At 40.4% G+C, this 72,089-nt stretch overlaps 3 protein-coding genes and 1 long non-coding RNA gene across 5 annotated transcripts in view; 1 reads left to right on the top strand and 3 right to left on the bottom strand.

The window, feature by feature from the left end:
- LOC110904406 overlaps nucleotides 1-1,700 on the bottom strand; it is a 2,868-nt gene extending 1,168 nt beyond the window's left edge. Inside the window, exons 1-3 of one of the 2 annotated variants that reach the window (XR_002572507.2) lie at nucleotides 1,535-1,700; nucleotides 1,342-1,400; nucleotides 636-813 (exon numbers count right to left, since the gene is read on the bottom strand). This is a non-coding gene — a long non-coding RNA (uncharacterized LOC110904406). The remainder of the gene's footprint in view (nucleotides 1-635; nucleotides 814-1,341; nucleotides 1,401-1,534) is intronic. The other variant, XR_002572506.2, reaches the window with a different exon arrangement.
- Nucleotides 1,701-34,975: 33,275 nt separating this feature from the next.
- Nucleotides 34,976-36,825, bottom strand: LOC110904405 (parthenolide synthase). The gene is made up of 2 exons (XM_022150262.2): nucleotides 35,905-36,825; nucleotides 34,976-35,818 (listed from the first exon to the last, which is right to left on the bottom strand). Exons 1-2 carry the CDS (start codon nucleotides 36,811-36,813, stop codon nucleotides 35,198-35,200), a joined length of 1,530 nt encoding a protein of 509 aa, XP_022005954.1. The 5' UTR covers nucleotides 36,814-36,825; the 3' UTR covers nucleotides 34,976-35,197.
- A 15,180-nt stretch (nucleotides 36,826-52,005) lies between these two features.
- LOC110907606 (parthenolide synthase) lies at nucleotides 52,006-56,624 on the bottom strand. Its single transcript, XM_022152562.1, has 2 exons — nucleotides 55,803-56,624; nucleotides 52,006-52,389 (listed from the first exon to the last, which is right to left on the bottom strand). The coding sequence occupies exons 1-2, from the start codon at nucleotides 56,622-56,624 to the stop codon at nucleotides 52,006-52,008; spliced, it is 1,206 nt and encodes a 401-aa protein (XP_022008254.1).
- Nucleotides 56,625-61,390: 4,766 nt separating this feature from the next.
- On the top strand, nucleotides 61,391-61,966 carry LOC110907605. Its single transcript, XM_022152561.1, has one exon. It carries the CDS (start codon nucleotides 61,391-61,393, stop codon nucleotides 61,964-61,966), a length of 576 nt encoding a protein of 191 aa, XP_022008253.1.
- Nucleotides 61,967-72,089: the final 10,123 nt, after the last annotated feature.

Raw genomic sequence — 72,089 nt, 5'->3', positions numbered from 1 at the left:
ACATTAATTCAGAAGCAAGATCATGATCAGGGGCGAAGCATTGAAGGGGCCCGGGGGACCCCTGAATTTTTCGCTCAGTAGTGTTATGTATGTACGTTTCGTATAGAACTTTTTAGGTATATACGTTTTCGACCCCCGGTTTTATAAAAAAAAATTCTAGGTATATACTTTTAGGTCCGGTGACTTCCGACCCTCCGATGGAAATTTTCAAGCTTCGCCACTGATCATGATGCATTAATGATGCACCAAAACTCAGTGTCTTAATATATTGTAGTAAAAATCATCATGTAAATTAGAATATATAGACTGCTGGTAAAGTTTTCCTGATCACATCCATAAAAACAGATAGGTTACATTTTTTTATCATAAAACAACCTTTGAAAGAACCTTTTATGTTCCACAACTTTCTCCTAAACTTCTTAGCATGCAACATAACTATAACATTAGTTGCAGACAAATAATTGTGTAAAAACTTTTTTATGATGAAATACCACATCAAAAAAGTTGTGCATGTCAAATTGTCAATAGCCTTAAAACTACCATGCCCTTAAAGGAAAACTAAGCAACCCTACGCACACAATAAAACCAACAATTCTAAAGCATACATACTAGTAAAGATAGCAGAATTTGCTCACCTAGCGACCATGACCCATGTAAGGCGCACCACCTTGCTGCGGCCTATTACCCCCTTGACCGGCCTGCAGATTGGGGTATCGCGCTTAAAGCTCGCCTCAAAGCGCTTCACGTGTTATGACGCTTCAGACCGAAAAAAGCGCTATTCCAAAGGCTTCATCGCTTCACACTTTAAGCATGCTTTTTTAAACCAAGTTATGAAACATGATATAAATAAGAAAAAATAGCTCTGATAAACTTAAAAAGATTTTATCAAACCACTGGACTCTTATTCGACGCGCCCTAACTAGTTATCTCAACTGGATCAATGACAAACTTGGCACAAAACCTATGTGACATTGTGAATCAACACATGGCTCTAACAAACAATTTCGAAATTCTTGTCTTCCAATGTTAGTGATGGCTGTAAATTGTAGTACTATCAACATCCCTAACAAACAGTTCAGATGATCGGATTCAACAAATATCCCTAACAAACAGTTCTATTTCTTCCAATATTGTAGTACGATCAACATTATTAGGTTTCACAATAGCTAAACATCTGATTCAACAACTTAACAAGTAACAACACATACTTCTGCAATCAAACCGCCAAAAGAATCTTAAACTGTTATCAATATACATATTAATAATCGGATTCAAACAATTTCATACGAAGCATTATATGCAAGAAACAATCGAACAAATTTGACAATCGAGATTACTAACCAGGCTTACATAATCGTACAGGAACTCCGATGGATAGGTTCTGGCTTAAGACGCAATCTCTGAAACGGAAAAATGTTACGTAATTAGGGCAAAAACATTGAAACTAGAGCAAAAACATTGAGAGATGACGATACGGTAACGATTGACCATACTGAAATTAGGGCAAAAATAGTGTGAATCGGTTGAATCATACCGTTAGCGATTGATCTGTACCGATTGAGTTCTTCGGTTGAGTTTACTTCTAGCGATTGATTTGTTCGATTGTTGAATGATACACACTAAACCCTGATAAACTTTTCATTTAGAGGCCGTACGGGCAGAGGGGAGGTTTAGCACGACCTGATTAAAATTTCATGTTGCTAGTTTGCTACCACACTAACCACCACAAGTGGCCTAGTGGAGTGACTTGGGTTCTCTAATGGAGACCCAAGTTCAATTCCTATTAGTGCCATTTTGGTGGCCACCGACACCCGCTTTAAAGCCGGACCAAGGACACTCAAGGTCTTGGGTTCGAAACATGTTTCTTACCCCTCTTTGATGGCTATGGGTATTTGCCGCCAGGGAACCTTGTCGGGTGGTGAACTGAGAAGGGAGATCCCTTCCGCGGTCAGGGGTACCGTGCAACTACCCTTTTAGTTTGCTACCACACTAAAAGCTTATTTGTATTTAGCTTAGATAAATTTGCCACTGCTCTTTTCGGAATGAAACTACCAATATAACATTAGTGGTGAAAGAGTACATGGTAAACAATACAAATATAAAAGCACAAACACCCTATACACATAGATACAAGATGAGAAACGCATGTAAGTTCCACCCAACATGTAAGCATATCTGGGGGTGTTCATGAGCCGATCCGATCGAGGGTCTGCTCATGCTCAGATTGAATTACAACCGATCCGATCCGATCGGATCGAATTTGCAAAACCGAGCACAAAAGTGATGCTCATGCTCGGATTGAATTTGAATCGATCGGATCGGATCGTTTTCGCTCGGTTTTTATCAAATCCTAAAAAAATCAAGTGGATCGTTTTCGTTCGGTTTCGCTCGATTGAATTATAAGGCCGCGTTCAACAAAAACAAATCCTAACTTAATTAAAACATGTCCAACACTTTACTAACAAAAGCAATACATAACTAAAATCATGATTCTAAAAATGTTCGTAACAATATCAAGAAGCACAAAATAAAGTGCGAAATACAAATTGTCATTTAGTTCAAAATCCATAGACTTCTTCTTTAAGCTTGATCATCTCCATCCATAAAATTCAACTTCAAATAAACATATAACCTATAAACACAATCATTACACAAAACCATTAAGTTCTACACATTACATAACAACTTTTATGGTTTGTTAATTATAAAAATACCTTTCATTTATTGTCAGACCTGTCTGAAGTTAACACATCAATTTCCAATTTTTCTTCGTCTCTTGCAGTTTGCTACACATTAAAAAAACAAAATACAAATGTTAATGCATAAACTACAAAAGTTTAAGTAGATTATAAATGTAACAAAAACTTACTTTCAATGTTTTTAAGATTGTTTTTTAGCTGGCCTTTACCCAATCACTTCCACAAACAATCAGATTATGACTATGTGAATATTGTTTTATGAATAGGGATTTAGGGTTAGATTTTGATATTAACTATTAAGTTGGGCTGAATATCTTTTTGGGCTTTTAATTTTTTTGGGCTAGTATATTTTTTGGGTTTTTAATCTTTAAAATCTATAATATATATATATATATATATATATATATATATATATATATATATATATTATTAATAAAAATAATTCGAGCGAAACCGAGCGATCGACGAGCGAGCGGACCTTTGCTCGTGCTTGAATTGAATTTGAATCGAACCGATCTGAGCGACTCATTTAAAAACTGAGCGGGAATTGAACGAGCATTTTTCGAGCGATCGTCGAGCGATCCTCGATCGTCGAGCAGTTTGGACAGCCCTAAGCATATCTACGACCATAAACTACACCTATAACAGATTTCAAAATTTTAAGAGATAAAATTTAGATCAAAACAGTAAAAACACCCACTAATCTAAATTACATTCCAAAACATAAAGAAATTTTCGAATTTTCCTATGAACACATGATGAACCCTAAAATAAAACTACAAACTCTGGAACCCGAAACTTGAATTTTTAACAGTTTTATACAGATTTCGGAACATTAGTTTTACCCATTTGATTTCGAGTCAACGATTAACCATTTTCTTTTCCGAAAACAGTGATTTTGGTAATTATAAAGGACTTGAATTAATGGATACGAAAATAGAACTGATTTATCAACATAAGCTCTGATAGCACATGTACCACATGTTGATCAGTTCTATTTTAGGTATAATGGAAAACATGAAAACATACCCGTGATTGCAGACAGGGCAACAGAGAACCCAGCAAGAGATGCAACCATCGAGTTCGACATGCTTGTCAAGATGATCTAGTTCCTCCTTAGGGTGCAATCTAATGATGGTGATGAAAACCGAAAAGGGTAATCGGTTTGGGAGAGAGATACGAGATTGATGTTATGAGTTATTCAATAAGTCTAACCTTGTAACCTCTATCTTAATCTCCTTATATATGCATCCAAGAGGAAACCCAATTAGTTAATAAGGGTAATATGGTCCATCAACAATTACCAATTAATTATTTAATAGGTTGTTATATATTTTGATCTATATAAGGTAAATGATTATAATAGCTACCATATTAAATAGAACACCATAAAATATTTAATCTTACACATTTCTTATCCGGTCCAACCTTATTTGTCCGCACATCCACCTTAGCATTCTCATCTCTGCCACCTCCATCTTGCGTGCTTGTACTTCCTTAATGGCCCAACAGTCGGTTCCGTATAACATAGCGGGTCTAATTGCAACCCTATAAAATTTCCCTTTCAATTTAGTTGGAAGTCTCCTATCGCACAATAGCCCAGTGGCAGCTCTCCACCTACATCATCCAACCTGGATGCGGTAGACAACGTCACTATCTATCTCCTCATCCCTCTAAACAAACGATCCTAGAGACTAATATAAGAATAATATACTTGCTACAATAAAGATTAATATAAGAATTTAAGAGACTAAGAAAAGATTTGATTATATAAGTAACCATACCTTTCGCCATTTTAGATACCGTTGTGTATCTGAAAGAAAGCTTTTCACCATTGTAAAATATCGAATCCCATGTAATGTTCCCTCTCCTCGTCATCAAGGTATTTTGTTACATTTGGCTTAGTATTAAATGAATCTAACGACAAACTTGTTTTTTAAGTCTGAAAAAAATAACACCATAAAGTCATAAACAGATAAACCCGTGATAGGCATAGGTTTTCAAGGCAAGTTATAAACTTATAATCATGTTTTGTGTGACGGGCATCCCACAAGTAAATTTTACACCATAAAGTCATAAACGGATAAACCCATGAAACAAATGAGTAATGTTAGGCTATACGTAATGGACACCCCCAGGAAGTGCCACATAGGCAGATTTGCCATCACGCCTCCTCAGTCCCCACTGGCGCGATGTTGGAAGGATCACGTCTAGGGGCGTTAACCGTTACACATAACCTTAACGAGTACCAAACATATATATGATAATAACATGAATGATCATGATCTTATAATTGGATTTCAAATTGAAATTACCAAAACTTGTTTCACATCCAACTGACTTCCATTCCTAATTTCAAGTAAAACCATCAAGATGCATGGATGCCTTTGCTAGATGATTGAAGGCAATAGAATACAATGACAAAAAAAAAAATTACATTAACTTCACCTTGCCAAATGCTAGGAAAGAAATATTGAATGTTAGAAACTAGGAGTTATTAATATCATAAATTTTTAGAAGTGTAGTCGAATATAAAAGTCATAAACTTTTAGGAGTGTAGTCGAATATTTGGGAAAAGATCAAATAGGAAGTTTATTTTGGCTAGGAAGTGTAGGAAGCAATAGGATTAGGACATGTGGCAACATTTAAAATAAAGAAAAAGGGTATTTTAGTCAATCCAACCCTTTCTTCTTCCTTTTCAAAACCCACCATTTTCAAAACCCACCATCTTCAACCATTTCTTCACTTTCTATCTCAATAATCACTACATTATAGTGCGATTTTCATCACAAATCAATGATTCAAACACCCGATCAACGTGTTCTTCAGCTTTTTTTTTAAAGAAAACCCAGTTTAATTTCATAAAAAATCTCGTTTTTTCCGGTGATTTTGAAGATAATCACTCGATTCGTTCGATTCGAGCGCTGATAAGTGTTTCTATCATTCAAACTTCGTAATTGTTGAAGAAATCACTTCGATCCATGTAAGAAATTCTTTAATTTCATTTTTACGATCTGGGTTTTTGATTTAGTCATTGCGTTTTACGATCTTGGCGGGGGTCCGGGGGCAGCGCCCCTGGTAGCGGGGTCCCAGGGGCGGCAGCCCCTGGCGGGGTCCAAGGGGCAGAGCCCCTGGCTGGGGTTGAGCTGTAAATTAATTTTCTGTAAATTGCCTCTGGAAAACTGCATTCGTAGACAGTGTTTCTGGTTCTGTAAACAACAGGTTCTGGTCATTGCGTTTTAGTTAGATTCTGGTTCTGTGAACAACAGTTTCTGGTTCTGTGAACAACAGTTTCTGGTCATTGCGTTTTAGACAGTTTCTGGTTCTGTGAACAACAGTTTCTGGTCATTGCGTTTTAGACAGTTTCTGGTTCTGTGAACAACAGTTTCTGGTTCTGTGAACAACAGTTTCTGGTCATTGCATTTTAGACAGTTTCTGGTTAAGTGAACAACAGTTTCTGGTCATTGCGTTTTAGAAATAAAACTTTTTTTAAGTGATTTTACTCATTACGTTTTAGGTAAACACATTTTTATGTGTATTCAGTTCATTGCGTTTTAGAGAGAACAGTTTCTTTCGTGTTTTTAGGCCATTGCGTTTTAGAAATAAGACATTTTTATGTGTTTTCTAGGCATTGCGTTTTAGAAATAAGACATTTTTAAGTGTTTTCTGGCCATTGCGTTTTAGAAATAAGACATTTTTAAGTGTTTTCTGGCCATTGCGTTTTAGAAATAAGACATTTTTAAGTGTTTTCTGGTCATTGCTTTTAGAAATAAGACATTTTTAAGTGTTTTCTGGTCATTGCGTTTTTAGAAATAAGACATTTTTAAGTGTTTTGGGTGCATTGCGTTTTAGAAAAATGTCATTTTTTAGATTTTTTTTTCATTGCGTTTTACGTAACTGGGGGGTTTTCTATTGCGTTTTACGCAACTGGGTTTTAAATTTTTTTTTTAGATATAGCAATAGTATACTCGTTTTAAAGATAAAAAACGCTCATTTTTTTGGTGCAATTTTTATAAAAAAATAATGTCGTATGAAAAAGTTATTAACGTTTAAAAAATGGGAGGGAATTGGAGGAGAGAGAAACTATTGTGCTGGATTGACTAGAATGCCCCTAACAAACCCACGCGTCTCTTTTTTTTCTTCAATTTCATTCATTTAATCTTAGCCATTGATTAAGTAAATGGATGGTCAAGATCACTTCCTAACCTTTCTAGCCAAATAAAGTTTCTATTGTATCTCTACCCTATTTCTATAATATTGGTTATGTTGAAATTGTTAGATGCTAGAAGTGTAACACCTTAAAAATCGGGTTTTGCTTAACAAACATCCCAATGAGTGCTAAAGTGTGACAAGTACCGATGGATATGATACCGGTATAGGAGTTAGGACATTATTTTATAATTGAAAATGAGTCTAGCATAGGGGTGATTTTGGGCATGTGGGCCACTGTACAAGGCCTAAATTGCCAAGGGGCCAAAAAAATTTAAAAGTTTGTATGTAATTGATTAGTTTGGAGCCCAAAAGAAAACCCAAATCCGCTTACTGTTGGCGGGGATTGTGAATTTTGATGTTTGTATAATTATATTACTAGGTTAGAACCCCGTGTATTACACGGGTTGAATAAATGCAATTTTATATACCAAATAATAAAAATATATCTTTAATAATCTCGTTTATTACATGGGTTGAATAAATGCAATTTTATATACCAAATAATAAAACAACATATATTTAAAAATCTCATTTATTACATTGGTTGAATAAATGTAATTTTATATATTAAATAATAAAAAAGTTATATCTTTAATAACCGCGTGTACTGTACGGATTGAGTAAATTTAATTTTATATATTAAATAATAAAAAAAAGTTACATTTTTAAGAACCTCGTCGAGCTGAGGAGCGAGACTAAGTTCGACCGTTAGGGATACTAAAGCGGGAGGCTGTGTTATACGGGTTGAACACATGTAATTTTATAGACCAAACAACAAAAAGTTATATCTTTATAAATCTTATGTAATATATGTATTGAATAAATCTAATTTTATATACTACATAATAAAAAAAGTTATATTTTTAAAACCCCGAGTATTACACGAGTTGCATAAAAGTAATTTTGTATAGTAAAAAATAAAAGTGTTATATCTTTAAAAAACCTCGTTTATTACACGGGTTGAATGAATCTAATAAAAATTTATATCTTAAAAAAAACTAACGGATATACTCGATATATGATGGATGGGGTGATTGTTCTTATAAATGTCACGTAAACATAGTGATTACCGTATTTGAGTTGAGAATTGAACACGAAAATATAAGTATAGAACCAGTAAACTCCTTTTAAACATTTTTGAAATAGGTTCTACCCTTAACTATTTTAGTTTAATAAAATAAATAAATCCTTTAAATTAACTGAGTTAGGGTTAAAGGATATAACTTGCAAGGGTTTGTAAACATCGAGTACGTTTTCTGTAATTATTGAAGACAAATGACACAGTTTGCAATAAGTGACATACATAAAGGACGATTTTTGTAATTTACTCTATTTTAAAATATTATATATATATATATATATATATATATATTATCTCCTATATGAATTGTTTAAATTTATATTAAATTTAATTGTATATTTATCTATAAAAATAGATGGCTTCAATGAATGACACGTGTCCAAAACGTGATTTCTTTTATTATAGTAGATAGATTTCACAAGTGAAGGGTGAAAGATGTCAATTCATCATAGTTAAGGGTTGAATTAGGAAAGTTGTGGGTAAAATAAACCAAAATATAGCAAGAAGATTTAGATAAATATTTTGAATCCGTAACCATTATAATTAGGAGATATACGTTTTATTTATTATTTAGAATTATTAGTATTATTAATAATTTTAATCAATTAAATAAGAGAATGACAAGTGTCTCAAAACAGGTTTCTTTTATTATATAGTATAGATTACTACCTTACAACCCCGTGTATTACATGGGTTGAATGACGAAAAATGTAAATTATAAATTTGTATATAATCCTTATTAATAAAATGACTTATTTAAATAAATTAGTAAAACAAAAGAATAGTTATATTTTCGTTACTTGTACATGTGATTTGATACTTTATTAGTAATTATTGTTTATATCCAAATAATATATTTTATCTTAACAATTATATATGGTCAGAGTAAAATGAAAACTTTTACAAGTTGTGAGAACTCAACCTTACAAAAGGTTTTTTGAATTTTTTTTACAAAGTGAATGAGCTGTTAGAGACTTAGAGACTCAAGGTGTTAAACCTTTGATTTTGGATTCAAACGGTTAAAACCACTAAAACATAGAGACTCAAAAAGTAATTTACTATACTTAAATTTGAAATTATACGTTTGATCTCTAACTATATTAAATAATATTATACTTATTATATTATTTGATACATTTATATAGTTATAGATAATTGTTAATTAAATTTGAATTTAGACATTTATCTCTAACTATATTAATTAATATTATATTATATTTTGTGTATAAATTTAATATGTAATAGTATTATTAAAAGGGATGAGGTACCAGAGAATGACACGTGTATAAAAAGATTTTCATTTATTAGTATAGAAAGATTTTAGAGTTGTATTTATTATAAGTTTGTAACTAGTGATTTTGAAAGTTGAAACTTGAAACTAATTTTTGAATTTTAAAACTTTGAAGTGTGTTTGTTTAATTGTTTGAATGTTAGATGTTAGTTGTTTTTATGTTTAATTTTTTAGACTTTTTCAAGATGAAAATTAATGACGAAACTTTGAATATTTTTGTCTAGCGATTATGCCTCCCCTTTTCAAATACAAATACCTATCCGGTTGCCAAAAACGTAAAAACAAGAAGCTAGAGGAAGAAAAAGCAAAAGCTTAACGGATTGGCGATGGTATCTATTGAAAACGATATACTAGAAGGCATGGACTATAAAGACTCGATCGAAAGTTTTGCTTTCAAAAACGCTAGAAGAGCCTCACGATTTGCTTAAGTAAGTTAGTTTGATCATTTTGCTACACTACCATTGTTTTGTTTATTTATAACAATTAATCATTATCATCGTATTTTGGTTTTTGGATATATAAGTATAATTGATAAGTTTATATTATAGGAAGGGGGCCCAACTTTTTGTCTCGCACAAGGCCTAAGAGTTTTCTTATCATTCTCGAGGACGGCCATGGTCTAGCATTACCAAAAAAGTCGTCCCATTACCAATCCAAATATAAAGGAAACCAAAAAGACAGTGCCTTTGCTAGATGATTTGAAAGATATAATATTTGTATCGGTGAATTCTCACTCAACTCTTTGTGGCGAAAGGGAAGAATCCGCGGAGCACCTATTCATCAATTACCATGTTTGCACGCCGATGTGGCATATGGTTTCGGTATGGCTTTCCATGCCTCTGATGAAACAATGGTTAACCGGGCAGGGTTAACACACTGGTCTCGTCAAGAAGGGTTAATCCCTTCCTCTCGAGGATCGCTGGCTAGATCGTCCGCCGGTTGATCTCCTGCACAAGGAAACAAGCCGTGACTCGTAACAAGGAGGATGGGGTGGGGGGTGCTCCTTGTTAACACTCTCCGGCATGAGAATCAGTAGTCTGCTTGGGAAGCAAAGTATGATAGTAGTAGTAGTGAGAGAGTTGTGAAGAGATACCTCAAACCTGGTTTGGGGTTGGTATTTATAGCCGAGGAGTGAAGGAGGAGGTGGACGGATAGACTGACGACATGCTGCCCCTTTGCAGGTGTGTCAGGCCTGTCGGTTGTGGAGGTGAAGCCACGTCAGCCTGTCGCTTACGTAGACCTGACAGGCGGCTGTCATTGGTGCTACTTGCTCTGTGGTGTCAGTCCCACTTGCTGAGTGCACAGGATGCGGTGCGGGCCGCATCGCTGCTTGCGGTAACTCTAGATGTTCCCGCGTCTCATTCTTTGATCAAGAAATACGTGAGATGCGGTGCCAAGCCGCATCGTCGTCATGGTGACTGTTGCTGTTATCCAGCTCCATTGTATTGATAGAAGTGTTCACTGGATGAGGTGCTAGGCCGCATCGCTGTGAGTACTTCCGTTTTCATACACCTGATGCGGTGCCATACCGCATTACTATACCGTTCTCATATTCCAGGTAAGTCTTCCTCCATCATTGGGCAGATTGGATTCGACCACTGTGTTCGCGCGTTCCCGCACGGACACAGGTAAGTTGTTAGCTAGTGGGGGTTTTGATAAGGGTAATGGTCACTAGCGGTCGTGCTGATGCGAGATCCGGGACCATACCCCTTCAAGTCCCCCCAGTCTAGTGTTGCTGCCATATGCAAGTTGCATGTGGGAGGAGTACTGGACTATGGTGTCTAGAAGGTAGTTTGGAGTCTGGAGAAGATTCTAGGCCATGTAGATGGTCATTGCTCTTCGTAAATCAAGCTGGATATCCGGAAGAGTCATGTGACGCCTCTTCCGTACCGGTGAAAAAGTTTTGTCTGATGCAAAATTCTCAGCCTAGGGTTTTGATATGGTAGCATGGGCTACGTGCTTCTGATCTCATCAGGGTTGGGTGCCACCTGTTGGTGTGTCGAACCAACCTTTGAGATCTTGCTGGAGATGTCCACAAACTTCGAACCAACCTCTGAGATGGTGGTTGAAGATGTTCACAAACTTCGAACCAACGTTTGAGGTGGTGAATTAAGAAGAGAGTGGTCTTCAGCAGTAATTAGACATGTAATGATGATCCCTTTTGTGGGGTGTTCATGTTCTTCCAATTAGCTCTCAAGTAACCGCACGTCCTTTACGGTTACCTCGTTGCTTGGCATTGTTGGCAATGTTTGGCTAAACAATGTTGGATACTTGCGTCATTGTTTGGCCGTGTTTGGTCGAACAATTTGAATCTGGATAATGGTCAAATAAACATGGTCATAGGCATGGTGATGCCCACCATTGTTTATTCTATCCGTTTTACAAGTGGGTTAACAAAGTCATAAGCAGACTTGTTACCGCTGTTCGGCCGCTTGTTGTTCAACGAGACCTCTTTAGGTGAGTGGGAATCTCGTTCGCATCTGTTCTTTAGCCACTTTCCTTCACGCTCCAATGCCGAGGAGTTTTCCTTGAAGTAGCTTCGTTCATCTGTGTGATGACTTAGTTGTGGCTCTTCCGTAGCAACCAGTTGCGGAGCTATGGGTGTGTCCGCAGCGACTCATGAGTGTCTGCGGTGTTGTAACCCAATACTCGCTTGAAACGAGTGTGTTGCTCGGATGTGGCTCTTGAAGGATCAGCAGTCAGGGTTGCTGATGTGCGTTCGCGTACATTCCCCTCCTTCTTTTCTTTGAAGAAGCTGTTTATGCACCCTCTGTGGTTGTGAACCGGACATGAGGGATTTGAAGCTTGAAGACAATGAAGGCAATGCGGTTTACCTGTTCCTGAGATGCGGTTCAGTCCAAAGAATAACGCTGGTTCTGAGCATCTGACACACCTATACGAGCTCGTGTGTGTCGTCTCCGCATATTCCACGTGTGCTCGTGGGTATGTGCGGACATGTTTATACCCCCTTAACTATGGAAAGATATAATTTTTAGCTATTTTGAGGGGTATGTAAAAAAAACGACATGCGGTATGGGTTATGGTGCGGTATACCAGAGAAACCGCATGCCGCTTGTGTTTGGATAATGTTGTCGCTTTTTGTTGCATACGTGGCTGAACGCACGTGTGAGTTGGTGGAAGTTGGTGAGATTTCCTGGCATGTGCTGAAATGAAAGGACATTTGCACTGCCCGAGGTCATAAATGCACTGTAACAGGAGTGTAAACGTCTCCTATGTCAGGCGTGTGTACGGCCACGCGCGCGTGGTAACCGTCAGCGGAACCGTCGGTGAACACGTGGCACCGCATAATTCGTTCTTTTTGGACGTGATGATTCAGTTTCCCTTCCGCATTTATTGCGGTGAGTATATAAGGGGAAACCGTTCGTGGTTTCCCCTCACTTGTTTCAAAATTTCAAAATTTCCCGGCGAGAGAAAAAAGATTCCTCCGTCTTGTCTGATAAGGTTTTTTGAAATTCCGGTGAGATTTCTTGAGTTTTAGTACTCATTTTCTTTTCTTCTACATCTCTATGGCTGAACCATCAAATCCACACAATGTGGAGGGTGAAAACCCTGAACAACAGCCGCTGGCAGCGGCTGATGAAGATGAAGATGATGATGGTGGTGCAACCGGTGGTGGTCTACCGGTACTGAAGTGGTCAAAGGGTCACTTTGAGACCCTGATGACCAGTATACAAATGCCCGAGGAGTTTGGGGCCACTTACCCACAAGAGGGTGACACCGGTGCTGATGCTCCGGCGGGATTTATCACCTTGTGGGCTGAGTTCTTTAACAATGGCAACCTCCGACTGCCTGTAACGGTGTTTGTTGCGGAGGTGTTAGAATATTATCACCTTCATATTTCCCAGCTAAGTCCATTTGGGATGTTTCGGATCAGGAATTTCGAGTACACTTTCCGTGCTCTTGGTTTGGAGGTTACTGTTGAGAATTTCCGGCGGTTCTACCAGTTAACGGTAAACACCGGATTCTTTTCCTTTAATCAACGACATGGAAGTATCAAGCTAATGACTCCTCCCAAGGGTATCACAAAGTGGAAGACGAAGTTCTTCTACGTTAAGGCTGTTGCGGTGCATGCCAACATGACCTTTCGGAACGTGAATGTGGGCGTTACCACAGAAGATATTGCTGTTGCCACCGCAAAGACTGTGGATTGGTTCTCTAGGCTGAAACCTATTGAACTTAAGAAACTGGGCAACAATGAACTTTGGGTGTTGCAGATGATGCTGACCAGGCCTGACAGGAAGGCAAGGCCTATTGTGCGGGAAAAGAGTGGTGGTACGCATTATCACCCTTGTGCGGTTTCCTTGCTTCCTTTACTTGTCTAACTTTGCATGTTTTTTTATCAGAGAACGCTCCTTTGTGGAGGATGTTTGAGTCAGATTTCAAGGGCTAGGTTGAATTGCTTCCGTGTGGGGAATGTGAGGGTTTTAACTTGGAGATTGTTGTCAACTTCCGCGTTCCCACACGTTCTATGTTGAACGCACCCCTGCCGCAAGGCAAAGGTATATTCTAAAACTTCCTTGTTTTTAAAGTTCACCCCTTTAATTTGTTTGCTTGATTTTTCAAACGCAGGTAATCTTGGGGACCTGGGGAAGTTTGAGGTGAAAACTATACCAAAGAAACATATGGAGAGGAATCAGGTGAAGAAACCCGCGCAGGGTCGCGGTAAGGGAAAACCTGAGGGTTCTGTTGCCCCTCTTTTGGTGTCGCAAGCAGCAGGTATCTCTCATTCTTGTTACAGCAGATATACCGATTACGTGGTAGTATCTGACACCCTTGAGGGTTTGGGTGTTCCAGGTGGTGGTGCGGCTGCAGGTGGGACCTCTGCGGGTTCGCAACCTGCTATTGAAAAGAAGAGAAAGCCAGAGGAGAAAACTGCTGGTGCTGGTGAAGTAAAGCGTCGAAAGATGCAGACCAAAAGGTCAACTGGTGCGACGCACAGGAAACCTGCGGTTACTGCTGGTAAGTGATTTATAACTTTTGTAAGTGTTTGCATGCACAACTTATTTTCTGATAGTTATTGCTTTCTTGTTTTGCAGAACCGCAACGAAAGGACTTCTCCTCTTTGTTTGAGATGCCTTCGTCTGCCCCGCATGACACAGCTGCGGATGTGGGGGTGACTAAAGATTTCACCGATCCTTCTGCCAAGGTGGTGCCTGATCCTTCAGTGCAGGCAGAGGAGACTGTGGGGAAAGCTACGTCCCAGATTTTTGATATTGTTGATTCCTCCAACAACCTGATCTCTCCAAATGATGCTGATGATTTGGACTTGAGGTTTTCTGATGCTGGAAACAAAAATCTGGTGCTGAACCGCAGAAGTCTCCTGCTGCTGAGAAGGTTTCTAGTTCCGCTTCTGGTGGTGCGGGTTACGAAGAGCCTCCGATTCAGCCTGGAGAGTCTGAACTGGAGTATTACTACCGCACCTATACAGCGGATCGGAGTATGAGCTATCACCGACCCCCCTGGACTGTTATGCAGGGGGATTGTCACACCCCGATTTCCACGTGTCTCACCGGTGGGCCCGGTGGGGGATTATCGTGACGTAGTTGGCAACAATATAGTCAAACCACACAATATATGAATGCACAGCGGAAGCATAAAGATAAATATATTTCAACATTTATTGTAATATCAAAGTATCACCATTGTTGAAATAAAATCCACAGGGGATCAATAATAATAACAAAAGTATTGTTCAACAGACTTTAGGCATCTTAAGCTTGCGAGACTTCTAATGATGCTAAGGAGAAATCCCAGCCAATTACGCATGGTACCTGCATTTAGTCTTTTTGGGAAAATACGTCCGTTTACACTGGTAAATACATTCAACCGACACTTTTGTAAAATGTTTAATAAATTGGTTTAAATGCACAAGGCACAAACTCTTTATAACTTGGGATAATTTGTAATTAAATCTTGTAAAGTATTACATGTTTACTATGCGTTCGGTCGCCCGGGTCGTGCTGGGTTAAAGTTTAATAGACACACCACATAGTATAAAACCGTGGCGGGAAAACCAACGGCTATACATTTATAGTCATGGACATAATGCTGAGTGTACGCCTACACTCGGATGTCAGGGTCGTGGCCATTTCGTAAAATGATGCCGAGGATATCCGGGACATGGTCATTAAGCCCCCAAAGGCGTAAAGCCAAACAAAACAATTTTTTAAACAGGTCACATTGATAATACCCAACTACTAATGAGTTGGGGTCAATTGCCCGACCAAGCGGTATTTTAAATACCGTAACCCAAGCCCGTATAACGGAAAATAAGTTAAAAGTATTTACCTTTGCAAGTATAATTCCTTAATTGAAATAAATTGCAGATAGCTTTTACTGGTCCCCTAATCTAGAACGAAGGTTTAAATTAACCTATTAGAATCCTAACGGGTCTTTAATCTAGCCGTAGCTTAGACCGGTCAGTTTCAAAGGATAGATACAGTTTAATCGCGTGAAAGGCGAAAACCGGGAATGGAATGTGATTTTTACCCAACAAGTTTGAAGACTTGTTTTATATGGGTATAATAATCACACTCTGGATTTTGGGGTCAAAACAATATGGTTTGACCCGTTTCGGCTAGTTTATGTAAACTAGTTACATAAGCCGAACCGTGCGCACAAAAGGCGTAACGGGTAACCGTAAGAGTCCTACACTGGTTTCCTAAGTTAATATACTTTAAAGAGGTTGTGGTATCAGTAGGATACCTTCCATAAGGCCCGTAAGGAGTTTAAATTCATTTTATGCCCCGTAGGGGTATTTCGGTCTTTTTAAAGATTACTAAAGAGGTTTCTGAGTTCTACAGGAAATCTGAGTTTCCCGAACAGTTTATAAAGTCTAAAATACTTTATTTATTATTTAAAATCAGTAGCAACTGGAATCGGGTCAAAAGACCTTGTAGAACTCAAGTTATGGCCGAAAAGGGTATATTCGGTATTTACCGAACCGTTGCCATAACCGCAGGTTATGAGCAGGTCAAAAATAATTAAAAATCTTTAAAAATCCCAAAAGATTATTTTACATCAGTGTGTAAAAGGTTTGGTGTCGAAATCTGGGTTTAGATAGGCGTTATGCTAATTGCGCTATTTAATTACTAAAGTTTCCATAATTTGCGCTATTTAGCATAACTCCTATTCTGGACCTCGGATTAACGTGAAATTTTAGGGACATGCTTAGAAATCAGTAACTAAGGTTATGATTCTTTCACATGTCCGAAATTCTCGTTTTAAATTAAAAAGGGCGTTACGGTCAACTTTTAAGCATTTAACGGAAATGTGTAAAATAATCGGACAACCAACGAACCGGTCACAGAGGGTTATACCATCATGTAACCTGGTCCTAAGAGAGTCCTGAGGCATATCTATATCATACTTTAACGGGTCAGAACTGAAGTCAAAGTAAAAGTCAAAGCTTTTGCGACTTTCGGTTCCGAACCGGGTCAAAACAGTAAATGGTCGGATCAAACAAGCTTAGACTAGTTAATATACTTATTATCATGTGTTATGAGTGTTTAAACAGGTTACATATCGTCTACATTACAGATTATGCATGAAATCGCAAAATGGCATTTCTGTTGACTTTTTCTAAGCACGTTTGACTCAACATTCGGACTAGTTAGAGTGGGAATCAGAGGGTGCCCTTTTAGGGGTTTAATGCCCACATGATTACCATCATATAACTATCTTTGATTCGACAAATCACTGGACCATTCGTGATTTATCGCAAAGTCAATCGTTAATTACGACGGATTGACTTTTAGGCTAAAACTATGGAAAAACGAAACCACAAAGGGTTAGGCAACTTACAGAAGCTTGGTGCACGACTAAGGATGATAGAAGAATGCTTGGAAGCTCCAGAGATGATCAAGAGAGCAAGTTTTGAGGTGTGTTTCACTTATGTGCAATGTATGTCCTTTTATAGTGAAAATTTGGGCTTAGGATCATTACACATCAACCTACAAGGGATCATGGATGTTCAGCAGGTGGCCCTGGGTGCTAGGGGTCATGTAGAGGGCGCCCATGCTTCATTAATTGCTCACAAGATCGTTCACAAGCTTAATCATTGAATCTGTCCAAAGTTTCAGCATCTGGGACTCGTACGCGGCCCGCATTAGGATTCAGGCCACTTGGACGCGGGCCGCATGAATCCTAATGTCAGCAAACGTATCTTCACCTGGCTCGCGGCCTGCATTAAATCATGCATAACCTTAAAGCGTCCCGCATTAGACTTGATTTTCAAGATTTTTAAATCTTTTGTAATCATTAACCAAATCTTTTGTAATCATTAACCTGACCTTTCGGTTTCGAAGGGGTAACTTTGCGATTTGGCCCTCGATTATTTACGAATAAGGGCCTCGTGACTTTTACCCGTATTGTTAAGTCCCTGGTTAGTTTAATTACTATCCGTAAAGCCTTAACTTTTATTGTTGACGCTTTTAACCCCTCGCATACGAATTTGATCATAACTTTCTCGTTTTAAAACGGAACTTCGCGAAATTTATATTGTTTATTCTAGTGAGCGTATTTTAATGTTACAAAGCCTCGGGTTCGTCAAAGGGTCACTCAGAGGTATAAATTAAACATGCTGACACAGTTAACCCCTGTAGCTTGTAATCTCCCACTTTCTCCCGCGTTTCGCTCCGTACGATCCATGATTTATTCGTTTGAAGGTACGAGCATCATTTAGGGTTACTATACAGTATATTTACCCTTTGTTGACATTTATAACCCTCGAATTTACATACTTTCAAGGTTTGTCAACTTTAGTCCTTTATTTAGTATTTAATAACACGTGTAAACTCATGATACATGTCAACACATTATTGGACACAAAATTTCGAGGTGTTACAGGGATGATATCTCAAATAATGCTTCCTTTTGCAAGGAGATTTTGGGTGGCGTGGGCACCCCGTTCGAGGTTAACTGAGCTCGCGCTTTGCCGCGTGAGCTCCGAATCAACCAACTCTCTTCCACGTTTGTGGGGAGTTCCATTATGATGAATGCCATTATGGAAGACTACCAAGCGTTGGGTCGCAGGGAGGAGGAGTCTGTCCGCCTGCGTGCTGAGGCGGAAAAGTTGGTGAGAGCTGCTCGCGAGGGTGCGGAGCAGCTTGAAAAAGACAAGGCGGCTTTTGAGAAGCATAAGCAGACCGAGGAGTGGGCTGCAACTGCTGAGCTTAAACAGGTTCGTACTCTTGCGAAGTTACTTTATGATGAACGCAAGAGTTGGAACGAAAAACTTTCTGATGAGCGCAAGAGCTGGAAAGTATCTTGGGCCAAACAGAATGAAACATTGTTTCGTGTTCGTCAGGAGTTGACGAATGCCAAGGCAGCGAATGCTGCTTTGGGCAAGGAGAAAGTTGTGGCCGAAGCGGTTGCTGTTAAGGCCCGGGAGGCAGAGGCTTGGGTTGCAAAGGCGCTTGAAGAGGCCAAAGAGGCGGGGGCCCGTGCTGCAAAGGCTCTTGAAGAGGCCAAGGAGAGGGAGGGCCGTGTTTCTAAGGCTCTTGAAGAAGCGAATGCTGGCGGCCACTTGAACCAGATTGTTGGGAGCCTTCAGGTATGAGTTGCCTTTTCAATTGAACTTTCCTTGTACTTTCTGAGAATGTTTAATGATTTTGTACATACTGTGTTTCTTGCTTTCGAAAGGCTGAAGTGCAGACTCGCGAGGCCAAGCTTGCGGAGATTACTGCCCGCGTGACTGTAGCTGAAAAGCGGGCTGACGAGGCTGTCGAGGCTAGAGATGGCCTTACCTCTTCGTTTAACCAGCTTGAGACTGACCGTAAGTGGATGCGGTGTCACGGTATTGCACATGTAAGTATCTGGTGCCTTTGCATTTATTTGGATTAGCACGTGATAATCTTATTGCTCTTTTGTTGTAGATTGTTAAAGCTATCCTGGATGCGCCTGAGACTGTAACTGTTATAGACTTGATTAAGCAGCGTGCCCGGGATGCTGGTTTTAAAGCTGGTTATAACCGATGCATCGGCCATATAAACATCATGTTTAAAAGCGACTATACTGACGAACGGTCCGGGTTTCGTGATGTGGACACCGAAGCGCTTCTTGAGGCGGCTTATGCATCATTTTACGACACGTCTATCGCTGCGGTTGAGGAGCTTGACAAGTGCCTGGAAGCGCCTAACTATGTAGACCGTTTACGGTTGTTATATGCTAATGCCGATGACTCGGAAGATGAAGAAGTTGCTGGTGACGCCAAAGGTGGCGCGGGTACCAGCGGTACAAAGTAGGACTAGGTTGGCCTGCGTGCCCTCTTTTTGTTTTCCTCATGTAAATGTTAGAACTTTATGTAAATCCTTTATACACCGCGCAGGTGTATGAATTTCTTGAATATAAAGTTTAACTATTTTTGCTCAATTTGTACAAATGTTTTTACTTCTTGCATGTTTGAACGTATGTATGCAGAACTCTATCCGTTGTAAACGCGGTTGGGTATACTCTATACCTTTGTCGTATGAGTATTAGTCAATTCCAGTGTTAGTCCCGTTGGGGTTTAGGAATTGTGTAGGTTTTGTAAAAACCCATGCGTATCCGGCCGGATAGACACTTAATGTTTTGCCTTTGCTGGCCTATTACAATATTTGTGTGTGGTCACCACTTTGTGTGGGTATCGCGAATGAAGATTTTGCCAATCTATTTTTGCAGATACCGCAAAGTGGAACACGCATTTGTAATAGTAGTAATAAACAATATTGAATTGGATTGCTCATTTATTTATTTGCCAATGGCCTGCGGCCCGGTAGGTTACATGGAAAATGTAAAAACATGGCTTACATGTAACAACGTCGAAGCTGTTGTGCATTCCATGTGCGTGCGATAGGTTCGCCTTCTAACGTTTGCAATTTATACGCGCCCTTACCCAGGACCTCTTTGATGAGGTAGGGTCCTTCCCACTTGGGGGCAAGTTTTCCCAGGCGTTCAGGGTTAGATGATTCGTTATCGCGAAGGACGTAGTCTCCCGAGTTAAAGGTACAAACCCGCACGCGTGAATTGTAGTATTTTTCAAGCTTGGTTTTGTACTTGCCCTCGTTGATGGCAGCGTTATCGCGCCTTTCTTCTAGGAGGTCCAAGTCAAGCCTGCGTGCTTCATTGTTGGCTATTTTGTTGATAGCCAACATTCGAGGTGAAGGAAGACCTACTTCCGCGGGGATTACCGCTTCTGAGCCATAGACCAGGCTGAAGGGTGTCTCCCCGTTGCTCGTTTTTGGTTTTTGGGCTTGTTCGGTGAGCCCATAAGATGCTTGGGAGTTCATCGACCCAGCCACGCCTGGCTATTCCCAATCTTGTTTTGATGCCTTTGACTACACTTTTATTGACACTCTCAACTTGGCCATTCCCTTGCGGGTGTCCCACGGAGGAGAATATGTGTTCAATATGTAGTTCTTCTAGCCATTTTTGAAATTCGTCAGCAGCAAAGTTGGTGCCGTTATCGGTAACGATGCACATTGGTAGACCGAAACGGCAGATGATGTGTTCCCAAATGAATTTCCTCGTTATCATAGCAGTGGTTGAGGCGAGTGGTTTTGCCTCTACCCATTTTGTGAAGTAATCGACAACTACTATGATAAATTTGACCGCACCTGGTGCGTCTGGGAAAGGTCCGACCACGTCAATTGCCCATTTTTGAAAGGGGCATGCGGTGGTGACCGGGATCAAGTTGTTCTTGGGGCGCAAAGTCTTGGGAGCATGTCGCTGACAATTAATACACTTGCGCAATTCTTTGACGGCATCCAAGTGCATGTCGGGCCAGTAATACCCAACATTCATGATTTTAGCCACTACCATGCGTGGTCCTGCGTGTATGCCACACATTCCCTCGTGTATCTCTTTGATGAGGTATGTGGCATCTTGGGGGTCGACGCAGCGTAGGAGTGGGCCTAGGTATGATTTACGGTATAGGATGTCGTCTCCCATTTGATAATGGCACGCTTTGTATTGCGACTTATGTGCCTCTGACTTGCTTTCGGGAGTCACACCTGATTGCAAGTATGCAATGATTGGTGTCATCCAGGATGTTGTACCGTACTGGATGACATTGACTTGGCGCAGGGGTACTGAGGGATTCTGCAGAATTTCAATGCGTATCTCCTTTGCTAGGTGTTGGAAGCTGGTGGATGCAAGTTTTGACAGTGCATCCGCGGATTTGTTTTCACTTCTGTTGATATGACGTATATTGAAGGAAGTGAATTTTGATTTTAGTTGCAGAGCTTGCTCGAGGTAGAGGATCATGATATCCCCTTTTGCGCCATAGTCACCGCGCACCTGCCCTACGACTAACAAGGAGTCGACGTGTGCTTCCAGATGTTGTACGCCGAGCTTGACTGCCAGACGTAGCCCTGCTAATAGAGCCTTATACTCTGCCTCGTTATTTGTGCTTTTGAAATCAAGGCGGATTGCATAGGTTAGCTCTTGGCCATCGGGGCTGACGAGTCGCAGACCTGCGCCTGCACCTTATTCGTTGGACGCACTATCGGTAAAAAGCGCCCATGTTTCTGAAGAAGGTGGTGATGGTGCAGGGTTTTGTTCTTCCTCACATTCTTGGATGCGATTTGCCGGTACCTCGGCAACGAAATCTGCCAGGACCTGGCCCTTGATTGCGGGGCACGGCTTGTAGTTTAGTGTGAGTATGCCCAGCTCGATTGCCCATTTTGCTAACCTCCCAGAGATGTTCGGTTTGGATAGGATCGGGCCGATCCTATAGTTGGTTAACACCGTGATGACGTGGTTTGCGAAATAGCGTCGCAACCGTCTTGACGCGTGTACTAGTGCTAGTACCAACTTTTCCATTATTGAATATCTTGTCTCTGGGTCGTTGAGCATCTTGCTGATGTAGTAGATGGGTGTTTGAACTCCCTCCCGCTCCACTATTAGTACCGCACCTACCACATTGTCTGCGGCGGATAGGTATAATATAAGTGGTTCACCTTTGCGTGGTGCGGTTAGAGTTGTGAGTTGTATCAAACATTCTTTCATTTCCCGGAAAGCGTTTTCGGCCTCTGCGGTCCATTGGAATTGTTCTTTCTTTAGACAGTTCCGCAGGGTCTTGATGAAAGGATAAGACTTAGCTGCATGGTTGGCTAAGAATCTGTTTAGTGCGGCTAGCCTGCCGGCTAGTCATTGCATCTCTTTAATCGTTGAAGGCGATGGCATGTGCTCGATCGCTTGAACTTTTTCCGGGTTTACCTTGAATCCATCTTTCGTTACGATGAATCCAAGGAATTTGCCTTCTTCCATTCCAAACGAGCATTTCCCTGGATTGAGCTTCATATTGACGCTTCGCAGAATTTGGAATGTTCTTTCAATATCGGTGAGCATGGTATCCTCTTCCATGCTCATGACGACTAGGTCGTCCATGTAGATTTTGACACTTTTGCTGATTTGCCTGCGGAAAGTGTCGCTCATTAGTTTTTGATAGGTTGCGCCCGCGTTGCGCAACCCAAACGACATTTTTGTATAGCAGTAATTTCCGATAGGGGTGCGGAATGCCGTTTTGTCTTCATCCTCGATTGCCATCTGGACCTGGTGGTAGCCTTTGTAACAATCGAGGAAGCACTTCAATCGAAATGGTGCGAGGTTATCGACCTTTTCGTCGATTTCTGGAAGTGCGTAACAATCATTGGGACAGGCTTTGTTGAGGTCTTTATAATCGACGCACATGCGCCAGCCCCCGGACGGTTTCTCTACCATGACTGGGTTGGACAACCAAGCCTGCGGAGAGCAGCTCTTCCACCTGCTCATGCATCGCCTGGTTTTTTGCGGATCCAAGGTGGCGTTGGCCTTGGATTACCGGCTTGATACCTGGCAAGGTGTTCAAGAAATGTTGCGCGATTTCGCGTGGGACCCCAGTCATGTCTGCGGGTGCCCACGCGAAAATATCTTGGTTCCTGAAGAGAAGCTGCTTTAGGTGCGCTCTGGTGTTGGGGGACAAGGCGTGGCCCAATGTAACCTTTTGTTCTGGGTATCTTGCGTTGAGGACCCATTTTTCTGGTTGGTTGTTGGGGGTTGGCCTTGCTATCTTGGTCAGACTCAGTTCGTCCGACGTCATGACTTCCCTGCGTGCATAGATTATCACGACCCCTGTTTTGGTTGGGAAACCGACTGCAGAATGGGGTACGGACGTAATCATGTTGAAGTCGCCTTGGGATTCTCTCCCAAGGAGCACGTCATATTTGGAAGTATGAGGTAAAACCATGAAGCTTACCTCTTCTGTTCGTGTGTGCCTTCCGCTGGTGAGGCGCACAGGAAAAGTAATTTGGCCTAGGGGAAAGACAGTTTCCCCTGCGAACCCGGCCAGCGGATAATCCACTGCTTGCAACCGATCTTTGTCTTCCTGATCGAACTGGTTAAAGCACTGCTCGTAGATGATATCAGAAGTACAGCCCGAGTCGATGAATAGTCGCTCGGTGCAGTAGTGAGCCAGTTGGCCTATAATAACGATAGCGCGCCTGTCGCGCGGGCCGTCTCGAACTTTTGGAAAGACGACTTGCTCATCTTTCCGGTCATTGTCCGGTCTTCTCGCCGCCTTGCGCGGCCTTCCTTTGCCTCCGTTGATCATATGGGTTGAGGCCACATGCATGGTCCTCTTCCCTGAGTAGGTACCCTCACCGTGGGGGGTGATGCGCTTGGTGGGCTTTTGCCCACCTGGCAACAGTTGTTGCAGTTTCCCCTCCTTTAAAGCTCGCTCAATCTCCAGTCGGAGACTGATGCAGTTGTTTGTTGCGTGGCCCGAGTCCTTGTGATACTCACAATAGAGAGTGAGATCTTGATTTTTCTTGGACTTCATCGGTTGGGCCGGTCGCAGGAACTGTGCGTCCGTAAGAAGGACTTCGCGTGGCGACATAGTGATCTCGGTCCAGTTGCGGTCCCGAGATTATTTCTTTGACGCCCGGTTGTCCCGTTGGGCGTTAATTGTTGCACTTGCGTCGAACGGGTTGGTCCGCGAGAAATACGGTTTGGGGTCGCTGCTGCGATTCCCTGTGTCCCGGTTGCGTTTATTGTTACGCTTGGGCTCGTGGCGGGAGGTTTGACCTTCCGCTTGGGGCTGTGCCTTTGCGAGGTGCGGTTTAAGGTACCGCTGAGTCTGGGCATATGTCTTGACCGCAGCCATGACATCTTCCCATTTCTTTGGCAAGCCATCCTTGCCGGAGATGGTCATAACCATCTGCTCGTCTCTGACGGCTTTGATGAAGTGGTTACGTGCCATTTGGTCTGCCACGCCACCTATCTCCAGGCATTCTTTGTTGTATCGGACGACGAACGCTTCAAGAGATTCGTCGTCCCTGCGCCAGATATTCATAACGTCCATCGAATCACGTTCGTGACGTCGTTGCTGGCTGATATGAGCGAGAAACTTTGCATGTAAGTCCTCAAATGAGGCCAGTGATCCTACTGGCAAATAATCGAACCAAGCCCTAGCCAGACCCGTGAGGGTCTGGGGGAAAAATGACACCAGGTGGGTTCGTCCCACCTGCCGTTGCACCCTGCACCCATGAAAATGTTCATGTGATCGTCCGGGTCGGACAAACCGTTGTATTTCCCAATGCTAAATGGGAATTTTGTGGTGGTGACATGGGCGTGGGCGATTTCTGGGGCGAATTTGGAGTTTTCGGCCGCAGCTTTTGGCCTGTAGGGTCGGCTCTCGGGGCGCTTTGCAGCACGGAGGTATGTGTTTCGGGGATGAGTGGGAGGAACATAATGGCGTCCTCCCGGTCTGCTGCTGGTAGCATGGGACTCCCTGCGGTATGTATCGTCGTCTGGATTGGTACGACCATACCCTTCATTATGCAGCTGCGGGCCCAACCGGCTATGAATTCTGGAGCCATGCCGGGCTGTGGATTGCCGCCTATCCTCGCTGTAAGGGCCTAGGCGGCTATGTACTGGGCCCCTACTGTGGGACCCGTATGAGGAGTCATTCTCATCAACTGTGCGGACATCACAGTAAGATGATCCACGATTTTCACGCCTACTTCTGGAGGCTGGACGTGAGGGTGCCCTGCCGTCGTATTGTAAAACACAACCCGCAGGTGTATGTGGTGCCGGGGTAGGCCCCGCCTGTACTTGTGCTTCAGCGCAAGCTCGATTGTATGTTGCGGCCAGCAGGGCTGCCTGCTGGTCAAACCAGGCATGAGGTCCATGTCTGGAGGGATCACAGATGCGTACTGTGATAGGTCGTGTCCAAACGTAAGGGATGGACCCCTTTGTGTTGAAGTGCAAATGTGGCCAGGATTTAGGGCTGGGGGAGCGGTCCCCACATTCACTGGGTTTGCGGGGTTTGGGCTATCCCCAGCAGTGTTGTTTAGGCGATCTGACATGATCTTTTGAGAGGGAGAGGGATGGTTAAAAAGTGCTAAGAGTAGCGGTGGGCGCCAATGATGAAACAATGGTTAACCGGGCAGGGTTAACACACTGGTCTCGTCAAGAAGGGTTAATCCCTTCCTCTCGAGGATCGCTGGCTAGATCGTCCGCCGGTCGATCTCCTGCACAAGGAAACAAGCCGTGACTCGTAACAAGGAGGATGGGGTGGGGGGTGCTCCTTGTTACCACTCTCCTGCGTGAGAATCAGTAGTCTGCTTGGGAAGCAAAGTATGATAGTAGTAGTAGTGAGAGAGTTGTGAAGAGATACCTCAAACCTGGTTTGGGGTTGGTATTTATAGCTGAGGAGTGAAGGAGGAGGTGGATGGATAGACTGACGACGTGCTGCCCCTTTGCAGGTGTGTCAGGCCTGTCGGTTGTGGAGGTGAAGCCACGTCAGCCTGTCGCTTACGTAGACCTGAAGGCGGCTGTCATTGGTGCTACTTGCTCTGTGGTGTCAGTCCCACTTGCTGAGTGCACAGGATGCGGTGCGGGCCTCGCTGCTTGCGGTAACTCTAGATGTTCCCGCGTCTAATTCTTTGATCAAGAAATACGCGAGATGCGGTGCCAAGCCGCATCGTCGTCGTGGTGACTGTTGCTGTTATCCGCCTCGCTGTGAGTACTTCCGTTTTCATACACCTGATGCGGTGCCATACCGCATTACTATACCGTTCTCATATTCCAAGTAAGTCCTCCTCCATCATTGGGCAGATTGGATTCGACCACTGTGTTCGCGCGTTCCCGCACGGACACAGGTAAGTTGTTAGCTAGTGGGGGTTTTGATAAGGGTAATGGTCACTCGTAGTCGTGCTGATGCGAGATCTGGGACCATACCCCTTCAGCGTCCTATCTATGTATATTCGGTAGATGAGCTATTGCAGTTACGTACCTTCATCAGCGGCTCAGACTCAAGGAAAAGGATGGTATATGCAATTATCTTAATCACACATTGGGGAATATGGAAAATGCGCAACGAAGCCGTTTTCTCAAGCAAGCTAGTAGTCATATCAAGAATAATGGTAGATGTTAAGGCATCAAGTGTCTTATGGACAAAAAATGGAGCAAAATTGTCTTCCTTAGAATGGTCGGATTGGTATTCCTTTAATGTCATGTAATAATCCGATTGTTTCGCTTTGTAATCTTGTGTCTTAGCATCTTGCTAGTTGTTATTGTGTTTAATAAAATCAGTCGTTCAAAAAATGACGTGAAAACGAAGGAAACGTGGTTTATATTTTATTACAAGTTCATTTAATAAGTTCGGATAATAATTTAAAGGCAAATAAAACTAGAAGGAATTAGTTGTGTTAGTTTTTTATTTTCATTTTTGGGCTTTGATGACGATGCATTTGTCAGTTTTGATGCATTTCCCAATAGACATGCTTGTTGATGATTTTTAATTTTGCGTTTGTTTTTTCTTTAACTGATAACTTCATTAACCAAAAACAGCCAGCTTGAAACCGAGCAACCAACTCCAAAGAAACGACCGACCTACATAATTACAAATTTACACCAATCCTCCCACGATATACCTTTATCTTTAGATCTATTTTTGTACATAACATAACCCCCCGATCTAATCTCGCTAAAATCATCATTCACATTAAAGAATACTTACGTTTGTTATTTTATTATAATAGAGTAAACTGTCATTTTGATCATTGAGAGTTAGTTACTTTTCCATTTTAGTCTAAACGAATACTTGAATGTGAACAAATAGCTGACTTTTGCAAGTTTTGTGGCCAGCGATCACCCTTTAAGCTATACGCTTGATAACGAACTAAAGGGCTCGAAGCCATAGAAGCTCTACAAATAGCAGTTCTTATGAATTTATGGCACAAGCTGGATAAAGGTAAAATAAACAGTAAACAACAAAGACTCCCTGTATCGAACCCCCTTTTTATACGCCTTAGTATAAAGAGCTGGCTTAGTACATATCCATAAATATGTCTTTTTGACTGGGGGCATAGCTATCCCATAGTTTTCCTTTTCATAAGAGAAAGGATCCTATAGGTATGTATACGTAAGTTTCCCTATATCTATGTATTTACCTTTCATGTCTTAAATTTACAGATGAGTCGGGATCCTAATCTTACTATTACAATTATAGGATCAGCTCTTATTTGCAATCTTCCTTAAAGAAAGTCTAAGGTAGTTACAGGTCCATTTTCCTTTTTTTTATAATATGTGGGATCCCTACTCTGAGTAGGCTTCTTCGTGAATGTCATTCTAGGAGTCTTCATTTACTGCGGTATAAAGTTATATCAAGGTCAATAATTTATTTCTGGTCCACAAAGAAAAAAAATCAACTAAGGTTTATTTAAGTCCGGCACATCATGCCTTTTCCGTGTATAGCGGATAGGTAATTTAGCTACCTCCACAGCAACAAGTGCTTCAGCGGGAGCTGTCAACCTTTTAAATGTGGGTCCCTGGGGTTTCACTTTTATTGCCATTTTGGTTCAAAGTGAAATCAGCTAATATTTGTCTAATTATATTAATTTAATTAATAATGTGTTATAATAAAATTATATTAACTATTTTGTCCCTGAGAAAAAAGAAAAAAATAACATGATTTTATTAGACAAATATCAGCTGATTTCACTTTTGGACCAAAATGACAATAAAAGTAAAACCACAAGATCCTGGATTTAAAAGATTTGAATTTTGAACTAAAGTGCCAAAACTGACCAAAACTCAGGGACTAAATGACGGTTTACTCATTATAATATCTATAAAGTAACTTTCACAAAATATATTTGCAATCTTTTAGAATCTACCCAGGTGATTAATCTAACCTATAATCGCATCGTGTTTCTATTAAAATTATACAAACATATGTCAAAATCGTAATTCTGATCATGTTTGTTTTACAACAAACACATTATTGATCATATACTTTTTTAATGACAAAACTTACTTCTATCTTAGATCATACCAATTAACTAAATAACTTTTATTGTTGAGGTTTGTTATATTCGAAGAACAAAACCGTTATAAAATTTGAATTATTTTTTACATTTCATATTATTCTTATAGTATGAATACATATAACCATAATATAAACTATACATACATAATTAAAGAAAATATAACATTACTGATTTAAAGGATGTGTTTAAGAAGAAACAAAAGAAGAAATAATTTTGTTCTTGAATACAAAAGAATTGGTAAATATCATTTCAAATTATTACTTTCTTATTTTGAAAAGTGCTATCAAAATAGATGAATGCAATTAATTCACGATCTAATCTAAGAACATATATATTTTAAACATCTATACATATATATATGTTTAGGGGATAATTCAAATTAAAACCACTTTTATTGTGAAAACGCGAAAACTAACTAAAAAAACCTAAAAAACACACCAAAAAAAATTCAATTTTCTTTTATAAAAATCGTAGGTTTTTATATATATAAAAAAAATTTCAAAAAAAAATTGTAGTACACATGTGTAATAATACACATGTGTAGTATTACACATGTGCACTACAAATTTTTTTTTTTTTTTGAAATTTTTTTTATATACATAAACCTGCGAAAATTGGTATGCAAAAAAAAATGGTATGTTTTTTTGGCTTTTTTAATTAGTTTTCGAGTTTTCACAATAACTAGTGGTTTTCATTTGAACTCCCCCTATATGTTTAAAATATATATTGTATAAATTTTGGTTATTCCATCTTCTTTAGATAAGTTTTTATATTAAAGTAGGGATAAGTAGATAACTAATATTAATAATATAGGAGTGATATAACAATGAATATAAGATTAATGGAGAGTTCAGATGAGAATAATTTTTTTGTAAGAATAAAAAAAGAAAATTTTAACCAATACGAATGCTTAATTTTATTTCATATAATTTTTGTATTTAATGTTTTTTTCGGTAAAGGGTTTTACCCTGGTGATTTTATTAATAACTCAAAAAACAAGTGGAGTAGAGAGTCTACACCAGTTCTCTTACATGATAAACCACATAAGAGTTGACCCGACTACACAAGAAATAATCAAAACAACCTATCATCTAGGAATATTAGTGTAAGGGTATATTGATAAACTTAGATGGATCATTAATTGGTAGTCTTCCTTTTTAATAATTAACTAAATTAAATTTGTAACTTATTTCAAGAAAACATATTTTTTCAATATATATATATATATACATATAATTTAAAGTGCAGCATAAATTACGAGGTGTGTAGGATGAATTACGAGCTGTGTATGATAAATTTCAATACGTGTAGGATAAATTTTGAGAGTAGATAAGATTTTGCCACATGTCATTTTTTTGGAATCCTTTATTAGAAATAGATTTAAAATAATATATATATATAAGTTGTTAAGGCTTACTGGTATGAGGGACGTTCTCGGCACGGTGAGGCCTGACACCACCGCCGTCTCCCGGTTCGTCCCGTCACCAACGTCACCCCATTGCCTCTTGTGATGTTCCTCTTTCCATACAAACATACATACATACATACATACATACGTACATACATACATACGTAGATACATACATACGTACCTACATACGTACGTAGATACATACGTACGTACCTACATACGTACGTAGATACATACGTACGTAGATACATACGTACGTACATACATACGTACGTACATACATACGTACGTACGTACATACATACATACATACATACATACATACATACATACATACATACATACATACATACATACATACATACATACATACATACATACATACATACATACATACATACATACATACATACATACATACATACATACATACATACATACATACATACATACATACATACATACATACATACATACATACATACATACATACATACATACATACATACATACATACATACATACATACATACATACATACATACATACATACATACATACATACATACATACATACATACATACATACATACATACATACATACATACATACATACATACATACATACATACATACATACATACATACATACATACATACATACATACATACATACATACATACATACATACATACATACATACATACATACATACATACATACATACATACATACATACATACATACATACATACATACATACATACATACATACATACATACATACATGCATGCATACATACATGCATACATCTTGTATATATAAAGAGGGTCATCACCCACACCCTAGGCGCATCTTTTGGAGCTCATCACCCACATACATCTTGTATATATAAAGAGGGTCATCACCCATACATACATCAAATGATGTGGCTGTTTGACGGATCATCCTCAAGTGACTACTCTCCTCCACACCCTATAGTCTAGGAGTGCACTCTTAACGATTTTGAGTGATTGATGAAATGCAGGACATAACTAATAGAACTCTGGTTACACGTGCACACCCTATTGAATGGTTATATATGGTTTTGTATTAGGGTGTCCGGAGTAGGCGGCAAACCCACTCGGCAAAGCGGTTTACCACGCGGTAACACCGCCGCCGGTGTGTTTTGCTGATCGGTAAACTTGGAGAGGCGGTGAACCTTCACCGAATCGGGAGAGGGAGGGAAGGAGAGAGAGAGGGGGGGGTGTGGTGGAGTCCATGCCTTCTCAACCAATCACACATTATTCCTTTTTTTAAATAGTTTACCAATTCATGGAGTGTCTAACCATTGTCAACACTTTTCAGCATAGTTTAAACTCTTAGGTAGTGTTTGGTATGCAGGAATAAGAGGTGGAATGGAATGAGTGATTACGATGGAATGAAGAAAAGAGTGTTTGGTTGGTCAATGGAATGGAATCACCCATTCCAAAAGGCATTCCATTCCCTCAAAATCATTCCTTCCACACCCCATGTTTTTTTTCCATTTCATCCTCTCTTGCACCATTCAACAACAACACCACAACCCACGACCTTCGCCACAACCCACCACCACCCACCACTGACGCCATCGCCGCCACCCGCCTCACCCCGACAGGCACCGCCACCGCCGCCACCCACTCGCCACCGTTATCACCCACAACTGTGACCAACCGCTAACGCCACTCGCCGCCGCCGCCCACGACCATCGTCGACGCCGCCGCCCACGACCATCGTCGACGCCGCCGCCCACGACCATCGTCGACGCCGCCGCCCACGACCATCGTCGACGCCACCGCCACCACCAACTGCCACTGCCGCCACTGCCGCCACCAACCGCCACCTTTGTTGCCACCCACCACCATCGTCGACACCGCCGCACCGCCACTCGCCACCACCACCACCACCCATCGTCGCCGCCGACGCCCACCACCGTCACCTATAACCACCCACAATCACTACCACTGACCACCACCACCACTCACCGCTAATTTTATTACTCCGTTTTTCTTGCCTACCGAACAATACGCAATAATAATTCATTCCATTCACATGGTAACCAAACAAGACATGGAATGGTAATGATCCATTGCATTCCCTCGTCCATTCCATTCCCTCGTCCATTCCATTCCTTCGTCCATTCCATTACCCCATACCAAACAGACCCTTAAGGTTGAGTGACATAACACACTCTCATTAATTGATTTTAAAGTTTACGACTCTCAAGTGTTTAACCACTCCTTATACCCTTAGTTAGACAGTAGCATGTGACTTTTAACTACACAATCATGTCACATTATTAATATATTAAAGAACAAAAGTGGTCAACCATTAAGAAGTTGCCACGTTTCAACTTTTTTTTATTGTTTTTTATTTATGCTAAATAATTTTTCTTCAGTAACTCGCGTTTTTATTTTGGGAAATTCGGTAATGCTACTCGGTATCATTTGCTCATCCCTGATCATCACAGGTACCATACGAACAACAACGGTATCGTATAATTTTTTTTGTTGATTTTCTTCAACTTTTAATGATTTCTTTTTTTAGTTTCAGGGGTAGGGATGAGCTCGGTGCCAACCGATACCGAATCGGTACTGGTACCGAAAATACCGGCTATGGTACCGGTATATGAAGTTAAAAGGCAGTAGCGAACCGGTACCAGGAACGCCAAAAGTCGGTACCAAATTAGTAGGGGTGTTCAAAAAACCCGTGGCTCGCAGCTCGCTCGAAACTCACTCGTAAAAAGCTCGAAGAAAGCTTCCCTCGAAATTGGCTCGGTTGTTAACGAGCCAGCTCGGCTCGGCTCGGTTTGTAAACGAGCTAAGCTCGAGCTTGGTCTGGCTCGGCTCGTGAGCTCGTAAGCTGGCTCGATAAGGTTTACATCCTTAATTTTTTTGTCCCACACCGCTTAGAAAACAAAAACTAAGGAATTATTTCCCCTATAAAAGAAGGTAAAGACAATGTACAAAGTGAATTAACTATTTATACTTGCGTATTTAGCCATATGGTTAAATTAAATGGCAATTATGACCCTTAGTCTATGAAGATTTTCGTTTTTAAGTAGTAAATTTTGTGGTTTTTTGTTAGTTCGAGCCGAGCCGAACTAGCTCGAATTCTAATCGAGTTGAGCTCGAGCCTCAAATCTTAGCTCAATTTGAAATTCGAGCACGAGCCGAGCCAGCTCGAATCGAGTTCGAGCCGAGCTCGAGCTAGGTCTAGCTCGGCTCGACTCGGCTCGTTTACAACCCTACAAATTAGTACTTAAAAGATTTTTTCGGTCAGAAAATTATGTACCGGTACCCAATACCATTTGCTCATCTCTGACCACTGGTTTCATACGAACAACATCATTACCATACAACTTTTTGGTTGATTTTCTTTCATCTATTTTTTAGTTTTTTTTCTACATTTTCTTTTTATTCTTGTCAGTGGTTCCGTGCGCAACACACTCGTAGTGATTTCAAAACACATGCAAACACAGACTAAATAACAAAATAAGTTCGTCGTAACGCGGCGACAGTAATAAACCTAGTTCTATTTAAACAAAATTATATTATGTTTTGTAGAACATGTGTAGAACACGACTAAGTCTTTATCCAAGCCATGTGATATTGCGATAGTTTATAAAAATAGGTTGAAATAGAAATATAGATAGATAGAATAAATGAGAAGTGGGTTTAATTTGTCTCAGGTCTTTCAAAATGTTATTTGTTTACCAAAAGGGGAATTACAAAAATAGTCATTCAACAAAACCACTTTCAGATTTGTCTACTTCATGTGTCTTTGAAGCGACGCATCATGGATCCAAATGCACGGATGTGTCTTTTTCATGATCCAAATGCATGTGAAGGGTCTGAGAATTTAAGAGTCTGAGATGGAGATGGATGCATCTTTTCCTTGAAGATGAAGATGGGATGTGTCCGAGATGAAGATGGGATGTGTGTGAGATGAAGATGGGATGCCTCTGGAACGTGAAGTGTCTGGAAATCTCCATCACCGGATCTGATACCTCCAGATTGCATATTGCGGCAGTGTAGGTGTGGTAAGGTGATCAGAGGTGGAACGATGGTGATGTGGGTTGTGGGTTGCGGATTGCGGCGGTGTAGGTGTGGTTAGGTGATCGGAGAAAGTCGCGGTGTGGATTGTGGCAAAATGGGTGGTTGTGATTAGGTCGAGGAGGAGGCAGGGGAGGAGCTTAGAGGAGGCCGGACCGGGCCTCGGCCAGTGCGGTTTTTTCGCCCAGTAGCGTTAAATTTCAGGTTTTCGAGAATTTTTTTAAATGTGTATTGGTTCGGCACAGGCTGATTTTATCTCCAAAAAAACATCGGCCCATGCTGAGTTTTAGGTCAAGATCCGCCACTCGGAGGAGGAAGACGGTGGCGGTGGCGGTGGCGGCTATCCATGCAGGTGGAGAATTGTTGCAAACAAAGAAAGACGAAGGAGACAGACGGAGACAACTTTCTAACACATCCCATTTTTTTCTAAAGTAAATGTTAACTAGTGGCCATATGTCCATTTTTTATTGGGTGCTTGAGATGGATGAATCTCGTCCATTTGGATTCGTGATGCCTCGCTCCAAGAACGCATGAAATAGCCAAATCTAAAAGTGATTTTGGTGAATGACCATTTTTTTTTAATTTTCCCATAAAAAGGGTTAATGGAGTTTTACAACATTATTCTCCCATGTTTTCATTTCGTTTGCTTTTTCATTATTATTAATTGTTAAGACTTTGTAAAGCACGGAATGATGTGATGCAAGACCAATTAAAAAAAATTGCCACCTCACTGAAAATAGAAACCCAAGATCACCAAAACTGAAAGAAGAAAAAAGACAAACACCAAAACTGAAAGAAGGTTTGGTTGTAGTACGATTTTTGAAAAAGAAAAAAAATGATATCTTTAAGAGTAGAATCAAGTAAAATATGTGGATAATTATATGAATATATGTTACAGTGGCTGGATAGAAATATAGAGACAAACATACAGAAAACCAACACTTTTAGGATCGATACAAGCCAGATGATTGTTCTGGAATTTAGAGAGTATATTACAAGAAAACTGAAAACCCATGCAAACATACAAATTAACCTGCTTGTATGTTGGTACTTTATTTAATTTATTTGTGAAGGAAAAGATAGATGTTTTGCAGTTAATAGAGTTTAGGCTCCATTAATTCTTCCACTTATGCTTTGTGGGTACAAGGCATAGGGGAACTTTCTTTCCAAGAACGATAGTACCAAAGTCTTCCATGTTCATGTCTTCACACTTGGTTCCGCTAGCCGGTTCCCAATCAAACCAGTAAAGAAGGTTTGCAATCACAAACTCTACGTTTGTCGGAGCTGAGTTCATGGCTAGGCAAGACCTTCGCCCCCCTCCAAACGGGAGCATCTCAAACCCATCCGGTCCAAAATCACCACCAACATTTTCAAACCTCTCTGGATAGAACTTGGCCGCGTTCTCCCCCCACGTGCTTGGGTCTCTTGCTATCCCCCAAGCGTTGATTATAACCGGCGTATTAGGTAATATGTCATAGCCATCAATTTGAGTATGGCTTAAGCTTTCATGTGGAATCAACAATGGGGCAGGTGTGTGCAACCTTAGTGTCTCTTTCACCACCATTTTCAAGTATGTCATTTTTGTTGTATTCATTTCTTCTACCTTTTGTATTCTTCCTGTGTAATTTCGGATTTCACTTTGTAATTTTTTCATCACTCTAGGATTTTTTATGATCTCGGACATTGCCCATAACATCACCAAAGCTGTTGTATCAATCCCCGCGATAAATATGTTCTGAAATTACATTAATGATTAGTCCAAATGTTATACTTAGTATATCTCTATTTATAAATAAAAAAACATGAATTTTAGTATTTTACCATCACCAGAGCTTTTAAATCTGCATGATTCAGCCGAAATCCAGAAGCATTTTCTTTGGAAGACATCTCAAGTAAAGTATGGACGAAATCTTTGTCCTCCTCACTTATTTCTTCAACGTTTTCTTTGAGATGGTCATCGATGATCGCGTCGATGTATGCATCAAGATTTCTAAAGCGTTCATTCAGCGTACGATTCCATCCACTAAGTCGGTCGATAAAAAAACCTAAAAGTGGAAAAGAATCACTAACGGATCCATTGAGTAAATCAATTGTTTCATCAAGCATCACATCCCAAGACGGACCCTTAAGCGGTTGTTCTCTATAGTTGTTACCAAACGCCACCTTGCACATCATCTGCTTAACTATATCCAAAAACATATCGTTCATGTTTACCGCTGTGTTTGGTGATAGAGAATGAATAACGTTCTCAATCTCTGTCACCAACACGCGATGAAGCACTTTAGCTCTCTTGGGACCCATGAGCTCCGACACCAACAGCTTGCGCATCTCCTTCCAGTGAGCATCGTGGGGCGAGAAGACAACGTCCACAAAGTTGTAAGATAGTTGTTTAGTGGCCTGGAAAGGTTGACGATTACAAAAAATATGATCTTGAGTTTTCAGGACTTGTTTGGCCATGGGTGGGGAAGAGATGACAAGCATTTGTTTTGAACCAATTTGGATTTGCATAAGGGGACCATATTGTTTGGAAAGTTGCCAAAGGGCCTCGTGACGAGGCTTACCGAGTAGTTGGTGCAAGTTTCCGATAATCGGAAGCTTTGGAGGGCTTGGGGGAAGGTTATAAGCCTTGGATGGCCTATTTAATCTTTGACTAGTGTAAGTGAATACAAATGTGCAAAAGATGGAGAAGACAAGTGCTGCTATAAAAGACCATTCTGTGATGATGTCCATGTTGTATATTGGTTTGGTTTGGCTGTTGGTGATGCATATTTCAAGTTCATCCTATGTCTATTTATAATGGAGGCAATAGACTTGCATGAAGTAGTAGTGATTCTATAATGTAAGGTAAGGATAATTATTAAAATATAATGTCTTAGATATGGAATCTAATCATGTACGAAAAATATATTATTTATTTAGAATAGTTTGGCATTTTTAACATGTTATATAATCTTTTTTAATTTCTGTTTTCTAATTTCTAAATTCAAAAACATTATGCTGGTAAAACTTAAACACTAACAGGTATGCTTGAAATAACTAGTTTGGGTTGGGGGAAAAACAAGATGACCGATTACAAGAATAGATTCGTCATAATTATTCCTATTTTTCTTTTTTAAATTCAAGAATAGCCTTTAATATGTACTAGGGATATTCTTCCTATGCATGATGAGGCAGGGAGTTGGTATCGATTTGATTTATTAGTGGTACAGGCACTTGGTATACTAATAACAAAAAAGAAGGCTTAAAAGAATGTCGACACGTGTTTTACATCGACGGAAAGTAAGAATACCGGTATCTGTTTTAATAATACAAAAAATTGGTATCGGTCAGTTCGTCACGGAACCACTACAACTTACAATACCAAAAATATAGCCAACTTTAAATACGACTCTATTTTCAACAAAAACTTATAACGGAGCGTCGAGAAGAAAAAACTCGTTTACTCTTTTTTTTCATAAAGTAATTACATTTTTTGTCTTTTATGTTTATACCGATTTCGTTTGTTGTCTTTTACCTTAAAAGATGTTAGAAAACATACTTTATTTTAAAAAAAGTTTGTGCAGTACGTCCATACTCTAAACCATGTCTACTTTCAACGTTAAATTTGTTCATGCCCCCCCCCCCCACCATGTGAGGGAAAAAACGTCGTTTTACCTTTCCGCCGATCATCTCCTCCATCGCCGGTGAATGCATTTTTCCGGCGACCCCATCATCACGTTTTTCTTTCTGACAAACACGTTTTCCCGATGATCTCTCACTCTCGATAAAAAGTTAACAAAATGCAAGTAATTTGAGGAAAGTCAAATTAAATAAAAACTAAATGGGTTAAACACGTGTATTTTTAAAGTATAAAAGAGTAAAACTGGAGTTAATATTATTATTGTGTTATATATTAGTATTGCTCAAAACCCGTAGTTTTATAATATATGAAATTCATGTGCAAACAATATTTTCGGGAACGAACCGACCGGAGATGTTCGAGAATACTCTATGCCATATCACATTCATCGACGATTTATGTGAATCATATTCAATATTTTTGGTGTACAATTACAGACTGGACCACTGGTTATTACAGCAACGGTGGATATATGAAACATCTCAATCTCAGTGAATATGTGTTGCATTCAGGGCCGACTCAACAATTTTACAGGCCTAAAGCTAACTTGTAAAATGTAGCCCTTTTCAAATTGCATTTACAATAAACTCTACAAAGAAAATGATTTCATAAACCAAAATTTTAGTCATTAATATTGATTATTTTCTTCTCCTTACATGTATAAAGTGTATACTACAATGATAAGCTCTGTGTTTGCAACTACCTAAAAAAACCGTGTAGTTACTTGGCAGTTGATTAAAATAATACTTACAAAATCTAAGGAACAGATTGATTGTCTAAGAAAAGAATGAAATTACCAAACGTACCTCATGCAACTCAAACCTCTTGGCAAAGCTATTCTCCATAAAGGAATATATCAAGCGAACAAAAACTAACGTGTACAAGAATTCAAATTTACCTAAGAAGTTGTTGCAGGTTTACAGTTGTCAAACACCAAAACAAACCTTTATTACATCACAAAATTAATATTAAAAAGATGAAAAAAAAAGAACATTGTCAATAAAAAACACACATATGTTTTACCTGCAAATTTTTAGGATTTAACTTTGGGTTTTCCTTGAACAACAACAACATATGCTGCAATAACTACTTACCCGCATCAGTTTTATAAAGCAATTTTTTTGCAATAAATGTATCACATAAACTAGAATAAATACGGATCTAGATTATCACGAGAACTGAAAGTTCGCTCATTATGATTCATGGTTATCCACATATATTTAAATCTGATAATTATTGTTGTTGTTACTCCGACTCCCAAGCCCAATCAACATTAACATCTAAATATATATAAAAAATTAAAACTAGAGGCCCTTAGAAAGTGAAGGCCTAAAGCCCTAGCTTCACTTTACTCCCTCTAAGACCGGCCCTGGTTGCATTATAGTTTGGTGACGCAGATGGTAGTCATACAATATATCTTTCAATTTAAGAGTTGGAGCGTTTATGAAAATGAGATACAGAGGTAATATGGAAGATTCCCATATGCATAAGAGTAGTGTTTTGGGGCAATGGAGATACTTTATGCATATTCTTATCATGAGTTTATGAGCAAGGAAAGCAGGGCCGGCCCTCAGATTTCATGTACCCTGTTCGAGTTCGAAAAAACCTGCTCTTGGGCCTTAACGAAATTGGGTATTCGGCTCACTAAAGGTCTAAACCTAATGCGAATGAGCTAATAACTAATCTAAACCATAAGAATAGTTTTGTAAGTAGGGCTATGTTGGTGTTTGTATCAGTAGTCCTCCCCGCCCACCCCCAGGGCCGTCCATGAAGGAAAGGTAGGACAGATGGTTTGAATGTGTCTATACAATCAACTATGGTCGGTCGGATTGGGGGCCGTAGGCTTAGGAGGTTTGGTTCAGGGTATCAGAACCATTTTGAGTGTGGCTGGTCGACCGAACCAGGAACGAGGATCAAACCGGAGAACTGGGGGTTCGACCAATGAACCGGTAAGGAGACTGGTTCTTAAATCTGGTCCAACTGTTCTTACCAGTGGACCGGAAAGGAGACTGGTTCGACAATTGACCTGATCATGAAAACATTGTATGCAAGTCTTACCAACATATGCGATGAGGTATCCCAAACCGTTTCTTATTTATTTGAAAAACTTTTCTTAAAAAGATCATTATTCATTTTTCTTAATTGTTAAAAAACTATAATATTGTTTTAAGAGTTAACTGCCTGGATGGTCCCTGGTTTCACGATTAGTCCCCATCTTTTGGAAATAACATGTGTGCTCCCTGTGGTTTGCTCGGTTGTTACTCGAATAATCCCCTGACTAGATGGTGGTTAATTTTTTTCAGTTAAGTTGATGTGAAATGACTATATTACCCTTCTCACCCACCCACTCTCTTCTCCATCCATTTTCTTCTCCACCTCCGATCAAAAATCCAAAGATTCTCGATTGATCAAGCGGACGTTGTTATTGAGGTTCTCCATCATCTTCATCATCATAATCAACAATACCCTACCCCTTCGCCAACCTGTTCAGTGTTCTTTCTTACTAAAATTCTAAGAACGCCCTTTTAAATATCATTCAAATTCAATAAATCTAAAAACCCGTCATATCTTTGAAGCTCACCTTGACTCTAGGTATGTGTGCCTGTGTGTATTGTGAAATGTTTCACGGAGAAATTGCAAATTAAAAAAGTTCAATCATAGCTGTTCATCATCTCTTAATCTGATGATTCAATCAATGTTTATATTTAAATCAAAATCTGAATCAGGCTCGTAAATTAGAGTAGAAAACCACTTCATGCAACACCCTCCGTGAAGCTCAGTCAATGGCGCAACAGATTCTCGATTCATCCACAACAAATCTGAACAGAATAACCGCCGTTAAGAACGGCATCGAGCATCTTAACAACTCGGGGTACCGAATCAAATCAACGGTGGACGCATTGGGGGTTCTGGTGGGGTTGAAGGCGGATGTGACGGTGCGGGTGGTGGGTGTGATTATGTGACGGTACAGGAGGCGGTGGATGTGGTGCCAGATCGGGGGTACGGGCTTTGGATTTTTGATCGGAGGTTGAAGAAAATGGATGGACAAGAGAGTGGGTGGGTGGGGAGGGAGGGTAATATAGTAATTTCTTATCAACTTAACTAGAAAAAATAACCACCATCTAATCAGGGGACTATCCGAGTAACAACCAAGCAAACCACATGGAGCATACATGTTATTTCCAAAAAATAAGGACAAAACGTAAACATGAAACCACATAGACTATCCGGACAATTAACTCTTGTTTTAATTAATATTACTTTATTTCAGTTTTCCTTTTTCACTTTATTTTTATTATTGATCTAAATTTTATTCCAAATCTTCCTCATATAGTTGTACTTTATGTTGCCTCATTTCCACTCAAGTTACAATTACACAAAACATAACTACCTCTATTGGCACATGTATTTAAGTTTCATCTATGATGTGTTCGAGTGAGTTTTCTCCTCTAAGTCTCAAATTCGAGTCTGGGTGATAGGGGTTTCTAATTGAGAGGTTTAAATTACGGATCTATTGTGCGAGGGGGCTCTCTAGCGCAAACCCGGTTAAGACAACATATGCTAGACCTCCTGACATTCATGAATAACTCACACCTTTCAAAAAAAAAAAAAAATCTATGTAGGTAGGGGTGTGCAACTGTATGTAATTCGGTTCCACTGCTTTTAACGGATTATAACCCATAACTGCGATTTTAGATACATTCAAACCAAAATCGACCAATTGAAAACTTTGTACCAATAAAAAATACAGCGGATTAGAAAATAATACGCACTTCATTAAAAACATGTCTTATTTCACGTACAGTAGCTTTTATTCTTTAGTTCTTCATGATGAGTCATTAATCTTATACAATAAAAAATGAATTAAAATAAATGCTAAGATTGCAGTCGATCACAAAGCTACAAAATATAAACATTAAACAAAATATAAACAATAAATTAAGGTGTAAAGTGGTTGTAATTGTTGGAAATTGAGTAACAAAATTGAACAGAAACTTGAACTTAATTGGTGAATCCCTTTCTCTGCTTTTAACTACCTATGTATACATAGAAGCAAATTATGGAGTGGGGGCTTGAGAAGGGGGCGTTGTGTGACATATGGACGCCACATCAGCATGCGTCAGAATAGTGGCGTGGTTAAAAAACGGGAGGAGTGAAATGGGGCATCAAAGGGTGACGTTATTCCCTACGAGTTTTTATCTTTCGAAGACAATCTACTATATCTTCGACTAAAACATTGACAAGAAGGTCTTTATCGATATAACAAACGCTCAAAGCGTTCTTATAATCATTCATCATTCATCTGAGTACGCAACAAGCTTCATTGATAAAAACATCTCTCAATATTTATTATGTTCCTTTGTTTCCACAATGTACACTTGACTATCATATCTAAAGAGTTTAAACTAAACTAGTTCTGCGTTTTCATATTTCTTGTTAACTAAAAGTTTCAAAACCTATATAAAACCCCAATAACATACATGGTTTTATAAAATTCAAAGTTATAGTAGCCCCAAGCCCCAAATAACATATTTTGGATTTCTGTTAGGCTTTTTGGAATAAAAAGCCTAATACCCATATCTTCACGTAAACCCACAAGCAAGAAGGGGGAAAAAGGACACAACTCGCTTCACAGACTCGCTGGTGATCAAGCTAAAAAAAGATAAAATAGGGAGCTGAGACTATAAACCGTGACAATTTCGAATTAGAATCAAAGGTTTCCCACTACAATAACATTAAAAGTGTTACGCAAAAGTTCAATTAGATATTTTGTAGTTAAATTGTAAAATCAATTGGGTTCCCATCCCATGACCTCGACAGTTGACCTCTCTAAGGTGGGTTTACCGTGGATATAGATGATTAATAGCAGTAAAGGTTCTAAAAAGATACGTGAGAATGCATTCCTAAATGCATCCCGATTTGTTGCAGGAATGATCAGGACCTAGGAATTTTTTCACTGAGGCGTGGAATATTTTTAAAGATTTAGACCCCTAGCTATATAATAAAAAAATCGGTTCATAGCGGGTCGGATCGGGTCATGTAAAACAAAAGACCATCAAACTAAAATTTATATAATCATAACATTATATAATCGGGTCGGGTCGGGTCGGAAGATGATTCAACCTCTTTCCTCTTGAGAAATCACGCCTTACCTTCCCTACTCATGGTTCCTAACTTCCTATCAAATATAAACAATAAAACCATTTTAAACAACACTAAACACTTAGGTAGCGTTCATTTCATGGAATGGAATGGAATGGAATTAGGAAGTTTTTCTTTGTAAAATTATCTTGGTTGGGGGAGGGAGGAATTTAAATCCTTCACTCTAATGAAATTTGTGACTATTTCAACATTCCTTAGAAATCCTTCACTCTAATGAAGGAATGGAATGGAATGTTGAAATAGTCACAAATTTTATTGATTAAAGAAATTCATTGGATTTCAAATTCCTCCCTCCCCAAACCAAGATCAATTTTACAAAGAAAAGCTTTCCAATTCCATTCCATTCCATTCCATGAAACGAACGCTACCTTACAGTTTTAAACAATCATCAACCATACTTCATAATTTTCAATTTTAATTTTCAAGCCCTAGTTTTAATTGTTGATTACTTATAACTTAATATTTAAACAAACAAACCTTACACTAAAATAACAAAATCACCTAACTAAAGTCTCTCAACAAAAAACATCAAAACACATAAAATTTCAAACCATTTTAACCTCTTTATTTCCCCTAAAAATCCACATAAATCAACAAAAAACAACATAAATAAACAAAGCATACCCATATGGTTTCGGATTCCGGAGATTGCAGGTGGTTTAATGGTTGGAATTCCGGTTTCGGCGAAAAAGGGATGTCGTCGATGCTGCTGTTTGCGTCGCTGGAGGACTAGAGTGAGAGCGGGAGCTGAGAATTGGAAAGGCAGTTAGGTTGGGTTATTTTATTTACTTCAAATTTGATTGGGTTTGAGTTTGGGTTTGGGTTTGGGTTTGGGTTTGGGTTTAGGCTTGGGTTAATTATAATGGATTCTTTATTAGGCTAAATTGTTAAATGAAAGTAATTGTGTTAAATGGTTAAGTGAAAGTGGTTAAAAATGATTATATAAAGTAGGTTATATTTTAATAGAAATCTGTGTTTACAACTATATTTTTATAAATTCGTAAGATTTTTTTCGAAGGGGACGGTTAAAATTTTCCAAATAGTGCGGTTAAAAATTTGCAAATGGTAGTTAACTCCAACTTTTCCTGCCATGTTCTCCACCTTTTTTAATCAGTTACCAACAGTTATATCCCAAACATAAGAACTTCCCACGTTCATCCACATAAAGCACCCATAACCTCCTTCTCCGTATCATCTGTCAAGACACGGTTGCACCATACCGATGTCTCCACAATTCGTACTCTACAACCATTACCAAGCCCAACAAACTTCAAGGAGTTTTGACTCTTTTTTTTGTGTTGTGGAGCACATCATCAAAAATGGTGGTCTCCGTGGATGCATTCTGAACAAATTCAAGGAGTGAGTCCTTTTTTTCAGTTTCAATCAAATCCTGTGACTTTTTTTTGTGTTGATTTGGTTTTACTGTTTTTGGAATGAGCGAAATTTTGTTTGGATCTGTAATTGTGAAATCATGTCTTATTTCATATGCTGGGGACCAACAACTAGGAGCTTAGTCCGAATGTAGTGGGGCGGCATAATTGGGCGGTATGCCCTCATAGCGCCGGTACACCGCCACAAGGGGCGCCATCAATCGAATTTTTGGGGGTGGCGCGATAATTTTCGCGGCGCCATGCATTTGGTTTGTGTTCTCTCCACTCTCACAGAGATATATACATACATATATATGTATAATTTAAGGGTTTATTAAATAATTGGGTAATGATGAGGTAGGGGCGTTATGACTACGGGCTTAAATGCATAAGGCCCCATAACGCCCACACGCTGACGTGGCGTGCCACATGTCGCATAACGCCCCTTTGAGGGCTTTATGACTACACATGCCCTTACAAACATAACACTGACAGTCTGACTTGAAATATCTATCAAAATAACACTAATCTTCCAGACTAAGACTATACTTGGTGGGTACAAGGCAAAGTGGTAATTTCTTACGAACAACCAAGGAACCTACCTCTTGCATGTTCAAATCTTCATTCTTCATTCCATCTGCAACTTCCCAATTGAACGAGTAAAGAAGGTTCGCTAAAACAAGCTCTACAGTTACAGGAGTTGTGTTCATTGCTGGACATGATCTTCGCCCCCCTCCAAAAGGGACCATCCAACCTCAAAACTCTCAAATCTTTCTGGATAGTACTCAGCCGCGTTCTCCCCCCATGTTTTGCCTTTATGGCCGTTGGACACTAGTTTTATCTGCAAGTCACTAGGGCTTGCTTTGACTATCTAATGAAGGTCTTTCATGGCCTTTCTGACTATGACATGATGGTTTGGTGTTTTTGTTTATTTTACTTGCTTGGTTTGTTTTGTGGGGTTTCAACCCTTCAAGCTTTTTTGTATGATTGCCGCCGGGTTGAAGCCTTTAACCTTTCAAGCTAAGTATCTGTTGGTTGAACGCTGGGTAGCTTCTGATTTGGTTTGTGTGTTTGGTTGGTAGGCTTGTGTATTTATTTTCTTGCCTTGTCTTTGTTTACTTTGTCTTTATGTTTTTTACACTTTAAAGGGTTCAGTGCTGCAGTCACTTTGCCTTAGTGTTTATCATCAAGACGTAGTATCTATCCTTTTCTTTTATTTCGTTGTGATTTGTTTGATTTCGTAAGTCTGTTTATTGGGTACATTTTTTTTTTTTTAGACTTAAGGAACGATTGGTGTAGGCTGTTCAAACCTGTCTATGAGACACTATTGTTTTTCTTTGATAAGTCTCATGGAGTTGTATTGATTTAGGAACTCACCCCTTATATAGGTCCATTCAACCCTTGAACCTATTGAGCGATATGGCCTGGGAGCTCATCCCCTTACATGGCCCTTGCCATGGAGTTTTTTGCTAGGTTCTCAACCTGATATTAGGATAGAAAGACAAGTTTGATAAAGTAACTTCATTCATTCAAGCAACATTTGCTTTTACAAAAGGTTTTTGTTTTGCTACAAACCAAACTTTCTAAACATAAAACCTTCTAAGGGTTTTTCCGTTCCAGTGCCTTGGAAGCCTTTTGCCTTCTGAATCTGCCAGCTTATAGGATCCGCCCTTGTGTGCTTCGAGGATGGTGTAAGGACCTTCCCATTTTGGGCCTAGTTTCCCTTGGTTTTCCTTTTTGCTGGCTTCATTGTTTCTGAGGACTAGGTCCCCTGGCTTGAATCTTTCGTTCTTGACCTTTTTGTTGTAATAGGCCTCCATCCTTTGTTTGTACTTGGCTTCTTGTATTGCTGCTTGATCCCGGGCTTCTTCTAGGAGTTGCAAGTTCAACATGGTCTCTTGTGTGTTTACACTGGGATCCATGTTGACAACTCGTTGGGTTACAACTCCTATTTCAGCTGGGATTACGGCTTCGGATCCGAATACCAAGCTATAAGGTGTCTTTTTGTGACTTGTTTTTTCCGTCGTTCTGATTGCCCATAAAACGCTAGGCAATTCTTCCAGCCAATTACTTTCATATCTCCCCAATCTTGTCTTGATGCCCTCTACAATACTTCTGTTGGTTCTTTCAACCTGGCCATTTGATTGCGGGTAGGCCACTGAGCTGAAGATTTGGTTGATCCTGTACTCCTTGCACCAAAGGCTGAAGGGTTTCTCGGCGAATTGTTTCCCATTATCGGTGACAATTACCCCCGGTAACCCATAGCGACATATGATATTCTCCCAAACAAAGTCTATGACTTGTTTTCCTGTGATTTTGGCAAGGGGTTTAACCTCTGGCCATTTGCTGAAGTAGTCGATTGCTACCAATAGGAATTTTACTCCCCCTTTGCTTGGAGGGAATGGACCGACAATGTCCATTCCCCATTTATGGAATGGCCATGCTGAGGTTATGGGGACCAAGTCGTGTTTGGGACTTTTTGGTATTGGTGAGTGGATTTGGCAGGCATCGCATTTCTTTAGTTGCTCAGCGGTGTCACGATGCATTGAAGGCCAGAAATATCCCAAATTCATGAGCTTTGCAACCACCGATCTAGCTCCAAAATGAGCTCCACATATTCCTTCATGCACTTCTTTGACCAAATGTTTGCTTTGTTCAGGGCCCACACACCTTAGTAATGGTGCAAGGTATCCTTTTTTATAGAGGATTTCTCCTTGCAACACATATTGTCTTGCTTTGATCTTTACCCTTTCAGCTTCCATTTGGTCGTTGGGTAGTTCATTGTTTTGAAGGAACTTCTTTATGGGAGTCATCCAATTTGGACCTTCCTCGGTGACCACATCTTGTACTTCCAATTCATCAATTGAGCGAGCCTTCAACACTTCAACCAACACCTTTTTTGTGAGGTGGGCGAATGTGAGGGACGCTAATTTGCTTAAGGCATCTGCCTTTTTGTTTTGGGATCTTGGAATTTGTTTGATGTTGCATGCTTGAAAGGTGTTCATTAATTCCTTGGATTTTTCTTTGTACCTTCTCATGTTGGGCTCTTTGGCAACGTAGCTGTCATTGACTTGGCTTGATACTAGTAGTGAATCAGTGAACACTTCAAGCTTGTTGACTTTCATTTCTTTGGCTAACCGGAGACCAGCAATCAGTGCTTCGTATTCAGCCTCGTTATTGGTGGTCTGAAAGTTGAAACGAAGAGCATATGTGAATTCTAGCCCTTCAGGGTTGATTAAGATTATACCAGCTCCTGACCCTTCAACGCTTGAAGCCCCGTCTGTGAACAGTTTCCAGGCTTCAGGGTTGGAGGGTTCAGTGGTTGTGGTGTTTACTTCCTCAGTCTTTTGGCTTGGGATTTCTACTAGAAAGTCAGCCAAAACCTGAGCTTTGATTGCTTTTCGTGGGACATAGGTGATGTTATGTTCACCTAGTTCCACTGCCCATTTTGCCAATCTTCCCGAGTTTTCAGGTTTTTCAAGCACGTTCTTAACGGGTTGGTCAGTGACCACTTGTATAGGATGTGCTTGGAAGTACCTTCTAAGCCTTCTGGCTGTTTGGACCAAGGCTAGGGCTAATTTTTCAAGGGGAGGATATTTGGTTTCAGCCAGTTTTAAAGTTTTGCTGAAAAAATAGACGGGTACCTGAGCCTTATCCCTTTCAATGGTTAGGACGGCACTGATGGCTTCATCGGCGACTGAGAGGTACACCGATATGAGCTCCCCGGTTTCCGGTGCTGCGATATCTGGCAGTGAAGCAAGGTGCTGCTTCATTTGATTAAAAGCTTCCTCAGCCTCATCGGTCCATCTGAAATCTTTCTTATCTGAACAATTCTTGAGCGTTTTGTAGAATGGTAGAGATCTTTCGGCCAGTTTTGATGTAAAACGTTTCAAGGCTGCAAGCTTCCCATTCAGGCTTTCAACCTCCTTCTTGGTTCTTGGCGGTTTAGCTTCGAGAACAGCCTTTACTTTGTTGGGGTTGGCCTTGATGCTTTGCTTTCCCACAATATGACCCAAGAATTTTCCTTCATCAAACCCAAACGAACATTTTTCAGGGTTAAGCTTCATGTTGATTTTTCTAAGATTCTTGAAGGTTTCTTGGATGTCATCAAGCATCTGGTATTCCGTTTTGCTTTTGATCACCAGGTCATCGACATATGCTTCCATGTTTCTTCCAATTTGGCTTTCGAAGGCTTTATCGACGAGCCGTTGGTAAGTGGCTCCCGCGTTCTTGAGGCCAAAAGGCATTTTTTGGTAGCAGAAAATGCCCTTGTCGGTGTGGAAAGCCGTCTTTTCTTCGTCTTCCTTTTTCATGAGGATCTGATGATAGCCTTTGTATGCATCGAGAAAGCATTTGAACGGGTATCCCGTGAGTGAATCAACCTTGAGATCAATTTCTGGGAGTGGGTAACAATCTTTAGGACAAGCCTTGTTAAGATCTTTGAAATCTATACACATTCTCCAAGAGTTATCAGGTTTTCGAACCATAACAGGATTAGCAATCCATGACTGGTACTTAACTTCTCGAAGAATGCCAGCTGATACGAGTTTTTCAACCTCTTGGCAAGCTGCTAGGCTTCTTTCGGGTGCCAGGCTTCTTTTCTTCTGCACCACTGGCTTGACGTTTGGTGGTATCCTTAGCTCATGTTCAGCAATGCTTCGAGGAATCCCGGTCATGTCTTCGGGGGACCAGGCGAATACATCGCTGTGGTGTTTTAGCAGCTTTTCAAGGTATGAAAGAGTTTCTTGAGAAAGGTTGGGGTTGACCCTTATCCGCTGTTCGGGGTACTTAGGGTTGATGACTAACCCCTGCTTGTCTTTCTCGTCATCGGGACTTTCTCCTTCGATCAGGTAGGCTTCCTGAGAGGGTTGGAGGGTTGCAATCCCTCTCTCAGTGGGGAACTTGACAGTGCCATGGCCAACAGATACAGCCATGTAAAATGCACACTGTCCGGGCCTCCCTATGATCACATCATAGTTGGAAGGGATATTGATAACCACGAAGGTTAGTGATCGAGTCCTTTCCTTTAAACCTTCCCTGAAACATACGTTAAGAGTTATTTGGCCCAAAGGCTTCAAGGTTATATCAGCGATACCTTTTATGGAAGTCCCGGAGGGTTGAAGCCTTGAACGCTCCTCATTGCTTAATCGGTTAAAGAATTTTTCGAACATGATTTCAGTGGCTGCTCCCGTGTCTATGTATGCTTTGCATGTTTGTAAGGTCCCCACGAGGGCTTCGACCACAAGAGGGCCAGGTAGTGGGTCCTTCTTTGTTGGGGGGAAGCAGACACACTGAAGTTCCCAAGCTTCCAGGCGTTGTTTCTTGTAAGGGGCCTTGTCATCAGAGTACACCATGTTTACTTCCTTACCTTTGCTTTCAGCCATCTTGTCTCGAACTCCTTTTACCAAGTGGGCAAGTTCTCCCGACTTGACGGCCTCTTCAATTCTCTTTTTCAGTTGGAAGCAATCATTGGTGTGATGTCCCTTTTCTTCATGGAATTCACAGAACTGAGTGGAGTTCTCGTTTTTCCGACTTTTGGGAAGAGGCCTGGGAGGTCTGAAGTTTTGCTTGACCTCTTCCGTTGCCAGGATCTCCTGAGGGGTTTTGGTGAGAGGAGTGAAACTCATGTTTTTATCTCTGCTTGAAGGGTTACGCCCTTCAACCCTTCGAGGGTCTGAACCCTTTGGGCGTCTGTCGTAAGAGTTAAAGTTGCCTCTCTTTCTAGCTGGACTACTACTTCGCCAACCAGAACCCCTTTTCCTTTGTTCCTTGATATCAACAGCTTCTTCTCCTCGGATGTGAGCCTCGGCTCTTTCAAGGGCTTCTTCCAAGGTTTTGGGTAGAGATTTGTTGAAATCTCGTGTGAGATACTTAGAGGTTATAGCGTTCATAAAACCGGCAACCCTCATTTTCTCATCAGCCCCCACGTAGGTTAGCCCTTCTTTCTTGTACCGTTCAATGAATGCTCGTAGGCTCTCATCGTCTCGTTGTTTTATTTGGAAGATTACAGTCGCGTCCTTAACGTATCTCCTTTGTTGGGAGAAGTTTGCCAGGAAGCCTCTGCTGAGATCATCAAAGCTTCGAATGCTTTGAGCAGGAAGGTCGTTGAACCAAATTCTAGCGGACCCAATGAGGGTTTGCATGAACATTAGGCAACATTCAGCATTCGACCATTTTTCTATTCGAGCAGCACCAGTGAAGATTTGAAGATGATCTTCTGGATCTTCGGTCCCATCATACGTTTTGATGTGGGCAGGCATTTTGATTTTTGACTGGAAGTCATAATCAGCTATCTGTCTTGAAAAGCATGAAAGGTTGCTTGGCTTGTAAGGTTTAGCCAAGTCCTCTTCGGGTCTCGTGCCTCCGTTGTTATTATTGCCTTGGTTTCCCTGGGTGGCCAGCACTTGATTGATGAAGTGCTGCCAAGGGAAGTGGGCCATCATCTGAGACATCACATTGGGCACGAAATTGAAACCTTGAAGGCTTCCAGGACCAACCGAGCAACTTACCCCAAGAGGGGTGCTGGCAACAGCACTTCGTGCTAAAGGGAGTACGGACAGGGCTTGCTCCCACGTGGTACTCAGAGAAGTGGGACAACTAGTCACTGGGGATTGTAGGAGTTGGTCGAGGGTTAACTCGTGTCCCAGAGGAGTACCACTAGCGGTTGGTTGGGAAGAAAGAACAGGATGAACAGTGGGGTTTGTTATAGTGGACAGGTAAGGATGAAAGTTTGAAGGGTTGCTGGGACCGGCCTCACCTCTTGTAACAAAGGGTGGTAGAGGTGGCCCAGGAGACAACGTTGGTTCAGGTTCGTCGTAATCGAGACGGATCCTTACACCTTTTTCCCTTTCTCTGTTCACATGTTGGTTAAGGAGTGATCTTAACTCAAGGAAGTTATTAGCGACCCCCTCGGGGGTAAGTTCAACGCGTGTAGGAGTGTCAGACACACCAACGTTGGGAGACGGAGCTCCAGATCTGGATGGGGTTGGTGTGTTAAAGGTGAGGAACTCGGGTGTACTCCCCGGAGTTGAAAAAGGCGTTGTTACTGTTGTGTGAGCTTGACCACTTCCCGGGGTAGAGGTGTTAGGAACCTGGTTCACCTCCCCCGGAGATCCACTTTCTGACATGGTGATTTTGAACGAAAGGAGCTACACGTACCAGGTCTCTTCTGAGGAGAAATAGCGGCGTAGCCCCACGGTGGGCGCCAACTTGTTGATGCAACAAACACGGGACCAAGGATGGTAGCTTAGCTGGTCAGGCAAAAGGGCTGAAGGGTTCAGTTTTGCCTAACGCAGGTCGCGGGGTCCCTCCACGTTTGCAAAACGTGGAAGGAGGTTCGCTAGTATGATTGAGATATTTGCTTTGAAGTTCTTTCTTCGAGACTAGCTCGAATTCAGAAAAGAAAGCAAATGAGATGAATTTGATGAGGAGTTATTTGGAGGTGACAAAGAACTCTTGAATGACAAGAGATTAAGGAATCTCTGCTTTTTGGAATGTCCAGGAAGTGTCTTCGAGCTGTCTTCTTATAGTGGAAGACACCTCTCGAAATGGTATGGACCATACTAGCGGAACCTGTTTGCTTATGGAGGGTTTCCCCTTTTGGGGTTCAAGGCTTTGGACCCCTGGTTAATAGGGTGTGCCTGTACAGACCTGCTCTGACTTTGTGAGTTGGTGAGCGTGAGTTGGTGAGATGAGTTGGTGGACATGACTAGTTACTGTTCCTCGATTCACTCATTATACAGCTTTTCATCCGATGAACCTTTCAACCTTTTAAGCCCTTTGCATATTAATAATTTTATTTGTCTTTGGGCTACCCCCGTCGTCACCCCATATCCTTGGATCTCTTCCCATCCCCCACGCGTTGATTAAAGCAATAGTCCTAGGTAAGACGTCATAACCATCAATTTGGCAATGGCTTAAGCTTTCATGTGGCATCAACAATGGGGCAGGTGGATGTAGTCTTAACGTCTCTTTCACCACCATCTTCAAGTATGTCATTTTTGTGATATCCGCTTCGTCTACCTTCTCTTTTCTTCCTATGTGATTTCGGATTTCTCTTTGCAACTTCTGCATCACTCTACCACTTCTAGCAATCTCGGACATTGCCCACACCATCGTCACGACAGTTGTATCAACTCCTCCAAGTATAACGTCCTAAAAACCTTGTAAACATTAGTTACCTCTTATTTGCTGTATATTTTTTTCTATGGACTACTTGCTTAAAAAGTAACAATTTTGGTCTATATTTTTTATTTTATTGCACTACTAGAAAAGTGGTCATTTTGCTACGGAAATTTCCTACGCAAAAAAATGCGTCGCAAATTCTGATAAATTTACTACGCATTTCCTACGGAAAAAAGACCTTGATTTTTTTGGGCAATTTGTGACACAATAGTGACAAATATACTAATTCTAAGTATTGTGTTGGAAATGCGTAGCAACTTGCTATGCATTTCCGACGGAACCATTATTTATTTGTTGGAATTAGATTTATATGTTAAATTCATTTAAATATTAATTGTTGCGTCAGAAATGCGTAGCAACTTGCTACGCATTTATTACGAATTATTTATTATTATACTTAGATTATATTTTAATGTTTAATCAGCATTATTATTAATTATTGCGTAGGAAATGTGTAGCAACTTGTTACGCATTTGTGATGGAAAATTTATTGTGTCGGAAATGTGTAGCAACTTGCTACGCATTTGTGATGGAAAATTTATTACCATATTGTGTAGGAAATGTGTAGCAACTAGCTACGCATTTGTGATGGAAAATTTATTATGTAGGAAATCTGTAGCTACTTGCTACGCATTTGTGATGGAAAATTTATTGCGTAGGAAATGTGTAGCAACTTGCTACGCATTTGTGATGGAAAATTTATTACCATATTTAAATATTTAACTAGTTTTATTATTACCATATTTTATTATTACCATACATCTCTTAATGCCTTTCAATCATTTCTATCAAATTTATTTGCTCATCATTTAGCATTATAATATAAATGCCCTTTCAAAAATGTATTGATAATTTATATGCAACAATAATAAAACTCATAGATTCCAATTTTCAACTAAAAAGAATGTGATGGAGGCATGTGGTAAATAAATCACTTTCAAATATAAAACGTGAGCCAATCAAAATGTTGTGACAATCGGTAATTTACGGCTCTTAATTTCTCGCAAAACAAGCTTTAGAACGATAATAAATAGTGTTTAAGGCGAACGTTATCTCTGTTCATGTTCTTTTATAAACTGTTCGCCGAAACATATTTATACATTATAAATTATCAACATGTTTTGGATAGTTGTAAACTTTCAAGGCGAACACTAGCAACATGTTGATGCATTTAGTAGTTGTACTCTGTGCTTAGGGAGATTTTCAAAAAAAATTGATATAATTACACTTTTAACCTAAAACTATTTTGATTTTTTACTTTTACGAGTTAACATTATGCAACGTGCGTGTGTGGTTCAATGTTTTTATGGTCGTCCTTTTTTTTCCGTTTGATAGGTTCATCGTGACGCACGGGTCCTAAATCGATTTGTCACGATTTTGCGCCCCCACCGCAACGCGGGGGGCTTAATACTAGTTTATAACAAATTTAAGATTTAAAATCTAATTATATGACATATAGTTTACGAAAAATGTGATTTATAAACAACTGGATATAATTTATGTGCCACCATATTAATAATAATAATAATATTTTTTTTTTCATTAATTAACTAGTTAATAATAATACAAGTAATAGATTCTAATTTTCTAACTTATGAAAAGGATAATAGAGGTATAATGTTTTACACATAATTGAGCCAATCAAATGCTTTAGTTACACTTCACAAGGATCACCATCCTACGGTCCAATCCTCACCTAATATTCAATCCTACGGTCCATATATTGCTCACCTAAATTCCTTTTACTTTCCCCCTTCTCTTTCTCTCTCGATCAGCCTATCTCACCCACACAAACAAATTTCTTTTAGTTTGAGCAGCAACACACTCACCAGATTCCCCCCCTTTGTCTCTTCAACTTCAATCTAAAGAAAACCTTCACCTCTGAAACGCTGACATGGAGCCGGCTCCTTCTCCATCTGAGTTCCAGTTCCGGCGACTCTGATTTCCGTCGACAACCACTATCAACGCCCACCTCTGACCTCCCTTCGTCGTGTGTACGACGGTGGTGGATATGGAAGGCAGGGACACCGCCACCATGGCGGCGGCGGCGACGAGCAAAGAGACGAGAGAGAGAAGCAGGATAGAAGATGATGATGATTGGCGGACCGACGGGGCTCCGGGCCGGTCAACGTGCGATGGTTCGATTCAGACATAGTTGACATTGAAGATGATTATGTTCAGGTTATATAGGTTCAACATCAGATTTGTTTTGATTCATCTCAGTTATTGGTTCGGGTCACTACGGTCAGACATGGGTTCAGTCTGGTTCATCAGATTCGGGTTATGTTCGACTCAGTTTTGTTTCGAGTGTTGTTTTGTTTATACGTCGATTCAAGGCTGTTGATTTTATTTTCTTTATGTTTGTAGATTTTATACATTTTTTGTTTGTAAATTTTTATAAATTTATGATTAATATTATTGAATTTGTATAGCTTTTAGTTTTATTTGCTTTTGTATCAGATCTCGGATGATTTATAAATAGAATAAAACAAGAAAAAACATTTTCTTTAAACAAAAGATATTTTTACTGATGGGTTTGTGACCCAAAATCTATCGCCAAAAACCTTTTCCTTTTTTCGTTTTATTTATTACAAATTCGTCAAAAATGTGTAGTAAACAGGTAGTCAGAAATTTGTCATAAACTATGAAAAAATAAAAAAATTAAATTTCGTAACAATTGTGTAGCAAAAACTAAAAATTAACTTCCGTTAAATGGGTAGGAAAATGCGTAGAAAATGTGTAGCAATTTGTGACAGCCCTTTTCTGTCAGAAATAGGTAGGAAAATGCGTAGAAAATGCGTAAGAAACCAGTTTCCTACGAGTGGTTTTCCTACATATGCATTTTGTCACAAATTCGTAGAAAATCGCGAGTTGTGACGCATTTCCTACGAAAAACGGTGTCAGAAATTTTAATTTTTCTAGTAGTGTTGTAGGCCCCCCTCTTTCAAGTTTGTGAGATGTGTACACTTAACATAATCTCAAAAAGATTTAAATCACGGTCACTTAAACTGGACCTGGTACTAATATATATATCAGACATGATTGCGTTTGTAGCTTTTCCTCATAATTGTCTTTTTCTTTATTGCGTTTGTAGTTTTTCCTCATAATTGTCATTTTCTGTATTTGACATTTAATGATAAACTAGCCTAACTTGTTTATTGTGTTTTGTACTACAATAAGTGTCATCTTTTTATGTCAATTTTTTTTTTAAAAAAAGTAACGTTCAACTTCTGAAATAGTTTATCAATTTTCCTCATTTTACACCATATCATTGATTATATGAATTGCACAATACTAAAACTATATAAACTTCTTACGAGTAAAACATCTAACTATTTAAAAAAACATTAGTAGTAGATACTTATTTGGAACAAAGGAAGTACCGCTATAAGGGCTTTCACATTTTCTTTAGTCAAACGATAGCGAGAAGGATCATCTTTCAAAGATAGCTCAAGTAAAACATGGACAAAATCCTTGTCATTGTCACTTACTTCAGCAATGGTTTGATTGTGATGATCATCAATAATTGTGTCGATATACGCATCAAGATTAGCAAAGCATTTCTCGATCTTACGATTCCATCCGCTTAATTGGTCAATGAATCTTCCTAACAAACCTGGAAAGTTATCACCAAGTGATCCTCCCAACATTCCTTGGGCTTCATTAACCATCACATCCCAAGACGGACCCTTAAGCGGTTGTTGTCTATAGTTGTTACCAAACGCCACCTTGCACATCATCCCCTTTACTATTGCTAAAAACAACTCGTTTAAGTTTACCACAACGTTTGATGGAAGTAACTCCATAGAACGAACCATGCTCTCGATCTCGGCCATCAAAACATGGTTAAACAAAGGAGCTTTCTTAGGACCCAAGAACTCAGACACCAAAAGCTTGCGCATCTCTCTCCAGTGATCATTTTGAGGGGCGAACGCAACGTCCAGATAGTTGTATGTAAGCCGTTCGACTGCGTGGGACATTGAACGAGAACAAAAGATGTGATCTTGAGTTTTCAAGATTTGTTTGGCCATGGCAGGGGATGAGATGATAAGGAACTGTTTGAAACCAATTTGAATTTGCATAAGGGGGCCGTATTCTTTGGAAAGTTGCCAGAGGGCCTCATGACGAGGCTTACCTAGTAGTTGGTGCATGTTTCCAATTATAGGGAGCTTTGGAGGGCCTGGAGGAAGCTTAGGGACAGCCATGGACGACCTGTTGGATTTTAGAGTGTACAGAAATACATAGAAGATGGAGAGGATGACAAGTACTGTTGTTAGTGGCCATTCAAGGAAGATCATGAAGATGCCCATATGGTTGGTTTTGGCTGATGATGGTCATTTTGAAGGCTAGACTTGGATGTATTTGATTATATGAAGGAAAATCATGAAAATATCCTATCTACAATGAATGGATCCCACAACGTATGCATGATTGAACATGTGAGACATATGTATAGAATTTGAGGTGTGTGTAAGTTTGTCCGTCAGAAGAGATAAATAGATTATTTTGGTAGCAATTAACTTTTTTTGGTATAAAAAGTAAGTATGGCATAACAATCGGGTTGGGTCGGGTGGGCAATGGGTCGACAGGTTTGGGTTATAAAGGGTCGTTTAAAAAAAGACTATTTTGGTTCGGGTCAGACCATGTTTTGGCAAAATTGGTTATGGGTCAAAACAAGCCGTTTTATGAAATGATCAGCTCAATTGTGACAGAATGACAAATTCACTAATCCAACTTCCCACCGTCTCAAATTTGGCTTTCAAAATAATTCACTAGACCATGCACAAATATGTTTTAATTCAAATTTTCATCTATATTAGTGAGCTTATTATGCATGCGAGAAAGCTTTGATATGCCAAATTCCTATACGATGGCGGAGCCAGGAATTATGTTGGTCTTTTCACCGTGCCCAATCACCTTTTTTGCCAGATTGAATTGGTCATTGAAATATTTTGGTCTTTTAGTGGAAATTTAAGGTTTTGATGAGACTTTCATAATACATGAAAGATAAAGTCCAAACAAAAATACCAAGTTCTTCTAGTTCATTTGCTTAACAACAGTGAATAAGGTTACAAACCGTAGACCAATGCCAATTAACATGTGTGCCTAATTAATGAAATGGTGTGTCTTGTACCTAAATAACTATGCATCAAACATAGAAACAAATATAGTAAAATAAATGATGGCAAACAATTCCAAAGGGAGAAATTGTAATTGTAACTTTGCACAGTCAACAACTTCCTTCTTGTACTCCCACACTTCTTTGTAACATAAAGCCTACTTTTTTGTAACATGAAGCCCAATATGACAAAACTTCCATAGTGCCAGCATTATCACCAGCCTTTTCTACAAGAATTACAACCCAAGACAATCATTTTATGGCATCAGGATGTGTCATCAATCCCTGCAGATTGCTGGTTTGCAAAACTTTACACCAAAATCAAGATATAACTCATTAATGATTAGAGCTTGCAATAGTTGTTAAAATCCTTTCCTGTTTTCGGTGAGCAAAAATGATCGGAAGTGAGATGAGCTCAGGAGTTTTTTTGTTGGGTATTTTGAGTATAGGGTAAACTGAGATAATGAAAGGGTCCACATATTCCCACACCTTAATGCCTATTTCCACACCCTTCAAGACGCCTCGTATAGACCTATACGAGGCGTATAGGGTTTCTTTTCCCGACCAGCTTCTGCACCTCGTACAACGTCACATCAGTCACATCAGACGGGGAGTCTAGGCCTGTACGAGGGACCAATACGAGGGTACTTAGACGCCTCGTATAGGTCTATATGAGGCGTCTTGCTGACTGATTTGACTATGATGAGACTATGTGTCTGACATGACTTAAAGGCATACGGGGAGTAAAGAGCTATACGAGGCGTCTATATCTCACATAAATTGCAACATACAGTGCATTCTTGGTCCACACCCGATCATTCAACAAACACTCACATTCACACATTCTGTTTCTTCTTGTATTTATTCGAAAGACACTCTTTTTGTTTGTATTTGCGTTCTTATCATCCCGGCGTGTTGAAATGTCATCATATTGGGACGACAACTATATCTTCAGACAGTATTCTAGTGAAAACTGGGGGCACGAAAGCGTTCCGGTAACAGTTATTAGCTTAAATGTTTTAATTACTTGTTGTTTTAGTTTATTATTTACTAATGATGATACGGTTGTCTATTTTGGAGGAGTCTGGCGTTCCCGATTCTAATGAGCAAGAGGAGGTTGTGTCTAGTATACAAGGAAAACAAAACATCCCGTTTCTAGATTTGAACAAGCATCCTCCTGTTGATGAAACAGCCCCTGTAGATGACTCATACCATGCTAGTGGATACGGAGGAAACGGTGGATACGGAGGAGACGGTGGATACGGAGGAGACGGTGGATACGGAGGAGACGGTGGATACGGAGGAGACGGTGGATACGGAGGAGACAGTGGATATGGTGGATACGGTGGATACGGAAGAGACGGTGATCATCAGCAATTCATTTCCCCGGGCACTCCTTACGTTCATCAAAACAATCCGGACGTTGGAGGATATGGTGGTTATGGTGGATATGGTAGATATGGTGGTGAGGCACCTCCCATCCTGGACAGTCCGTACTTAAAAAAGCAGGTATAAATTACTATTTTATTATTAATATTTTATTATTATTATTATTATTATTATTATTATTATTATTATTATTATTATTATTATTATTATTATTGTCGATGTTACAGGTTTTCAACTCTTTAGATGAACTAAAGAAATGGATACAAGAAATAGCAAACGCGGATGGTTTCGTTATTGTCACCCGTCAATCAAAGAAAATCGGGGGAAGAACCGGGAGGGTATGGCTTGAATGTGATCGTGGTGGTGAGCACCAGAGTACAGCAACACTTAGAAAAGCTGGAAGCAAAAAAACCGGTTGCCCGTTTTACCTGCTGGCTGTCCGAAACCACCCGTATGAAACCTGGGAGATAAAAGACGGAACAATTGAACATGACCACGAACTTTGTGAGGACCTGTCGGCCCACGCGTTTGTGCGAAGGTTTACTCCAAGCGAAATGAAACTGATCGAGCAGCTGACAGCTCAAAACATGGAGCCGCGCAAAATATTTCAAACGATAAGGAAGCAGGACCCCGACAGGTTTCATGTTCAGAAAGACGTTCAAAACGTTGTAGCGAAGATTAGAGCCGAACAAAGACAAGGATTGACTCCCATGCAGTCACTAGAAAACGTGCTGATAAACAACGACTTTATTTACGAGACACGGGAGGAACCCAGAACAGAGATCGTAACAGAGATCTTCTTTCTTCATCGGGACTCGAGAGTCATGTGGCGTGCATTCCCCCACGTCATGCTGATCGATGCGACGTACAAGACAAACATATACAATATGCCCTTTATCCAGATTGTTGGTATGACGCCTACCAACAAATCGTTTATTATCGCGCATGCCGTTGTTAGTAAAGAACAGGGTGATAACTTTGTGTGGGTGCTTGAGAGGGTTAAGTCAATGTTGGATGAATGACTAGAGCCACGTGTGATTTTAACGGATAGAGACCTAGCCCTTATGGGTGCGTGTGCTAAAGTATTTCCAGACGCCTCCAGGCTTCTTTGCAGGTGGCACATACAACAGAATGTTATGAAGCACTGCAAGGGTGCCTTCACAAACGAAGACTGGAAGAAATTTTTGTCATTCTGGGGGACATTGATTGAGTCTCCATCCATACCCATCTACGAGTACCACTTGCGCAACATGCGAAAACGACTTGTGGAGTGCAAACGTTCTAGTAAGTTTTTCTAATAACATACGACTCACCTATGCAAATTTTATTAAATTATTTTTACTTTTTAGGAGTCTTCAAATACGTGTACGATAAGTGGCTAAAAGACAATAAGGAGATGTTCGTCTTTGCGTGGACTGATAAGAGGCACAACTTTGGTAATCGTACCACAAACAGAGTTGAGAGCCAACACGCCAACTTAAAGAGATACGTCCTAGATAGGAGCTCGATGGACCGTGTAGTTGGTTGTGTCCGGGATATAGTTGAGACACAGTTCGGTGAAATAAGGAAGACTTTTCGAGAAAGCATCGAAAAAACAATGAAACACCACAAACACCCGATGTTTCAACACCTACTTGGAAAAGTATCCCATACAGACCTTGACTTGTTGCATGGAGAGCAATTAGGAAGCTAGATGTCTTCGAGCGCTTTCATTCATCATGTGGTTGCCAAATGTGGCACAGCTATGGGTTGCCCTGTGCTTGTAGGATAGAAAAGTACATGCGTGAAGATAATAATTGTTAAACGTACAACACTTGTGTGATATATTTCCTTTTTTCATTTTACTTAAACAATGTTGTTTTTAACCGTGCAGAGCGTCCGATTCAACTCGAAGACATAGACGTCTTCTGGCGGAAACTTAACTTCCAAAGTTGTAAATTGATAGACGATGACGTTGACGTGGTCGAAGAGCTAAATATTGTTAGACAACAATTAGAGTCGCACCCCCCAGCTCAGTAAAAAAGCCTGATGTCAAAGATTAAAGCGGTGTTGACTCCAAATAAATCTACCAAGAAACCACCGGTTGTCCAACAAAATACTCGTGGCCGACCAACAACAAAGCAGGTACAAGAAAGGTTGGACGAGGCCTCTCGTATAGATGAAGAATTGAGGAGAAGCTCCTTCGGTGATGCAAACACGTGCTTTGAAGGTTCACGACAAAGTAAGTACGATAAACCTTGCCACAGCTCGTACGTTCCGTCACAGGCCTCTTAACAGTCGGTTATAAGGTCCCAAAAACCCAAAGCGAGCCTAAGTCGTTCAAAGAGTTCTAAGAAGAAAGAGACACGAGATGATCACGGTTTTCCTTTAATCATTGGGGACGAGTACGTGGGAATCATCGAACGGTTTAAGTCTGCCATTCCGCCAGTGTTCCATCCGTACGTCTCGTGCATACGAGATGTGATGCCGGACGGTCATTGTGGGTTTCGGTCTGTGGCTGTGGGCTTAGGTATGGATCAGAGTTCATGGGGGCTCATTCGAAGGGACCTTGTCCAAGAAATGGATCAGAACGAATCGATCTGGTTCCCAATATTTGAAGCATGGGATGAAGGTTATTTTTACACGCATCGTCAGGGCCTACTTTGGGATTCAGTGGCCGGTTGTGGGGAGGATCACTGGATGGACTTCCCCTTAGCAGGACTTCTTATTGCACAAACGTACGGTATCGGGGTGCACCTGTTAACGACAACCATGGGTGCGAGTTCCACTTACTTCCCGATACTAAGTCCTCCGGCTAATCAACAACCATTATTCATAACGCTTACACATGTTAACGAGAACCACTTCATACATGTTAAGCTGGAAGGGGATTATCCTATGCCACCAGCACACGGGCTATGGTTGACCCACCGAAGACCCCATACGGAACAATGGGAAGATATGTACTTGCCACGTCTAGAATGGTATACATCGATAATGAATCCTCCGCCAAGATCAAACCCCAGTCTTAATTACATAGATAGTTATACGGAAGAATGATTTTTGTAATTAATAGTATTTTTTTGTAATTAATAGTATTTTTTTTGTAATTAATAGTATTTTTTGTAATTAATAGTATTTATTTGTAATTAATAGTATTCTTTGTAACTAATAGTATTTTTTTGTATTAATTCCTATAATTTTCTACAATTTCTATAATTTTTATTATAATTTCTATCATTATTCTATAATTAGAATTCATTAAAACAGGTTAATAACATTTTTATAAACAAAATACAAATATACGACTCGTATAGAGCTAGACTGGTCGTATATGATTGACCAAAAGACCATTTAGCCCCTGATATGCCCCCAATCTAGGCTTATTTCAGGGGCTAAAAAGTCATTCTACTTTCACCAGACGCCTCGTATAGAGCTTTACGGGTCGTCTATTTGAGCGGGTTTTTGAAAGTTTGAATTTTGAATATTTGAATATCAAAATTTGAATTTTTTGAAAAATGACGATTCGTATAGACCTATACGTGTAGTCTATTGGGGCGGCAACAATTCTTTTTTTTAATTTGAATTTTGAAAATATTTTATATAAATTACTAATATACCCCTGAAAGTCCCCAGTATAGCCCTTTAACAGGGGGCTTAAAGGTAATTTAACAACCTGGACGACTCGTATAGGTCTGTACGAGTCATACAACTGAGGCGGCAACTTTTACACTTTTTCCTTTTTTAATTATTAAAAAATATTTATTAAATGACCATTTTGCCCCTGTAAAGCCCCTAGTATAGGCATTATTCAGGGGCAAAATGGTAATTAACCACTCCAGAAATATCTTTTTGGTTTGGTTAATTACCATTTTGCCCCTGAAAAATGCCTATACGGTGGGCTATACAGGGGCAAAATAGTCATTTAATAAAAAGCCTAGACGACTCGTATAGGTCTGTACGAGTCGTCTATGCCTCGTATAAGACTGGGGGGCCTAGACGACACTGGTTATCACCCCAAACAAAAAAACACACATATACGGAGCAGACTCACCTATACGCCTCGTACGTATTTCGACCGTATTTTTGAAGATTTGAAGCATCACTGGTACGTATTTCATCCCGTAGTTTAGTATTTTTGCCTTTAGACCGTAGGTTTGCCCTGAAATTTGGTTTTTGTTGGGTTTTGGGGGTTTGAATCAAATGTTGAAGATGAAGCACTAGAACAGGACGCCGAGTATAGCCCTATACGAGGGCTATACGAGGCTCTGATTTTTTTTTTAGTAATGTTATTATTATTGTTATTATTGTTATTATTATTATTATTATTAATATTGTTTATTCATTTTTATTATTAGTATTAATTATTATTATTATTAATATTATTATTATTTATTATTGTTATTAATATTATCATTATTAATATTATTATTATTATTATTATTATTATTGTTATTATTATTATTATTGTTAATATTATTATTATTATTATTTATTAATTATTATTATTATAAATATTATTATTATTTATTAATTATTATTATTATTGTTATTATTATTATTGTTAATATTATTATTATTATTAATATTATTATTATTATTTATTATTATTTATTATTATTTATTATTGTTATTAGTATTATCATTATTAATATTATTATTATTTTTATTATTATTGTTATTATTATTATTGTTAATATTATTATTATTATTATTATTATTAATGTTATTATTATTATTGTTAATATTATTATTATTATTATTTATTTATTATTATTATTATAAATATTATTATTATTGATTAATTATTATTATTAATGTTATTATTATTATAAATATTATTATTTATTAATTATTATTATTATTATTAATATTATTATTATTAATGTTATTATTATTATTGTTAATATTGTTATTATTATTATTATTATTTATTTATTTATTATTGTTTTTATACGTATACGGTATTTATTTGCTGATTGATTATGGAGGACGATCTTCTTCAGGTCGATGACATTCACGTAGAGCCGGTTCAGCAGGGTCCACGACGGAGACGGCGGCCGCCTGTGGATTCGCTGCAGGGGCATCCGTATCTAGAGTTTCCCGACGGCACCGATGCCGCCCGTCATTGCCAGAAGCTTAGGAGGATGCACATTGGATCGCATGCAGCGATCGACTGGGATGCGATAGATGGGATTGCTGAGACGCCGACAGTGCGTCGGTTTATACCTGTCGATTCGCCGTGGGATCGTCTTTTTGATTTGGCGCACACGCCGACCTACAGGGAGCTGCTGGTCGAGTTCCTTTCGTCATTCACATTTCACCCTCCTGGGGTCCCAGTGCCGCTTCCGCACCCAGGTGCTCCCCCTCCGCCTGAGGTTTCTTTCAGGCTTGCTGGCGTTATGCGTTCGATGACGCTAGCAGAGTTTGCGGTGCATTGTGGTTTATACATGCAGGGGGAGATCGAGACTGAGATTTACACAGCGGGGCTAGTGGTGGTTGCCAAACCCACTCTTGTAGGGTTTTGGCAGGTGATTGTGGGGGAGAATCATTGGGAGCACGACAAGTCGAAGGGGAGGGTGTCGTTTGTTAGGGACCCACTGTACAGGTATGTACGTTTATTATGGCAATTATTGTGATTATATGCTGTAACACCCCGTGTTTTCGAATGTCAAAGTCAAAGTCCAAGTCAACTTTGACATCTTTGACTGTTAAGGTTTCTTTTTACCTTTTTGTATTATGTGGAGTAAGTGTTGTCTAATGAAAAGATCGAATGTTCAATCAATACGGCCGATTTACGACTGTGAATAGTAGGAAGTAACAATGCGATAAAGTTAATCAATCAATAACCAAGCTAATCGATTCATCAAACTCGAGACTTGAATTATGGGAACCCTGGTATTGTATTACGTGTGTGTGTGCCTTACGTGTTACTTGTGCGTGTTTATTTATATGTTTGGTGTGGTATTCAAGTGAATCAATCGAAAATCGAATCGAAACTTGAAAAGCAATCGAACTCAATCGAAACCGACATCGAAACGTGACTTATAGAAGATTGTATGTTAGATATAGTAGCTGGGACTGAAAGTAATTTGACTAGGAACTCTATCGTATTCGTATCATCGTCCGTCGAAATCGAAACATCGAAAATCGTCGCGAAATACTCAAAGTGGGTCGCGGATCGAACAGGAGGCATCCTGATCGAACAGGCCAGCCGATCGGCTAGCATCTTCCTAGCCGATCGAGCAGCCCATTCGATCGGAGCTCCTGGCCGATCGGCTGCCACTTTCCTCTTTTGGAGCCTATAAATAGGGCTGTCATTGTCACACTTTCCATTTTTGGAAAGCTCTGACCGAACCAGCCTTCTTCACTTTTCCTCAGATTAATTTCTCTCAACTCCGGTAAGTTTTTACTCTAATTCTTGTACGATTTTGATCACTACATGATTCTACACCTTTCTATCTTTCAAAACTCGATTTCCAACCGTGAAATCACCAAGATCTAAGTGTTCTTGGGTGATGTCATCATGGTGTTCTTGAAGAACACCAAACTTTGGCCTCATTCAACCGTGAATAGCTTAGATCTGACCGATTTCCACATAAACAAACTAAGATTCTTACAAATCTTAACATTTTATAAATAATTTCCAACTTTCTTCAACCTTTTACACTCAAAACCGTAAAACCGGTAGAAACGGAGCTTAAACCGGCTAACTAATCATTCTAACAGTTAAGAGGTTCGAGATTCGGATTCTATATACTAGGTTCACCGACGATGGGTTAAACTCTAAACCGACGTTCCGAACCGTTCACCGGCCGGACTTGGGTGATTCCTGTCCGAGTCGAAGAAACGAGTAGGAACGGAGGATATCATAGTTCAACTCGTTATCAAACTACCTCGAAATGACAACAAGTGATCAAACAACCCAGTGTTAGACGAAAGGCCGACCAGGTCAGAAATGCTGGCCGAACGGCTAGGCTGTTGGAACAGCCCAGCCGATCGGACATGCCAGCCGATCGACCGGGCCAGCCGATCGGCTAGCACATGGTTCCACACCTTTCAATTTTTATGAAGTATACTATTGACGAAGTGATGTTCGATCGAATACGCTACTCGATTGGTAAACATTACTCTTCGAATCATGAGATACTATGCTTCAACACTTAATCGTTTTCACAACTCGTTCGTAGTAGGGAATGCCAGCCGATCGAACAGTCTGTTCGATCGAGCGACATTATGTTGAGAACCACTTCTAAAGTTCCCAGCCGATCGATTAAGTCGGCCGATCGAACGGACCGTTCGATCGATCGACCTGAAAGGTAAGGACATTTTTGTGTTCTCATATACTACAACGAAAACTTCAAAAGTTCAAATCCTCAAACACAAACACACCAGCGGAAGAAACAATCCACTCGAATGGCCCAGCCGATCGAGCCAACCGGCCGAACGAACAGGACTGTCCAATCGGACATACCAGCCGACTGAACAGCCTGTTCGATCGAACCTGCCGTTCGATCGACCAGCCTATTCGATCCATTCGCACTTGTCTTATTTTCCACGTTACTCATTGTTGTGCTATCGAACTATTCAGGCTAACCCTACTCTCAGCGCTCCCTTCAATCCATAATCAATCACTGTGAGTATACTCGATCCCTTTTTGCTTTTAGCACTTTTGGGTGTTACATACGTTGTTTATATCAAAACATAAACGATCACACTACTCAAACTATTGAAATTCTAACCAATATGCATGTATTACATGACTTAATGAATGCTTGTTAATTGTGTTTACACGTGGAATGCTGTCTACCTGCCTTAACAACGTAGTACTATAGTTTGGACTCAGCACCCGTTCACACGGGGGTTGTTAAGGACAATTACTTGCATGGATTACGGTGGTAATCATGTATTGCGAACCGTCTAGGACGGTCAACCCGCAGTCGTTGGTATCGATAGGCCCATGTCGATAATTAACATGCTTCGTTTTCCGCTGTGTACGTGCTGGTTATGTGTAAACTATTCGAACTCTATATGCTATTATCAAACTTGTATGCTCACCCTTACATTTTATGTATTGACTTTATTTTAACGTATGTGACAGGTAATTAGGATGCTTATTTGCTAGGAAAGCGAGGCTAGAGTAAGTTTCTAGAAGCCCCCAACAAATAGTTGTCTGCCGAGAACAAGCGTCTGGGGCATAGTTGTCTGTAAATCTTGTCCTCTGGCATTACAGCCAGAAAGTCAACAGAATAGGGGTCTAGAAGCAGATAAACAATTGTTGTAATAATATTTGAATCTGAGTTGTCGGAACGGAATTTCTTGTTTGGATGATTATCTGTAATGACATGTTTGTTTATTCGGGATACGGTATGGGACGTATCTTTAACTGGATTATATAAATAGTTGTTATGGAAACTTCTGAACAATCTGTTTCGCTCAGTGCCACGCCCCGATGATTCCGCCATCGGTTGGGGTGTGATAGATTGGTATCAGAGCCATAACTATAGGGAATTAGGTTAGACACGACCTAGTCCGGGTCGCTGTCTTAGAGACCTAGACTATAGTTAGGAACCATCAGACCAAGTTTATGTGCCTTATTCTGCAATTCTTCACTATCATTGCACCCGAATTTCCAGTTAAAGCTAAGCGATTGGTTGGGAATAGGTGTGAAAGCCGCAAACTCCTGACCAAATTGCCTGACTAATGCTGATTTCATCTATTTATTCATGCTTATCGCATTATTTTCCAAAATAGATGAGGAGAATTTTCATCAAGACTAGGTGTGAAAACCGTGAACTCTCGACGAAATTATCTGCTCCATCTCCTTAAATTTTCTTAAAACAAGGAAGAAATTGCTAAGCCAAGGGGTGAGACCCTAACCTTGGCAGTTTGTTCCGAATATTATTCCATCTCACCAAGGCCTCGACGGACTCCAACGACCTGAACTCACAAGTATGACCTAGGGGACGCGTGTGGAATGCCCAAGAATCGAGGCAGAAACACGACCTCTAGAGTCGAAAATGATGACAAGTCTACTGTGAATAGTCGAGTTGCCTTGGGTAGTCGATGTCTAGCAGCCGCAGACAATCTATCTCTCGATTTTATGTGTTTCGATTCTGAGAATCGCAACCGTGTACTCTGATGACTCGTTGAATTTTTATGTGTTTACGTGTGCTTTCTCTATTTTTGTGTTTATATTTTGGGATGTTATTCGATTTTGCTATCATTTCAATCGACACACACGACTCGCATTTGCTGTTCTATCTCAATTCGACATCCAGTTGTCGCAACTCTAGACGATATCATACTATGTTATGCTATACTACTAAGTTAGGCTAACACGATGCTATTCGACATGCTATTCGAACGACACATGAGCTTTGAAGGATAGGTTTTTGTTTTCTGACTGCTTCTGTGATTAAATACCTAGGTACTTATGTGCTTCTGTGTTTTGTGCTCTACGTGCTTATGTGCTTCTATGACCTATGTGCTCTATGTGCTTCTGTGCTCCATGATTAGGTATATCTGTGAATCTGTGTTTATATGTTACGTGATTCGACGTGATTCTAAGCTTTAGATAGTAGTAGACGTGTGAGGTGAGATTCGATTTTGTTGTGTTGAGTCTCATGACGATGTCTAATGCAGACCATGTCGTCGTCTGGATCACGACACCGTCTGACTCGCCAAGAAAAGAGAGACAGGCGTCTCGCTGCTATCATCTCCAAGCAAGTGGAGAAAGCCGTGAGTGAGGTGTATGAAAATGCCAGCAAAACGTCTAAAGAATCCCGAGCTGAAAACCCTAAGGATTCAAGCAAGACTGCTTTTAGCTTCAAGCAGTTTAAAGCATGCGGACCGAAGGAGTTCACCGGTGAGGATGGCCCTACCGCCATGTTTCATTGGTTCGACTCAGTCGAAGTCATTCTGCGACAAAGCGGATGCCCCGAAAATCTCCGCACTCTCAATGCTACTGGCGTCTTCCAGTCCCGTGCTCTAGACTGGTGGACTGCTGAACGAAACAAGCGTGGGAATGATGCAGCTTACGAGCTGACATGGGAGGAACTGAAGGCTATTATGATCGATGAATTCTGCCTTCCTCATGAGCGCCAAAAGCTGGAGGATGAATTTTGGGTCATCAAGCAGAAAGACGGAGACAACGCTGCTCTCACTGCTCGCTTCAAGCAGCTCAGTATCATCTGTCCAGATCAAGTCAATACTCCAGAAATGACCATCAAGAAGTATATCCGAGCTCTGCCAGACTGTGTAGCGGATTTTGTTTACGCCTCCAAGCCAGCAACGATCGAAGAAACCTACCTACTCGCCGCTGAGATCAATGACAAGCGAGTAAAGTCTGGTTTTTGGGATAAGCAAACCAAGTCTCTGCATCAAGCCACCGCAACACCCACCGACTCATCTGCTCAATCCTCCAAGTCATCGAGGAGAAAGAAGAAGCACAACAACAACAGCTCCAGCAACAAGAACTGTGCTGTGACAACCACTGCTGCTCCTCTTCAAGCTGTACTAGTTCAACAGCAGCAGCACCAGCGCTCAGCTCCAGTGATCAATGCACCGCCACCGAAGCGTGCATACACAGGCCCTCACCCACTCTGCCCGACATGCTCTTATCATCACCCAGTGGGTCTGGCTTGTCGTTTTTGCGCTCACTGTAACCTTTACGGTCATTTCACTGCGAACTGTCGCTATGGACCCCGTCAAGCCCCAGTTCAAGCTACTGTCAACCAAGCTCTACTTCCCGCCCCTCAAGGCCAACAAGCAGCTCAAGCACCTGCAGCCAACGCTCGAGTCTGCTTTGCATGTGGTGACCCTAACCACTTTGCAAACAGGTGCCCGAACAGGGTGGTTAAGCAAGAGCCCCAGCAGCAACAACCACAACAGCAGCCTCAGCAACAGCAGCAAGCAGCCCATGCCCGAACCTTCAGCATCAATGCCCGTCAGGCTCAGGCGGATAACAACGTGGTTAATGGTACGTTCCTTGTGAATGGTATTTATGCATCATGTTTGTTTGATACTGGAGCCGATAACTGCTTTGTGTCGTTTGAATTCGAGAAGCTCCTTAGTCGTAAGCGTTCTTATTTGTCCTCGTCATTCGAAGTCGAAGTCGCTACGGGAAGAACTATTGCCGTTAATTCAGTACTCCGTGATTGTACTCTCGAACTCAACCATCACATTTTCCCAATCGACCTTATTCCAATGCAACTCGGAAGCTTTGACGTCATAATAGGCATGGACTTTCTTCGCGAAAACCATGCTGAAGTTGTGTGCTTCGAAAAGATGATTCGATTCTCGCTCGCGAATGGTGATCTATTGTGTGTGTACGGTGAAACGGCGTCGAAAGGTCTCAAGCTCATGTCTTGTATTCAAGCCAGCAAGTATCTCCGCAAGGAATACCGAGCCTTCTTGGCCAACATTGTAGTAGCGGAGAAGGAAAAGAAAAAGAAAGTTGAAGTCAAAGACGTTCCAGTGGTTCGTGAATTTCCTCAGGTGTTCCCTGACGATCTTCCCGGACTACCACCAAGTCGTGATATCGACTTCCGCATTGACCTCATTCCTGGAGCTAACCCCGTTGCCAAAGCCCCTTACCGACTCGCACCTTCCGAAATGAGGGAACTCTCGAACCAACTCCAGGAATTACTCGAAAAAGGCTTTATTCGCCCAAGCACCTCTCCTTGGGGCGCGCCAGTCCTTTTTGTCAAAAAGAAGGATAGATCGTTCTGGATGTGCATCGATTATCGGGAATTGAATAAGCTAACCATCAAGAACCGATACCCCTTGCCTCGAATCGACGATTTGTTTGATCAGCTACAAGGTGCATCATGTTTCTCTAAGATCGATCTGCGCTCAGGATATCATCAGCTACGGATTCAAGAGGAAGACATCCCCAAAACCGCTTTTCGAACCCGTTATGGCCATTACGAATTTGTTGTTATGCCCTTTGGTCTAACCAACGCACCCGCGGTCTTTATGGACCTGATGAATCGCGTGTGTAAGCCTTATCTTGACCGTTTCGTCATCGTGTTCATCGACGATGTCTTGATTTATTCCAAAACGAAAGCCGAACACGCGCAACATCTACGTTTGGTTCTCGAGTTACTCCAGGGGAACCAACTTTATGCCAAGTTCTCCAAGTGCGAATTCTGGTTGGAGGAGGTTCAGTTTCTGGGTCACATCGTGAATAGTCAGGGTATCCATGTCGATCCTGCGAAGATTGAAGCTGTCAAAAGCTGGATTACACCTAAGAACCCGTCAGAAGTTCGTTCTTTTCTCGGACTAGCGGGCTATTATCGACGATTCATTGTGCCGCTTACCACTCTTACTCATAAGGACAAGCCTTTTGTGTGGGGAAACGCATAAGAGACTGCCTTTCAAACCCTCAAGCATATGCTGTGCAACGCTCCGATTCTTACGCTGCCCGACGGAAGCGACAACTTCATTGTCTACTGTGATGCTTCTAACCTTGGTCTCGGCTGTGTCCTCATGCAGCGAGACAAGGTTATAGCCTACGCATCTCGTCAGCTCAAGATCCACGAGAAGAACTATACAACCCATGACCTCGAGCTAGGCGCGGTTGTCTTTGCATTGAAGATTTGGCGACACTACCTGTATGGCACTAGGTGTACAATCTACACTGATCACAGAAGTTTACAACACATCTTTAATCAGAGAGAGCTTAATATGCGTCAACGCCGATGGGTAGAACTTCTCAACGATTACGACTGTGAGATTCGTTATCACCCAGGCAAGGCGAATGTGGTTGCCGACGCGCTCAGCAGAAAGAGTTACGTGCTCAGTACCCGAAACATCCAAGCCCAGCACAACCTCGAAACCCTTATTCGTGAAGCTCAACATGCTTGCTTTAACGAGCGTACATTGAAGAAAGAGAGAATCTATCATGATGGAGCTCAGTTGGTAAGCAAATCCGATGGGATATTCTATTATCTGGACCGAATTTGGATCCCTAAGCGGACCGAATTGCGAAAGATTATCATGAATGAAGCCCACAAATCCCGGTATTCTATTCATCCCGGCGCAGATAAGATGTACCAGGACCTACGCTACAAGTACTGGTGGTCGGGCATGAAACGAGATATCGCCCTCTACATTAGAAGTTGTTTAACTTGCGCAAGAGTCAAGGCTGAACATCAAAGAGCTTCAGGCTTACTCGAAC

This window comes from Helianthus annuus, chromosome 14 (assembly GCF_002127325.2).
Source record: "Helianthus annuus cultivar XRQ/B chromosome 14, HanXRQr2.0-SUNRISE, whole genome shotgun sequence".
Lineage (NCBI taxonomy): Eukaryota > Viridiplantae > Streptophyta > Magnoliopsida > Asterales > Asteraceae > Helianthus > Helianthus annuus.
Note: the sequence above shows the minus strand (reverse complement) of the source record. Positions and strands in the feature narration are given on the sequence as shown.

Coding starts and splice junctions, on each gene's coding strand:
- LOC110904405 (XM_022150262.2), bottom strand. CDS start 36,813: ATGGACATCATCACAGAATGGTCTTTTATAGCAGCACTTGTCTTCTCC. Junction 35,819..35,904: donor ATTTAAAAGCTCTGGTGATG/GTAAAATACTAA, acceptor ATGTAATTTCAG/AACATATTTATCGCGGGGAT.
- LOC110907606 (XM_022152562.1), bottom strand. CDS start 56,624: ATGGCTGTCCCTAAGCTTCCTCCAGGCCCTCCAAAGCTCCCTATAATT. Junction 52,390..55,802: donor ATGTGAAAGCCCTTATAGCG/GTACTTCCTTTG, acceptor CAAGGTTTTTAG/GACGTTATACTTGGAGGAGT.
- LOC110907605 (XM_022152561.1), top strand. CDS start 61,391: ATGCCGGACGGTCATTGTGGGTTTCGGTCTGTGGCTGTGGGCTTAGGT.